Consider the following 66,892-nt stretch of genomic DNA (forward strand, 5'->3'; position numbering starts at 1 on the left):
ATATCTACAAAATTCCCGATCATGCTAGCATACAGGCTTATAACATGGGTAGACAGTGCTCTAGCTGTTTTCTCCCCCTTTTCCCGGAGTTCTCGCTGTACGTACTCGGTATGGACCTTGTCAATTGTTTCCTCCGGAGCCTTGTCAATGGAGACCTCTGTCTATTTTTTAGGTAGTAAGTGACCCTTGCTTTTGCGTAGGGCCTCTCTTAGCACCTGACGCTTATCGATGGGCTTTTCAATATTTTCATATTCTGCAGAGGCATTTTCAAAGACTTGTGCAATATCAGAAATCCTTTTTATTATACGTCTATATCGACGGGAGCAAAACGCGATCACGGCATAGGGTAGAAGTATAGCGATTAGTGTGCACGCCTCCATTTTATTCCCGGGTGGACGCTAGGCGGTAATGGCCACGGGCAATCTTGTTGCACGATCCGATTGTTATCTGGCCTGTTGAGTGCTAGCTTTTTCACTTCTTGCGTGTATACTTTATGGCCCTTGTTTTGAATTAAAACCTGGCTCTTGTGGACGTCAACGCCCTCTTCCAGACATCGCCGGTAATCGTCGAATGTTATAGATTTTTGGTCACACATCTTTCGACGCCCTTGGCTTTTCTGTCGACGCCCTCTTTTGTAGACTCTTGTATGCATATACCTTGGCCCTTAGGGTGACGAACTCAGTCATGATTTTGCCATTTAGCTCATCCTTTATCGGGCCTACCACCTTCTTTTTCTTGCCTATGGGGAGAGGCCTATTATCATCTGGATTATAGGCACTTCTGTCAAAACGTGCTTCAACATCCTGCGCGATATCCCTATAAAAGTCCTCCGTTCGTATATGGTGCACAAAGCTGCGGTCCGTGGTCCATGTAACAAACTGTATTTTGGAACCATATTTGGGCTGCATATAGTCGTAGTGGAACTCATACATGACTAGCTTCGACATATCCAATATAGCCTAGCCTATATACACTGGCTTATTCATTATAACCTCGGTTTTACCCATTTCAACGCCTACCAGGTTTTTACTAAACCTGCTTCCGCCCTTGAAATTTGGCTTCATTACAAGTTTCGTATACTTTTCCTCGTTTGTGACCAGCTGAATATTGCGGTGATTTCTGATATTTTCCATGGTCTTTCCGAATACGCTTAAATTCACCAGCTTGTAAAAGTCCTTCTCGAACTCGTTTTTGGCGTTTGTTCTCAGCCTCGTGTTGTGATCTATATAACCTTTCAGCCATGCTATCTGGCTAAACCGGATTACCTTGCGTACTTTCTTCAATTCAAGCCCATGTTTTATAGCCTCATGAAGGGTCCTGATATGCACAACATATCTACGATTGTCTTCCAAATTCGGCACCAGTTTCTCTACCCTATGGACCATCGTGCGTTCGGATAGGAACGGCAACTTGTTATGCTTGTCGTGTAGTCCCTCCGGGTAGTCAATATCTACCACTAGGGATATACCCATGCGTATTGTCCTCGAAGAGCTTCTCGATCCGCTTTTCCGTAAAGGCCTCAACGTTCGACACCCATTTGAAGCCATCCGTGGGCAGGTCTTAAAGTATCGCCCAGCCGTATAGATTGTTGGCATCCAGATACTGCAGGTAGGATTATTCGACCTGCTCTTATACCCTTCTCGAACATCAATAGCATGTCGGGGTCCGTAAGGAGCTCTAGCCTGATCTCTGTATGTTTGATTTCTGCTTTTCCATTTCTGCTAAGCCGGGTGCACTTTAAAAGTGTGCAGGATCAAGCTTGTAGTTGTCCAAGCAGACGTCTCGAAATGTCTCGAATACATCAGCTAATGGCAGGACGTCTATGGTTAGGTAGATGTCATGTTAGCTCCCCATGGTGACGTTATCACCCTTTGGGGTAATGAAATTCCATACCTTTTTAGCATAGGTATAGTCATTGTCGTTGATCCCCTTCATGTTCAGCTTGCTGTAGAACGCCTCCTTTGGAGGTAACTCCGACTCTTCGAATAGCTGCCATCCATCCATATACTCATAGGGGTACACGCCTTTTCGAATCATCAGCCTGAAGGTATCATCTGTGTCGATGAACTTTGCCATGGGTTGTACGTTTGCCTTTACCTGGTCACGATGAAGCTGCTTTGTGGTATTTGAGTCGCAATTTTTGCACCAAAACTTTGCCATGTATTCGGCGTCTATGCCCCGGAATTCAAGGCAGGTATCTGCACACTGCTGACACATCATACCTGCAGCGTTTGTACCAATGAGGTTGCTTGCCAATTTGTCTAACGAGGATGCCATGAATCGACAGGAATCTATGAACCTGATTTCCTGCGTGAACGATGTCCTGCGTGTTGTACTTCTCCCCTAATTCCGCATAAAGAGATGAGCATCATACCCTTATAGGTTGTGGAATATCACGGGTATATGACTGGGTATCTTGTATTTGATATTGCAGCTGTTATGCACCTTACCTCTATATTGTCCTGTATAGTAACAATGGGGTCCCTGACTTTACGGTTATTTTCGCAGTCATCGAAGGGCTTTGGGCATATGGCATTTCGATGCCTCATCATGTTCCCTTTTTAGGACCTCTGTTATGGTGGAGACGTTTCACCTCATCCTCCAGATGGTTGACGAACTTCGTCACACCCCTATAGACTTTTAGAGAGTCTGGTACATGCCAATAGGCAAAGGTACTATAGGTACACCAGCCGGATGGTACATGCTTGCTTAGCTTTTTAGTCTTTTTACACCTTGCATCTTCTACCGGTACTATTAGGCTCTCAAAATCTGCATAGATGGCAAAGGGTGCCTTGAATCACTGTTGTCCATCCCTATAATGTAGCCATTTTTGGCCTCTGCTGGAATTGTGATCTTGACTGCCTCGTGATCTTTGCAGTAGCTATGATGCTTGTCCCTCGAGGCAACTGTGGGAAAGGCCTTGAGGCAGTTCAGGCAAAAGTGCATTTTTGCTGTATTTTTTGAGGTCTCGATACCCAGGAGTCGCGATAGGGTTTTAACAGCCGTTTAGTGAGTCTTTTTGTCATCCCTAAGTAGCAGTAGATTCACCTGCTTCCCACGTCCACAATGGTGTGATCGTCTCAGGATATTGATCTTCTTTCCAGTCACATACAGGACATTTACCGCAATGCCCGGGTTATTCTCTTCAAAATTGTATGTGCTCTTAGTGCTTGTAGGGAACTCTATACCCTGCCAATTGTAGTGGTCTACGTAGGGTCTCAGTTTGGTGATTTTTTTGTGGATCTCTTTCAATCTCCTCACGATGTAGGCCAGCGATGATGCCCACTTGAAACACACCACATCATCATTTTCACATCATCATTTTCGGGTTAATAATGGCCTTCTTTGAGGCTATCCACTTAGGTGCTTGTATATACGACGAACCTCTAGTTAGTCTCAATTTGTGGAAGTCTACGTCGAGGTGTAGGATTCGACTGATCGTAAACCCACTTTGGGGCTGTGCTGGGTTTTCAACATGTGTTTTAACCAGGGAAAACATCATATCCAGCATGTCATCTACGTCGTTACCCTGGAAGACTGACGTCATGTTGCTAGTGAAAACCTTATTCACCTCAATATACTCCTCATCGTTGGCCTCCTCCAGGTTCGTCGTCTTCTTCTTCTTCCACATGATCCATAAGAATATCCGTACCTTTGCCGACCCCATATCTTTTACCTGCCCTTCAACCAATGTTTGGGCCGCACCATTCCTATATACCCGTCTACATCGGCCTCTCCTATACCAGGAATGCGAAAATTTCGGAATGTCCTGCTATGGGCATGCTTATGTTCTTGAGGTCTGAAATCTTGCCCCGGCTGTTCATATAGATAGTCTTCCTCAGCCTTTTTTTCCACCTCGTCATGTAGTGTAGGTTTTGTGTTGGCTGTCCCGTTATATAGATTCATCATCGTACGTTTGATTATAAAATCCCTTTATTCCATCCCTTGCAACAAAACGATTTTTCGACAGCTCCTGTTTCTCAAAGACCTCCCTCTCAGATGGAGGCAATACCCAGTTATGCCACTCCCTGATTTTACCCCCAGTAGTTGGTCGGACCTTCGCCATCTCCTGTCTCTCAAAGATATCCATATCCCCCGGTACTATAGGCTTAGCTGGTTGTTTGGGAGGCCTCCAAGCATACTGCGGTACGTCCTTCGTTGGTTTAACTGGAAACCTTTTAGGTGGTCTGGGGGCGTGTTGTGGTAAATTCTCCAATAGGGCAACCGATTCAGCCTTGCATAGCTTATAATACCCGGTTAAACCACGGCTTTTCGCAATTTCACGTAATTGTTTCACGGTGTATGTAGTCATTTCTTTATTGTATGTATTTTTACTTTGTCGGAATATTTCATAACGGTCAAAAATACTAACGTAGTTATTCCCCTCTATACTGCGCATGCGTTTATTATCAGGGAATTCCCCCTGCGCTAGAATTTTTGGACTCCTATTTGTATGATTTTTGATGACGTCACTACCTATTAGGGATGCTGGATGCTGGATGATAGTCACTTTACATGGCTAGGCATGGCGTGGTATTAGATGGTACTGGATATTCGGGGACTGCACTAGAACATACATTTTATATTCTTAAGCTAGAGAATTTCAGCGTTTTTTAATTCGACACAGCTACAAATTCTAATATGCGACAATTATTGTGGAATTAGAACTTTATCCCACTTAACAACTGCCCCTTAATAAGCATATTCTTTAGAACAAGTTAAGAACATTTCAGACTTTGTGTCTTTCAGAATATATCAATGATATAATTACTCATTTAGCTATTTCTCCAGGAACGTTGGTAGAGATTTTTTAGACTTCAAAATGTGAACACGTGCAAGGTTTTTGCATAGTTCAGTGTTCTTAAAAAATAAATGCATTTTGGCTGCAGACAATATGCCTTTTCAGAATGAGCGCAGCCATATTTAATTTTTCCGCGAGTGGTGCAAGTTGGGCTTTGAACCCTCCGTTCTCTGTAGCAAAACCTACAAAAACGTGCCAAAATATAGTGTCTCTTTTAGAAATTTACATTTTACCTTGGGATGTTTTTTCTTATTCTTATTTATCAGTGTCTTATTTTAAGCTTCTCAGGTCTTGTTTTATAGCAAAAGTATTTAAAGTTCTCGAAAATTGGCGAAGTATTTCAAAATGCAAAGTCTAAAATAGAGATAGAGAAATGTATGTTCTGGCACATTGCGCACATTGCGCACACGTGTACACGTGTAGTCAAACACAACAAATTAATTGCCTTGCTGGAGAAACAATTCAAAACCCAGGAAATGTATAACAAAGCTATTGAGAAAAATATTAATATATTGGAGTATGTGCCAGACTGGTTCAAGACGCGAAACATGTGTAGTAGTAGCTCCGTTGAGCCTGAACTACTCGAGGCCTACTACCTGTGATTTTTCTCACCCTTTCCATGTTTTTAAATGTTGTGGCTTCTGTATGCTGGATTTTAAGCCGCAAAAATTTGTTGTGCGGCGCGTCAACATTGAATTTGGGAAGGGGTTTATAACATGTGTGTTTCCAAAAATTAACTAATATCATGTCTGGGATTGTAGCTTGTGTTATTTCTTAAAAATGTTTGCATTGCGGAATTAAATATAGTCAATAATGTGTTATTATAATATAAAAAGCTATTGTTTACGAAAAAGATATTATCATTCAGACATACCCCTAATATACCTTATTATACAAAGTGCTCTCCACCACAATAAGTCATCATATTTCATTATCTCTTTATACAATTGACCAAGATTAAAGTAGTTGCATTCACGTGTCTGAGTTAAAATAATTTGGTGTTGATACTTTTTAGTATTTGTTTACCTTGATGCTATTAAACGGATGAATTACGCAAGTGGTTCTTATCAGAGGTATAGGTAAACGGGCGGGAGTGAAGAAGTAGTTATTTCTGCACGACATCATAACTGTTTTGTGTAGTTATAATTTGTAACGTTGAATTGTTGAAGTGATATTGATCACAGTACATATGAGCATGGCAGAACTAATTTGGTCGTATTTATATTGTCAATCTTTCGAAAAAAAAACTCTAACGGAATAAATGTTGTCATGATTTATCCCTCAAAGATCAATAAAGTGGGAGTCTAGAGTCGATTTGTAATGTTTTTATTGTCTAAAATTAAATATATAGTGAAGATATGTAAATAAAATGTATATTTGACGTTGTCAAAATATAATATGGTATTGTTTCGTTGTTGCGTGGTCGTCGAGTATCACAAACTTGATCGAATAATTCTATAATTTTGTAAGTATGTAATATTGTAAACTCTTCTTATAGAATACTGATAAAAATTCTAAAGATGGCAACTACAAAGGGACCAGCAATGGTCAAATTCTCCCAAGTCAAGACAATGGAACTCCCGGAAGTGACGAACAATCAAGGGGCAAAAGCGTGGATGAAAACAATCTTGCACTCTAATGTCCCTGGTAAACAAATGCAAGCAGGTGTTTTCCAGCTAGACCCAGGTTCGCCTTTCACCTACACATATTGCTACGAAGGTGTTGTACTGGTTATAAATGGCCAGTTCACAGCTAAGCATGTTGGAAAGGAAACGTACAACTTAAGCGTCAGTGACACCATGTATATTCAAGCTGGTACAAAAATTGAATATTCCACCAACACCGTAAATAGTCGTTTTTATTTCGTTATTCAACCACCGCAAGCGGAGGAGTGTGCACGTGTCCATGCAGGATTGGCTGAAAACCCTGCACCGACGGTGATAACCGGCTTACCTACTGTTGAGGATACGCCGCCTCTACCGAATGACTTTAAAGCAAATGCTTACCTCAAGGACATGCATTCTTCCACTGTGGCTGGCAAGGAAATGACCAGTGGCGTGTACAGGTGTTTGAAGGGACCTTACCACGATTACCTGTACGATTATGAGGAATTCAAATACATTTTTGAAGGTCAGCTGAACCTTAAAGATGGTACTGGGCAGCATGTTGAGGTTGAAGCCGGAGATTTAATGTACTTCCCCGATGGTACATTTGTTAATTTCGGAACTCCCGAGCATGGAATGGGATTTTTTGTGGGGCAGAGAGAAGGCGGTAGTGCTTAATTTTCATGTATTTTTACTTTATTATAAATTTAAGGATTTTATACAATGAATTGATTTGTGGTTTAACATTAACAAAAAAGGCGAATATGAAAATATTGAAAAAAACATTCTGTCGTACTTGGGTCGATAAAGGAAAATATATCTTAATAAGGTGTTGTTATGTTTATTTTTTTAATTTACGTTCTTTCTTTAAATAAGAGTATATAGGTAAATGTAGGTACACTTTGTGTTTCTTCGAATATATGACTAGCTTGCATTTTTTTGTAATATTTCTCTTCTTTGTATAACCCACGCCATGTGAGGGAAATTGAGGGAAATTCCGTCCGTCCGAAAGCTGCGACAAGTACTGGAGGAAATAGAGAAATTGTTGATAACAACGAATTTCAGGGAGGGGCCTTAAATTTGTTTTGAAATTTCCTAAAGCAAAAACTTTCGCAAAAAAGGGCCGAAAACGCAAAAAACGTGAAAGTTTCTACCCACGAAAGTTTCTGCCCTTTATAGTTTTTCTTTTTCCAGCTTTTGATTTAGAAATAGTGAACGTTCCCTCCTTATAAGCGCCTTCTTTTAAACGTTCAAATTTCTAGCGCCTGGATTGAATATTTGGTCTTTATTGCAAGCCTACAAAATCCACAATCGCAAAAGGTTTAGGTGTTGGTACAGGCAAAAAAGTTTAGAAGATCATTATTTGTATGAATTAACAATATAAATTAATTTTCTCAGTATTTTCCACAATTTATACCAGTCGTTAATGCAATTTTATGGTACAAAAAATAGTTTTTATAGCTATTTATCACACGGTTTTGTAAGTCTTAGAATACATAAGTCTCAAAGTCTCTTCTTAACAGCCTCGGGTTACCAGCATGAGTGCAACAACTAATAACGCCATCTTTTTCCCAAAGTCAAGATTTCCACAGAATTTCATTGAGTATTTGTAACTCGTTTGATTTGTTCGTACGATAGAAAGAAGACAATTGCCCACGAACTAAATCTTGTGAAGGCTGGTATAACGCTATAAGAAAATTATATCGTAAAGCATATACGAAATAAGAAGGTCAAATAAAAACATTGGTTTGTTTTTAGTGATTCGCATGAAAGATTCAACACATAAGCTTTTAACAATACTAGTCGTTAGCTCGTCCGGCTCACAGCTAACATACATTTTGTAAGTCCGTGTAAAAATTCCACTAGTTCACCTGTCCTTTAAATTTCACTGGACTTCGTAGCCAGTGGAAAATTTACAGAAATCATTAAAATATGTCGTATTTGCTATTGCAAACAAAAATATTTTCTGAATTCTTTTAACACGAAATCGACCCGTGTAAGAAGCTGTGACAGAGAAAATACGAGTATTAAGAAGAGGCTCCCTACAGTCCTATTCTTATGCAGACCGGAGCGTAATTTTCTTCTCAATTTATTTAATTTATCCTTAGGTTAAATTTTTGAGAAAGGCTGCAGACTATTTGTTACGCCCAAAAATAATCCAGTAAATATAAAACATACAACGTCGTTTCCCGTTCTTGATTTCGCTTTGTAATAACGGCTCAGGGGCCTAGAGACCTTGGGGACGAGAATGATAAAGCATAACATATACAACCACTCACCCTTTGTAGAAAGCGGTTAGTCCATTTTGTCGAAATATGCTTGCTGCACAATAAAACGGCGTTTTATATGAACCAGCTTGTGAATTCATAAATCGCGTTTTTACTACGTCAATGGGTGATGTTACGAGAACCGACACGAAACTCGCTCCAAGTGCGGAAACTAAATGTAATGGGACTTTATCCTCCATCAATTGTTTGTAGAGTATATAAGATTTAAATACGTCGTAAGCGACAATTTCTGTGCAATTAACAACACTCAGTCGAACTATGTTCGTACTAACTCCTCTCCATAATCCTCGTATGCTTTCAGTGCGAGCGATAGTTTTATAAGCATCGAAAGTGCTCTTATAACGTTGTTTATTTCCAGCTACTTGGAAACGAATTTTGACAACCTCTGCCGGTTGAAACATCAAGACTGCCGCTGAAGCCGTGGTTAAACTTGCTAGGATTTTTACTAGCACTTTTGGTTTGCCTTCGCTTGTATCTCCATAAAGTTTTCGAACGGAGTCGTATAACCCTATACGTATTCCACAAAAACATACTTGCCTGTGTATTCCAGCAGTTAAGCCCTTGTACATACTTCGTGGCCCTTCTTCCTTTGCAATTGTTATCATCGTGTGTATCATGCCTCGATATTTTAGCTGTTTACTTCCCTTTGTGTTTGTGTTCTCACCTTGCATCTAGTAAAGGCATTTTTAATTAGTTAATACTAGTAATCACACACCCATTACACGCACACAATAAATAACCTCGTTTACCCTCCGCGCATCCGCTTTAAAAAAACATTATTCGGGGTCAAAATTAATCACTAAAAACTTTGTTACTAATTATGATCCCTTCCCGCTCCTTGAACTAAAAAACTTGTGCCCATGTCTCTGTTATGTTTAGTACGCACTTTTACATTAAAATCATCTTACCTGTAGCCTTACTTTAGCTGTATCAATCGGTATTGTTACTATTTCTGCCATAGACGCTGACAAACTCGCTGCTACCATTTTTGTAAAAGTACTGGACGGCCTATACAGTGGTGGTGGCTCCATTGTTATTGTTTTCTGAGTCGAAGTTGTTGATGCTACCTGTGGTGTTGAAGCCATTTTGATCAATTTAAGTTTTCTGTTATTGAAAAAATACGAGATGAAATTTCATCGACTGCGAAGTATTATTTTCCTATAAAGTCTAAAGTACAATCAGACTACTGATGAAGCTTCTCTCCCAGGGCTCCCATTTCTTAAGATAACACACACCAATCGTATCAGCGACAACAAGCAATTATCTATTGAGAATTTCAAATATATATTTATGTAATTAAGTCTTTGATTATATTTACATGTGATTTTGTTCTCACAGATTAAATATTATGCTGGGGTACAGAGTACAATTACAAAAACTATTTCATCCAAAGTCCAACATTGCTTTTATTAGTAATATTTTATATCCATGGCAATAGTGAACACACTTTGTTGGCTAAGCGAGACAAAGAAACAGGAACGAGGTTGTCAAATAACAATTTTAATAGTTTTCTCAATCGAAAGCACAGTAGTAATTAGCAGAAAGTTTCAGTGGGGAGTCCCTTAACTTTTGTCAAAAAGTCTATGTGTTAATACATCCTAGTATAAAGTTAATATGTAATCACAACAGAGATAAATAATAATTCTTATTCACAGAAAACGATTATTTCGTTCTGCATTGCTCATTTCTAGAAATTATTCGTGACAGCGATGTTTCACGGTTGTTTTTGCTTTATTTAAGATCGCTATATGAGCTCAGAGCTAAATTTAGATAATATTGAAGAGATAATTCACAGTATATTTATTTGTCTGAACAAAATTTCGCCATTAAAAGAAACTTTATTTCGGGAATTCGTTTTAAACTCGGATTTCTAATGCAAATGTTTACATGCAAACCGAAGTCAGCTGACCAGAACGAAGCACAACTCTTTGATCATCGGAAATTATAGCAACCATTATCCTGTGACAGATGATTAACCAACAAAATAATAACAACACTCTGACATGTATTTTTCATTGAAATCAAACTTAACATCGCACAGAGAACTCAACAAAATTTGCAAATATTCTTTTTATTATAACCACAGTCGTCACCGTGAAAATATTCACGGTTTTTCCCGTCGCAAATATACAGGGCATCACTATTTCAGCGATTTAATTACCATTATTGGTGACGATGACGTAACACGTGTTCGGCCTTGCTCGCTTAAATATATTTCCATTTTATTCATTTTAAGTATTTTAATTTTAAGTACAATATAAGAAAAAGCTTAACCACTTACCAAAGAAACTTTATTGTATGTACTAGATCTTTGTATCTATAAGTTCTCTACCATACTTTTTAATAGTAGCATTTATATAGTCAGGGCTTTTTACACTAATACGTAGGACGCATCATACGTATTAATTAACGGAACTTTCCAAATTAGGTAAATAGAAAGGTGTGTTTAACCTGTCATTCATGACGATGCAGTTTTATAGCGTTCTTACACGAAACTTTGCATTCCTTGGCTACGCACAGTTTCCTGTCTTTTTTACGCATCCGTTAGCGATAAATTTGTTCAGGAAAGAATGTAACAAAATTAGCTAATATGCGACATTTTTATAGAACTTTTTTTATCAGTACCACGAATTTGGTTTTGAAAAATATTAGAAAAATTGTCTCTGTGAAAATTAGGAACATAGGGTCCAGATAAGCAAGTCCCCATGGAACATGCATATATAAAGTGCAATAGTCATGACAAAAATGTTTTTAGGATGTAGGAGCTAATTAGTAATAATAATCATCACAACTGCTGCTTATGCATTGTAAATGATGTGCCAACATCTAATTACGAGTACAACATGTAATCCACGTCATAATTAATTATGACTTCTTATGACTGTGCAAAAATAAACAGAGGAAGGATTTTGTCATGCTTTTGAATTCGTCAGATATCTTATTTATATTTTGTTATATTTCTCTGTTTGGTATAAGGCTCCATTTTGGGGCATAGTTAAACAATGGAGATAGTAATATCTCTATATGGTTAAACATGCTGTCAAAGAAGACGTAAAAGACTCATAATTTTAAACAAATGGCCCGGTGTCACCGTAAAAATATACTCTCCTAAAATTTTACTCCACAGTAATAATTTACTAGGAAATAAGTACTATATATATATATATATATATATATATATATATATATATATATATATATATATATATATATATATATATATATATATATATATATATATATATATATATATATATATATATATATATATATATATATATATATATATATATATATATATATATATATATATATATATATATATATATATATATATATATATATATATATATATATATATATATATATATATATATATATATATATATATATATATATATATATATATATATATATATATTATTTTTATGTTTTGTTTTCAAGAAAAAACTACATTAATTTTGCTACTTAAAGTTTCATGCTTCTTAGCAATCTTCAGGCAAATGATACAAATTATAATTATAATTATATATATATATATATATTATATGCAACTAAACTTGACTTTAGAATAATCATTTCAACATCATTTGATAATCTTTTTTCTCACGATAACTACAACCTTACAACGAAAAACTGTAATAAAATGAATAGGAAATAAATTTAACAAATACAAAAAGTACAATCGGTTTTGAGTTTAGAAACAAAAAGATTATAGTTAACAAATCACGAGAGAAAAACTTTTGAAGAATGATAAATAGAGAAGTGCACATTTCGAAGACGGAAATTAAAAGAAAGTCAAATTGAAGTAGAAATACATTGTGCTTCTATGACATATCTACTGTTGCAACGAGCGCGACAGTTCTCCAACCTCGTCCCCACAGGTCTCCAGAGAGACATCATGTTTTACTATAGCAAAAGTCTCTAATCCGTGTCATTTAAAATTGTTTGAACGTCACATAGAAATAAAATAATGTACATTTATTTTCAAATAGTTTTAAAATGTTGTGAGTAGACATTTAAATAAATCCTGTTTTCCTCCCAAGGGTCTCTTAGCTCTTGAGTCGTTCTTTTAAAAATTAAAACTTAGACTAAAACTAATTCTAAAATTGTAGCGACGAAAGAAAGTGGTGAATGATTTTAATAACATGCGGTGAACACAATGTCTTACCTTACAATCAATCTCGTTACCAGGACTTTTTTTTGTCATCGAGGTAATTAGTGCTCTAATAATGATCTGATTTCGAGGAAAATTCTCTTGTTGTGCTGCGTCTATCGTGTTAATACCACCTGTGGGCAACCATAACAACGATTGGGTGTCAGCACAGCATACTGTTAAATTTACTTGTTATTACAATTCAAATTATTAGTTCCTTTTATAGCTCGAGTAAAAAGTTGTAGTGAGGAGTGGCGCTATGTTTGTTATTAGCTTGCCACTTTATGTATGCATTACAGAGTTGCATACCGCCTAAGTCTGGGCACTAGCGAAGCGCTCTTAGGAACAAATTTGATACCCCTACAGAGTGTAATGCATTTGCTAGGGAAAACTTCTGCTAAAATCAACAGCAAAATGTCTTCTCTTGCCTCTCTGCACAATTCAATAATTTAAATTTTTATAGATTGGCATGGACCATGTCAATATACCACAAAGAGGGCTAACAACACCATTTAAACGTGTTATTTAAAGGTAAAACGTCAGTTAAAAGCAAAAAAATTAGCTGAAGAAATATCAGGCAGAATTTTGCATTTCGACCTCTTTTTGCAGCACTTACCAGAATAGCTATGAAAAAGTGACTACGAAATTTATTTGGGCTATTAAGACAAAAGAAAACGAGCTAAAAATTTATTCCCACAAAGCGCTTCGCTAGTGCTCAAACCTGCGCGGTATGAAACTCAGTAATACTCTTGTATTTTATCTAATCTAAAAAGACCTAATTTACAGGACCTGGATTAACAAATTAATACATCGTGCTTTGGGGTAATATTTTAGTGATTCTTTCCAAAACAAAACAAAACAGTCTTTGTGATTATCCTGTGTGTCGCAGAGTCTTTTAAATAAGAAAACAAGGTATAAGAACACAGAATGTTTTAGGGAAAAAATTTAGAACAACTTAAAAACATAAATTTTGACTTTAAGAAAATTAATCAGAAAAAATAGGTTACTCTATTATTTCCTACAACTCGAAAATACACGTTTTTTTATAAGAGCTAAGCTTATAAGAACATCAGGCATCAGAGGTCCAAAATTTAGAACATGTTAAGAACATTAAGGCTTTGTCAACATAAAGAAGTGACTTCTGCTTCAAACTCCAATAATCGTAAAATGAGAGAACAATTAAGAACAATTTAAGAATATTTCGAGTCTTCAAATTGCAAAAGTTCAGAATATTTTTAGATATAGATGAACGTATTTTCGGCTTTTTAAAAGTTTAGTGTTATAAAAATTACCTTGATTGTTTGAATACTGAGTCTTCTACGGATGAATATCGTACGAGAATATTTTTTATGATTTTGTTCCATATTAACTACTTATCAATATTTATCATTTTTTAATAAGATTTGTAGCTATTTTTCGATTATTTAATTATTAACGTTCCACAAATCACCATGACTTGTTCACTGCATTCAGTTTTATTATCCTGCACTAATGAGTTTTTCACACTGTGCTGCAGACGAGGTTGCACTAACGTGTGAGTCAATTATTTGTTCGAGAAGGCGTGCGTTGTCCCCAAAATCTCTTTAATAATAGCCGTCGTCTGTCTTTCTGTCCGCGAAAGATGCGTCCTGTAACGAAAACACGAAATGCGATATATAAAGAACGAACGACCCGTGGATTTTTTCGCGGGTTAACGACTAGTAGTAGCGAATTGGCGATAAACAACGGAGAAAATCTTATTATTTACTACATACATTTTAAACATCAAAAAACAAATCTCTCCCTTCGTCACGTCTAGTTGTCAATTTCTTTGTCAGTTTCGCATTTTTTTGTAATTTTGACAGTAGCCATACTTGTTTTGATTTTTGTTTGTTATGTCACTTTTGTTTAATTTTTCGTAATCAATTTTTGGCGCGTTTTTAGATGAAGGACTTTCATGAAAATCATGGACAACGCAGTTGCAGATAGTTCTGTTTTGTTCCATACTGGTATATATTGAATGGTCTATCACTATAATTTCACGAGAAAAGTAAAGCAAGCGGAGTTTCGTGAAGTGTTTTCCAAAGAATTATTGTTCCTGAGTAATAATAAAGTTCCGAAACTTTTCAAAATCCTCGCGTCGCAGATACTAGGTAAGGGTTCAATAATTTGTTGTTGTTGAAACCTAGGAGAATAATTAAAGATGAAAATTAAAACTGTCGCAGTCCTAACGCATAAAAAACAACAACAAATATAAAGACAGATCAAGAATTATGAAATAATTTCCTTAAAAATATTTACAATATATCCACAAGACACTTCCACAAGAAAAACAAAAACCACCGTTAACTGCCTTTCGTTTTTCCTTCGAGAATATCTTTCGCCTCGTTTATTTTTGACGCAAGATATGGAGATCCTCCTTTATCTGGATGGTTGACAATCATAATACGTCGATGAGAATCACGTATTCTTTGCAGATTTGCATTAGCACTTACACCTAAAGAAGCATATACTTCAATTTAATCCAATGTTTGCTATTCTATATAACATGGGGGATTCTTTGGCGTGCAAAATATTTAGCGTTATAGAAAAATCAAAATATCTGACCATTCACCAAATTAAATCCATCCAGGATTAAAAACAAAACAAAACTCTTTAATTCCTTTAGAAACCAAAAAGATTTTGATGTAGATTTTGAGTCCAATCGTTTTCGCCAAATAATTTATGATGAAATGACGACGACAGATGGCATTTCGCAGCTCCCTTTAAATATGACTTGACTTTTACAATCTTCTTATCGAAACAAATCTTAAAAGACTACTTCCTTTCTCAATTTTATTTTAGCAAAAATTTAGACGTTTGTTTGTTAGATGAAGATTTGTCTCAAAAACTTTCAATACCTTGGCCCGAACACAGTTTTTGGGGTTCCTTTATATGGGCTATTTTAAGGCTCATCCTACCCTGCATCCCCACGGTAGATCATGAAAGTCAAGTACAAATTAATTAATAACAGGTATACAATAAAGAATGTTAACATACCTAATATCAGTGATGCCTCTCTTTTTGTCATTTTAGGTTCAAAGCCTCCACGATAATATGCATTCAGTGAAATGTCTGGAATAGTTGGCATGGCCTTTTGCACTTGTGACCAATTAACTTTTCGAAAGGCTTGCATAGCAAAGCGTCCAGCATAAGCTGCCCCTATTTTAAAGAAAGAAAATTTATTTATACTGGGTGTCCAGTAATGTTTAACCAACACGAACCCAAAACAAAAAATAAGAGTTTTTGCAATCTCTGCGATGACAGAGGTAGTGGCTACGCTAATTTTGTTATAACAATTGTTATTTTTAGCACTTAGAAACGGCTACAGCAACCGCTAAGACAGTATTTTATAGTGCAATTACCTGTACTTTAACTGATGATATCCAAATAAATATCAAATATATAATGAAATACATAATATCTTAAATGAATTTTACCAAGACAGATGGACACAATCGTTTTTTAAGTTTTCCAAATTTACTTAGGGTGGCGTCCTGCTGAGCAGTAGCAATTGATATGGCATAACTAATGCAAACACATTTTTCACAAGAGGAGCTAAACAAAATGCATGGTGCTAATTTTAAAATAGTTAGTTGAAATCTTTCTGTTTATGGCATTTATAAACCTTTGCCAGTTTACTTAAATCACATTCTAAAAATTCAGTCCATATGAGTCCATAGTTCAGTCCACAGGAGTCCATATGAAAAGATTGTTATATAAGAATATATCTTTCATGTAGTTCCGACCATTTTTTATTTTTGCGGAAAACTTTTGCAGATCTTACAAAAAACACAAAAGTTTCTTCTGCAAATACATCAATAACCCAGGGTTTCTAATACCCTGGAAGGTCAACAAATTATCAAAGGTTGACAAAGAAATTTGAGATAAATACATTTAATTTCCTAAAATTTCATAGTCTCGATCCTAGTAAATTACATACAATACATCTAAATAAAATTACCGACTCAACATGCAGTTATATATTTACATATACTATTATGCTTGAAAAGTGGCAACTTAAATCGAGCTTAAAAATTCTGTAAATTCCAGGTTACAAATCTTGTTATAAAATTGATGATTCGAAGAATAACTTCTGAACAAGTACAATGAACCAAGCAGTTTAGATAGCAATAAAAATTTTAACATCTAAATAATTCACTTTTTAAGCATTGGAAATGCTGACGGTAGATGTTCTGAAAAAAAAAGAATATATATTTTTAAAAAGGAGGTTTTCTGATATGGTTTGTGTTTAAAACCTGCATTTTTTTATTATAAGCAACAGAAATTCCAAAACAGGATGGAATATCCTTGTGCGAAAACAAAATTAGGCTTAGAGTGTGTAAGCTAATGCACGTAAGCTAATGGATAGGATGAAATGCTCCTGTTTTTAACAGCAAGACAGTGTTTTGGTATTGATTAGGCCTAGAAGGACAGTCTAATCATAATATCTACCAAAAAATCACACCAAAAGGATTCACCAAGGCTAAGCGATATGCTTAGTTTATGCTTAAAAAAGTACAATCTACCAAACAATGTATCACATGTGTTATGAAGAGGGTGCCAATTTGTCAATAAACCACAAGAAAGATTGTGGGCAAGTACGACATTCTAAAAAACTAAAAAACAAACCCTTACTTTGTCAATCAAACCAAGAATTATGAGGGCTAAACATGCCTTTCCCAGTGAGAGGAGTGTCATTATGTTCATTATATCTTTTAGGTTTAGATGTACAGCTTTATGCCATAATTAAGAATAAAGATCTATTCACATTCTGGTAGCAGGGGCTAGTTAAGAAGATGGCAACTGGAACAATCACGATGGCACAAAAGAATGGATTGCCCCAATTTTTTTGAAGATGGGGATTTTGATGCATGGGTACATGATCTGGAATTATGGGAAGTAGTTACAGAACTTCCAAAGAAGAAACAAGGGCCAGTTGTTTATTTGAGTTTAAATTCAAAAGTACGTCAGGCATGTTCAGCCTTAACGAAAGAAGAATTGAATGAAGAAGATGGTTTAAATAAACCTGTCAATAAATTAAAAGAGTGTTATGGTATTACTGAAGATCAAGCAATGTCCAATGCTTACGAAAAATTTGAGACCTTTCACCCTTCCAAGACAATGTCGATTGGTGATTATGTAAATGAATTTGAACAGCTGAATCAAAAACTTAAGAGTTTTAAAATTGAGTTACCAACTGCAGTTCTTGCATATATCAACTACTAAAAAATGCAGATTTACCGAAAGCTACATGTGAACTAACACGTGCTATGGTTCCTTCCCTCACATACGACTCTATGAAAAATCAGATAAAAGCCATTTATGATCAAGGTGCTCAAAGTGAAAGTAGTACAGACAGTAATGATATTGGTGTTGAGCAAGAGGTGGTAAATATTTCAATGCTAAAAGAAGCCAGTACAACCCTAATGTACATGATGGACATCCATTGCAATGTCACCATTGCAAATCTATAATGCATTTCATGAATGACTGTCCTGATAAGAATAAAGGAAGCAAAGGACAGGATGAAGTACATGTGCAGTTTTTTGCAAAGGGTGTGGAACAATGCTTTATGGAGCAAGTCGTGTCTGAGTCTTTGAATTGTGCTTTACTAGCCTCAGAATGTTCATCGACAGTTTGTGGTAAAAATTGGCTTGACTGTTACATAGACACTTTGCCAGAAGGGACAGCTTTAGCTGAAAGTAAGAGTAACAAGTACTTTAAATTTGGGCCAGGTGGAAGCTTCCCCTCAGTTAAACAAGTTAATATCCCTGTTAATATATCTGGAATGCAAGCCCATATTCTTACTGATGTTATCGATTGTGAATTACCATTATTGTTATCAAAAAAGAGTCCGAAAGCAGCTAATAGCCAACTTGATTTTGTTAATGATAAAGTCACTATGTTTGGAAGAGACACTCCTTTACAACACATGTCAAATGGTCATTATTGTATACCTCTTACACCTAAGCAAGTTGCTGTTAACAAAACATCTCATGGTGAAAATGTCACCAGAGTTATATTCACAGTCAACGATCTCACTGTAAAATCACCTGAGGAAAAATGAAAAATAGCTACAAAGCTTCAAACAGTTTGGACATCCCATAGACAGCAGCAAACTGAAAACTCCAAGATGCAAAGGTTGAAGGTAAAGAGTTTTTCAGCAAATTGACAATGTTACAAACTCTTGTGACACATGCAGTAGATATATGAACGCTCAATCAAGGCCAATTGTCTCACTACCAATGGCCTCAAATGTCAATGAATGCCTTGCCATGGACCTAAAATTCTTGACAGTTAATCATAAAAAGTTAACCATACTTCATATGATTGATGTGTTCTCTAGATACAGTGCATCAACAATTATCAAATCCAAGAATAAGGAAATTATCATAGATGCAATTCTCAAGCACTGGGTTGCTATTTTTGGCACACCAAACTCGATTTTTTCAAACAAAGGAGGGGAGTTCAACAATGAGCTCTTAAGAGATGTAGCAGAACTGTTAAACACAAGAGTGTATACAACAGCAGCAGAAGCTCCATGGTCAAATGGTGTATTTGAGTGTCATAATGCCATCCTGGAAAATATGATTTTGAAAATTGTTGACAACACTAGTTGTTCTGTTGAAAATGCACTTACATGGGCCACTTGTGCCAAGAATGCGTTGCATAATAACCGTGGATTCAGTCCCAATGAGCTTGATTTGGACGCAATCCAAATCTCCTATCTGTGCTTACAGCCAAGCCTGCCCTGATTATGTTCCTTTTATAAGTGTCAAATAATATTTTTTGAGTAATAAGCCGGCCTGTCCTGATTATGTTGCCCTGATTATGTATTTCCTGCCCTGTTCTTAACCGGGGCAGGCTGCCATACTTAATCAGGGCAGCGTTTATCAGTTAGGGACAACTGCAAATTAGACTATTCCGCCTTAGGCGAATTAGGCGAAATTTATCTCCAACTAGTCTATCAACATTAAATTTGCTTATTACAGCCTTCTGGTCCGTGGTCGCACCAATCTTTAAGGTTAAATATGATCTAACAAACATCCCTTGGATGTAGAAGTATTATTTTCCTAAAGGTTATGGTGTGTTTTGAAGATATTGCTTCTAATTTGTTTTGCTGCTAATCCGCATGCGCACAACATTTTTTTCCGGCGTGTTTTAAAAAAACGCCGAAATAGACTATTTTGATTTAAAAAAAGATAGCGCATGGTTAGGCTATGATGTCCTAATTACGCTATCATAGACAAAATAGCTACTTCGACAATCTCACCCCGGACCTTGTTCTAGTCAATTGGAAACGAGTTTGGTTGGTGGGCACGTTGACATGTATAACTTTTATATCCGCCATGCAAATTCTATAAAATTTGACCTAAGCAAAAAGCTGACTAAGTCAGCAATTAGTACAGGAAAAATAGTATATAGCGCGACCAACAAAGATTGTGAAGATATCATCGATTAAAATTTTCCATCTCCTAGATAGACATATTCTCTCCAAGTTAATATACCTGCTATCCCCAATCCTGCCACAATTAGACTTGTCATATTTTCTTTTCTTTTTCTACAGCGTGTACTCAGAACTACACTTCTCAGCCACCATATTGAAATTTACTATCTACACTTCGGTTCAAGTCTATCGTTGCGAAAGAGGACGAAAATAGGCGGGGGTTATAGCAATTATTTTGTAAATTTGTAGATTAGGACTATTAACTCTCATGAATATTAATTACAATTATTAAAACAGCTCATATAGTGTATTTACGTTGATTTAGACAGAAATATTTTTAATAATCCCTGACAAGGAAAGGTATTATCATACGTAAATAAGATGATAACCTGGTCGGTTTTAAAATTCGGGCCAAGCTCGTTTATGTACTTTCGCTTGCTTATTATTTTATCCAAAACAAAAGCACCGAGCAGAAAAATACGAGCTTATTATAACGGGGAATACACCTTTACCATGGTTAGGAAGTTGCTAAGATTTTAAACTTGACCGCGGCATGTGTCATCTCCATCATACAACATTTATACTTACTTTACTGGCGTATAATTAAAGCGAGGCGCTGCAGGGAATGCGAATGATGCACATTTTGCGGTGACGAAGAATTTCTCGTTTTGTTAAGATTAATGTTGAACATCATAATGTTCATTTCCTATTTTATTTCCTGATATTTCAATCATAGTATGGCAACAAACATAGCGAGGAACCAGTCTGCACCCGTGCATTTCACTCTGCTCAATGACAATGTCGTACCGAAAAATATCGAAAATAAGTTAGAGATTTCCGAAACTTCAAAATGTGACGACACAGTAGAGGACGATGTCTTTGCAAACGAAAACGACACAAATATCTCCAAAGATCAACAAACGACCTGTTTAACAGATATTGCGAGAGGAAATGATCAAAATGCAATTAACACCACGTTGGCAAATAATGTCATTACTCCACCAGATGTATCATCTGTAGTAAGCAGTCCTACATCAATTATACCAGCAACAACAAGTACCACAACAAGGAGACCATCATACACATCGAAAGCTCCATCCGCACTAACTAATTTGCCAAAAACCATAGATGAGATTAATAACTCACCAAGCAATTCTCTTCAGTCGTTTGGTCTGAATACAGCTCCTTCATCTGGCTTTGAAAATACTGGCATACGATCATCGGCAAAGGAATTATTAAGTCTTCATGGTCAAGCCAGTTTTGAAAGCTTGGATGAATACTCCAACCCTGGGACCCCTACTACCATTGGAATTGCTCATAGTCCAAGTACCTTGCATGGTGCACAGCAGTCCTCAAGACAACGCGAGAGAGCAAAATTAAGAACTGAAGTGATTAGTCGTGGCAGATGGGAATGTGCAGTACAGGCTCAAGTACTAACAGTAAAATGTAGAGACAAAATAGGGGAACTTCACAAATCAAAATTTGGTTCTGGTTCAAAGGGGAAGTGTATCAAGGTAAGAAAAGCCTAGCTGGCTAACTAAGTAAAATTTCGTATGCTTTTATCTTTTTGGATTTTTTTCTCCTGGTAGGAATGTTACCTTTTGTTGAGACATACTAGTTCGTCAAAAGCACACAATAGCTAGATGTGCATATATTCGGCGATTCGGTTTCGAGGTGAAAAGTTTCCGTATTTTAGGTGAAGAGAGTGCAGATCTAGACATAAGTAAGTAAGTAAGTTATATTTGCCATCATTATAAAATCATTAAAAATATTTACAGAGAAAAAGAAATTGAAAACAAATAAATAAAATAATAAACTCTATATAATATTAAAATGTATCATAAAAAATATAAAATAAAATTAAATGCAATTTTCCTGAGTGTTGATATGTTTGATGGCTGGATAACACAAAACAAGCCAAGGCGAGATTTCCATTGTGGTCCATTTCTACCCTTATAGAAAAAAAGATAAGCAAAATGAAAACGAAAGGATTATCAAAAGATCATATGAATTTAATTCACAAAATCATCTGAGTCCCTTCTCGTTATAACATCAAAATAGTGCTTTTTTAGGTTGTGTTTAAAACTGTTTGTAGTGCTAGATCTTTTAAGACCCTCAGGAAGAGTATTCCATAAGGAGGGTCCAAGGTAGGAAAGACACTGTTGACCTTGGGATGTTTTTACACAAGATTGTTCAAGCCTCTGGAATGATGAACGAGTCGAAGCTCTTCTATGACTTGATGGAATAAATACATCAGACATGTACAGAGGACATTTTTACTGAAAAAATTTATATGCATGATTGTTTACGCATACTTTAAACCTTTCGCCAACTGGTAGCCAATTTATTTCCTTAAAATCCGTAGCACCTACATGTGATCTGCTACTTTTTTGTAAACAGAAGCGAACACATTTGTTTTGAGCAACCTGGAGCTTCTTTTTTAAAACTTTTGTCAGGTTTGGATACCACACAGTACTGGCATAGTCGAAATGTGGTTGAATTAAAGAGTTACAAAGAAGTCGTCGCAGATCCTTGTTCAAAAATGAGCTTTGACGATAAAGAAATTTAAACATATTTTGGAGTTTTAAGAACAATGTTAGGAAGTTTGAGCAAAGATAATTTTTTGGAGCAAAATCTAGATAAGCATCATTTCCAGACAGATTTTTATTGTGGTTACCTTACGTTAGCTAATTATTCTTCCATTTCCACATTTTTTAGCATTCTTCCACCTACGAACTAGGTTTGTTTTTACCCTGAAAAATTTAAAAAAATGGCGGATGTAGCACAAATGTGATTTGTCAATTAAATGTCAATCATCACTACGGCAACAGAGCTGAACCGAATCGCCGAATTTTACATGGCTAGCCTCACAACTATAGTTTCAACTATATATATTATACCAAGTGCTGATTACACATAAATATATGCATAATATAAAGCACCAAGTATAACATAACAAGTCCTAACAGTATTTAATGCTCATTTTGAGCTACACAAACCCAATTAGGGCCCGCGCTCTACTAGACAACTCCCGGCAACATCCAACGGCCCACACAGTGAGCCATCTGCCCACACAGTGAGCCATCTGCCCAATTTCCCTCACATGGCTTGGGTTAACCCAGGCTTTTGGTAACATTCACTCGCCCATGTTGAATCGCCGTCAAGAGGAATCGAACCCTGGTCTCCCGCACAGACTATGAGAGCTATAACCACTAATCTACGGCGCCACAATACATCTCTCTTGATCAGCGTTTCGAGAACTACATAATAGAGGCAATAAGTAAACAATTTTTTTTGTATTGACAGATCATTGATGATGTCTGCAAAATTCTGAACTCTTATATCTCTGTTGACCATTTGATCCTGTGTTTCAAGTTCCTTGGCAATACAGGTAACAGCTAAATTTGTGAAAAAAAATCTTATCAATCATGTTCGCAAGCAGAAATTAAACATAATTGGATTTCAGTTTGAGCCAGAACGGCCCAATAACAAACAACAAATTCCCTCTTATAATGAACTTAAAAAATCGCTAGCACTCTTGAAATTTCTGTTGTCATATTGTCGTATTTCCAATCTTATTATTTGAGGATGATATTTGTAGATCTTATCGATATGCGGCATACCGCCAATTCTGTTGGTTTGTTTATAACACTTGGGAAAAGGCGTTCGTCGGGTTATACCATCTTGTTTCGTGTCTAAGATACGTAGAGAATATCCAAGTACTTTATTAATTGCACGCCTGAAACGATTAACGCGTGTGTCACGGCATGCGCGTGCGATCAAACGTCTCTCCTGAAAAAGACTGTTGTTTTTAATTTACAATCAAATATTCTCGTCATCCCAATCGTGGAGAGCGACTAACGCTGTCCACAAAATGTCCTTTAAAATCACAACAGCGTTGAAATCTTTGTGCTCTGTTTAGTATGCTCTGTTATACATTTCTTATCTAAAACACAATAGAAACCTTGTACCAAGGCGCTCATTTATAATACAACCAGTAGAAAAATGTGAGGTCAAACTATCAAGAGGAATTGAACCCTGGTCTCCCGCACAGACTATGAGAGCTATAACCACTAATAAAATTAATATTGAGTTTTAAAAATCAACCTATATAATCCCATTTTACAGCGTGCGATGGCAGCCTTCGAAATAATTTTTGGAGTCTCGTCAGACTTTCGTCGGACAAAACGTTGATAGATTTCCGTCTTCGTCGAACACTTTTAGATCTCAGAATTATCGAATAGTCCTGGTCATTTTCATCCACGAGCAAGCCTATTCATAGCCAACCTGACCATCCTAGCTAATTCACTGACTCCTGACTTAGCTAAAAGAACTACGTAGACATGAATCTCTATTGCCTGGCCCCTTCGTTGTTGGTAACCAGGTCTTACAAAAGAAATCCAGCCATGCGGTTCTTAACTTATGCGGAGGTGAACGCCGACGGAGCACGGATGAATTAAGTCTGCAAAACTGCACTTTCAAGCGGAACAGACATTTTATCATGGATTTAATTGTAGATAATTTCTTCATTTGACAAAACAATTGGAAACCATAGAAGGTCCGAATTTACTGTTTTTTTTTCATGCCCCAAGTGTTATTTAAACAATTTTAATCCACGTGCGGTATGATCTTTTTTCTGGGTGCGTTTAATGGGCGTTTATTCGAAGCATTACGGTATAAAAAGTATAAATATGAATAACCTCGAACCAAGTATTTCTTTTTGTTCGCTAATTGAGGTAGCTTTAGTAATAGAATAGGGGTATTGGGAACGAGGTTTATAATTGTCAAGGAAGTATAAAGGTACATAAAACACAATTTATTTAATGCTTTTGTATTTTCTATAATTCCTTCTTTTGGTGGTCGGCTTTCTGGAGTACAAGATATGTACGATATGTCAACAACAGTTGTCATATCGTTTGGTATATTACAAAAAATAATTCAGATTCGTCCAGGAGTTTAACTTGTAATGTCGCGTCAGATTTTTTCATTTCATCATCGTACGTTGCTGTCTGCGTTTGAACATTGGCCACTCCAACGGATGTCAGCATAGATATACTTTTACGTAAATAATCTTACCTGTGTCTGGTCTCAGTATCGGCACAAAAAATAAAGCAGCTTTAACATAATCTACTTTAATTTGTGTAGAGTCAGACATTCTGTTTGTGTGCACAGGGGCATTAAGTTCTATCTCTTAAAGTGAGTTGCATGCTTTGAAATTAAATATTCATAAATTGCTACATTTTTTTAAAAAGGGGTAAAATATTAAAAAAAATTAAATTAATCTGGTACTATTGTTCAGAGTAAAACAATCATTTTCTATTTACAATGTTTTGATTCGCCGAGAGCCCAACGCTTATGTCACAACAAAATATTATTTTAGCCTCCCTTTCATGTAGAATGGCTTCAGTATAAATTTGCTTTCGACAACGTGTGATATGAAGAATTTGTAAACATAAAAGAAATGTTATTCGAGTTTAGAAATATAGAAATATAACCACTTATATTTTCGCAACAAATAAGAAAAGTGCAATTAAGTTCAGGCTACTTTTTTATTATTATATTTTTACTGACAGTACCTTTAAGTTCTAAACAATAGATGTAATAGAACTTTCTTCGCACAAACAGGCCACTGACGCCATTACAAATACTTTAGACCCTGATATCTCCTTAACCGTTCAATGGAAGTATGTGACCCTATTACATTATTTGATCAGTGTTCCGAGCTCTGTAAAATAGTAGGAACAGGTTAAGGTCAACTGAATTTATTCATGGCCCATTAAACTACTTCTTCAAAATAAAAATTCATAATTTTATATATAGGTTTTGTTTTATACTCTATAAATGATTACAGAACAGTAGATTAAGCCTGGACTGTGCTGGTTCATTTTTTATTTCTTTTTCCGCAATGGGCATGATAAATGTTTACGGAAATTATGTAACTTAAGCGTAAAGACGGCTAAGACGGAAGGATAACAAACTTTGTTATTGCTTATTGATGATGTTATTTAGGTTGAAGACAAGTGGTATGCACCAATTGAGTTTGAAGCACTGTCAGGAAGAGCTTCATGTAAAGACTGGAAGCGCAGCATTCGATTTCATGGCCACCACCTGCAAAAATTAATAGAAGATAATTATTTGACTTTGCATGCTATATCATGCACTTGTGGAATATGTTGTGGAGATGAAACACTGGTATGTGTATTATTAATTGATAATGGAGATCTTTTTAGTGTTTCCATGTGCAAAACATGTGTACATGTAATTATATTTTATTACAGACAGGGCCTGTCAAGCTATTCCAGTCAGTGAAACGAAAAAGGTCACTTGTCAACAACAACTTGTTGTCATCACCTGGACCAATGAAAAGAAAGTCTATAAGTGAAGAAAACAGATGTAAGAATAATTTTTGTGTATGTTGTATATTAAAATAAATAATTTTAGTGAATATTCCTTCTGGCTTGTATAAATAAAAATATAATATTAAATGAGAGATAGCATTGCTACTTATCCCTTTAATAATACAAAGACAGTGTCTGCCTGTCTGTCGATAACAGACAAATTAAATGTGTTCATTTTTACCTTAATGTAGACGAAAAAGTCTGTATTATTTGTTAAATGCCCAGACGTTACGGCACAACATCAATGCATTTAGACTGATGTTTAATTAAAAAAGATTAGGGAAGATATCATTGAATTTTAAGGTTAAGGTTAAAAAACTTGGAAACCGGTGGAAATAACTGACATCTCCTGCATGGTTAACTTGGGGGTACCTGGAACCAAATTAGGACCAATTTCCTAAAGGTGTGTCAACTTACCCGAATCGGAGCATACAGGTTAATGACGCCATCAAAAACCATATAAATCCCTATATATCTCTTCAACCCTTTATCAAAAACACATCCTATACATTTTCTTGATCAGCATTTCAAGTTCTACCTGATAGAAGCACCAGCAAAATAAATTTCTGATTTTTTTTTTGTGTGTGTGTGTGTATGGACATTGCTTTATTGCTTACATCAAGATTCAAATGATGAATCCGTTTTCATTGTTTTTCTGCAGAAGTGTTTTTTTCCAATGGGCCTTTTGGACTAGTGGATTGCACTTTCTGGTATATAACTTACAATGCATTTTATACACATATCTATTATATTCTATATTTTGTTGTTTTAAAAAATTGTTTTTACTGTCTATGTATCTAAAATAAGAAGATGTTTATGTGTTTCAGATTTCAGGGAGCGCGCAGGGTCCTATTCTGTCGAAAGTGAAGTGTTTGTCCTTGGTGCAGATGGTAAGAAATGTCACATTGTTGCTTAGTTTTATGATCCCTTGATTATGCACTTGTCCTGGAAGTGCATCATAATTAAAAAGAGTAATACTACAATGTAACAACTTCTCCATAGTAGGCCTTATGTGTATTTTTATAGTCAATTACTCAATTATAGTAATACATGTTACTCCCTCCAGTTTTGTGTATTTTAACAAGCCCAGCATGGAGGTCAAAATATATTGAACAAAAGCAACCCACAGTGATGAAGTGTTTTTGTTTTTAATGTTTTTATCTAATTTTTTTATCTGCATGTTCAATTGGAAAATGTCCAAATGAGAAATTCCAGTTAAAAAATAAGAATTGATTTTTGGTTGCCGCAAAATATTTAATAATAGCAATAACAATAACAATAATAATAACAATAACAATAAATCACAAAAACCTATAGTTAGTGGATTGTTTTCACTGGGGGCCACTAAGAACAAAAAAGAAACAAAAAATGATAAACCTTAGACTGCCTCAGCTCAATCAAACATAGTAACATTTATAATCTATGAAAATTGAAAAGAAAAAGAATAAAAAACAAAAATTAAAAAGTGAAAAGTGATCTCCATTAGAATTTGCCAAATACATTAGAGATGGAAGTCTTAAACGAAAGCAGACTTACTAAATATTTTATTTATATTAAATATTTCTTTTCCTTCTTTGCATTAAGTTTGTTTGGCTGCTTCTTTAGCCCTAAAAATGGCTAAGACATTTAAACAAAAAGTTTTCAAGCTAAAAAATGATAGCCTAGTGTGTCAAAAAGTAGTTTATTTTAATCATGATCTGTGGTCCTTCCAGCTTTTCTAAACAAGCTATATGTGTTTGATTTTAACAATTCTTGCAAAAAGTTATATTGTTTTTATACATGTATGTATGAAACTGGATAACCTGTATGTGTTTAGAATTGGGTGAGCATTTCTTAACTATATGCAGTATTGCTCATGTTACTTTTAGACAGTGGAATGCCACCGATGACACCATTAACACCTATGACACCTCTTACACCACACACACCATTTGGTGCCAACTGCTTAACACCCTTACCAACTGCTGCAACCTTTCGACCTAGCTCCCCTCCAAAGTCTATCACTTTACAAGTCCCTTTGACGCAGAATGTACCTGTTAGTAGTTCAGTGAAACAAGACATCAATGAACAGGTTTGTATTTTATTTTCTATGCCATACATATAAAAATATATGCCGTGAAATAAAGCTTGACATTTTTACAAAAAAATTACAAGTTCTTTCTGCTGGGTAATCTTTTATTAGAAATATTAACAGCATTTTTTATCACCTGTTAGATGCAACAAATGATGCCACCACCACCATCATCAACAAAAGCTGATATAAATATACTTAGTCAACAACATTGGATCCACCTAGAAGAGGTATACTAATCATTTTTTTTGGTTAATTTCGATTTTTTACTGAGAAGTGTGTACCACAATAATACAAGCTGAGTCGGATAATATTCAGTTAAACTGGAATGTTCTGTAACAATTAAAAATTATGTATTTTTATTATCTTTTTATTTGCTGATTTATGCAGCAGTAATAATAAATTACTTTGTGTTTTAGATGGCATCTAATCTTGTCAGTATGGCAAACAAATTGAAGTTGATGGTTGAGCAAGTTAAAATACAAAGTGAAGCATTAAAAGATAGTGCTGTAACGCAGGCAAAAATACAAGCTGAAAATGACAAGGCAGAGGTGTGTTTAGAAATTTTATTTTTTTTATCTAAAGCGTTAGTCGAAAAAATAGTTTCGTGCTAGACTAGGGTTCGTTGGCTCTCTCCGTAATCAGCTCCACTGTTCTCAGTGTGCATAAAAGGTTTAAAGACCACGTAAATTCAGTTTTGCACATAAGACTTCTCGATTCTTTCTCCTTTGAAAAGGCTAGGTATGGGTGCACTTAGCTATTCGTTTTTAGAGTTTTCTAGTTTTGCATGTTTTTTAAAATAAATTATGTAAACTTTTTTAGGCTGTTTCTCTGCTGCGAAGAGGACAACTACAGCATGCCATGCAAGCTATTCCAATATCTGCTGCATCAGAACCGGTTCCGATCCATCAAAATTTCACGATTCAAGTTTCGAAGGTACGTTTTTGAGTTACCATTATAACTTAAGAAATTAGGTTTTGTGGAAATTAATTTTCGCAAGGAAAATTTTGCACAATTCGCGTGAATTCCTTTTTGCAGATTTGCCTCAAATTCGCAAACTTTATTGTGCATTTTTTATAAAAGGATGGATATTCGCAATTTTTTTTCCTCGTATTTTGCGGCCGCGAAAATTGATTCCCGAACATAAAGTTTCCGTAAACAACCCAGTGTAACACCAGTGTATGATAAACTAAAGTGTGAGCTTATTCATCAGACTTGGGTGGTGTGGGCTTGTATATCAGAAATTATTTTGTTGATTGGGGCTTGTTTATCGGTCATGCTTTTTGTTAAAGAGGTCATTAAGTTTTAAGTTCTTCAGACTACAGTTCAAAAAAAATTTTAATGTTACAAGACATTAAAATTGATGAATTGTTCCTTTAAATGTTACTGAATGATATGAATGTAAATCGTTGTTAGTCAATAGGTAGGAAAGTGACTGAAGCTAGCTAAGCGTCACCACAGGGTGTTGGTTCTCTAAAAAAATGAATGTAACTATACGAATATAGGGACTTATTTGGCAAAAATGTTTCTGCTGTGGAAGAGTTTATTGGAAGGAGGAGGTTTAATCAAGTATATACGGTATATACCACTTTGCAGATTTAACCTATGTTATGAATTACGAAATATGGTAAAATGTCCAAGTACATTCAAACCCGTACAAAACAGTAGTTTTCAGTCTGAAATTTGTATTCAATTAAACGGACCTTCTGCTTTAGGTTTGTCAAAACTGTGGTCGGGAAGCATTCTTGGAATGCACAGGTTGTAACAAGTCGTATTATTGTGGTCAGTTTTGTCAACAAAGAGACTGGACCATGCATAAAGCGAAATGTCGTGAAATGGCTGAAGATAGTCAAGGGAGTAACAATAGTAGCTTGATACCTGTTGATAAATAGTTCTACGTAAACTTCTCTGTGAATTTACTTCGTTGTTGCAAGTACTAGGAAAACTTTCATACATCTACGTAGATAAATTTGTACTTGTTCCAAACTAGCTGGTAGTATTTTAAACGACTTGTAATATAGAGAAAAAAGGATTTGTGTTAAATTGATATGTCCTTTAATTTATATATTGTATATAGAGCTAGTAACTATTTTTTTTTAATATTTTGTCTGAAACTTAAATAATGTCTTGTCTCACAAAGCGGGATAGTTACTGCTGATGGTAAGATCATAATATTTATAAAAACCAAGTCATCAATTGATCAAACGCGTTACTTCAACCGAAATTTGCTCAGCACCATTATAAACTAGAATCTATCTGTATTTATGTACATAAAAAAATGAATATAAAACATAACATTTACCATATACTCTTGGTAATAATTTATTTTTCTTATTATTTTTTGTCAGTTTGATGATTTTTATATATATATATATATATATATATATCGGCGAAAGTGAAAACTTGGACCGAGCGAGATTTGAAACAGCGGCTTAACTGTTGCTTACTGGTTACTTGTTGATTATCTACTTGGATAAACCATATTTTCTTGTTTGCTTGCTCACCTCGAATATAGCGCCAATCAACATCAAACCCGTTTAATCACGTCTATGTTGAGCAACATTTTTATACAAGAACATCTAAATTGGAATAGTTTATTTAACCATTATGGTTATATTAAATACATCCTTTGTTAATAATGGCGTTGTAATTTATTGGTATTTACTTTGAATTCCCCAAAAAGTGTCGTTGGTATGACGTAAAATGTAAAAAGTGGGAATATCTATGAAGTGAGTAACGAAAATTCGGATCGCGGTACATCATCTATATAATTACTAACGACCACGAGCGTGCGGCTAACTTGAAAGAATGTCACATGATAGCCACGTTTTGCTGGCTGATGAAAGATTAATCCTCTTACTCATACAAATAGTAATCATTTTGTCTTTATCTAATAACAGAAGACGCAACCTGGAAACAAAATTTGCTTGCCCTTGTGTGATTAGCTAAAGGCTCGTTTCCATTCGACTGCATTTTCCGCTATAGCGCAAAAAAGCTCACGAGATTTTCGGTTAGCGCAGGCGCACTAAGATAAAATCGCTCTATTTGTCAAAGTGCACATGCGCCAAATGAAAAGCTCGCGACTCTTTTCATAAGCGGAAAATGCAGCCAAATGGAAACGAGCTTTAATTCTATAATTCAGTAAACGCTTGTGTTGGAGAGGTTGCTGGAAGTGGTTCGCTTTTTTCTTTTAAACAAATATGAAATTAGTACCCTTTGCACACCAAGGGGAATTATTTCTGCATAAGAAGAGATATCACCCTTCCTCCCCCTTTCTCCAAGCAAACTTTTAGCAAAAACAAAAAAGAGCTTGGGGAAGAGGTTTGAAAAGACTTCCGAAAAAACCTTGCAGAGAGTGTGTACGGGGGAGTGTGTTACAAACCAAAACATTGAACAACAAGTTTTTAATTTTCACGAACAGAAGCGGTGCGTGGCTGCATCATCCTACATCCTTGCAACATTACCTGGACAGGGCTAAATAGAAGGTACAACATTTTATCTATTTCATGTTCCTTACTTGTAGATGAGCCCATAAATTTGTTTATATGTAAAAATAAACTATCTGTTCTGTGCAAAAGCTGGAGCCTTAGCTAGCTTGCCAGTTTCTTGCATTCTTGATTGTTATAAACAAGTAAAATCCTATAATATGAATATCCGAATTAAACTTAAGCCTATAAAATGAAAAGAAGGAGTTTGGCTTGCTGCCCTAGCCTAAGACTTAAATATGTATCACTTTCTTAAGAATTTAATTTATCTGTTCTGATATTTAGTCCATAACCAAGATGGATGCACAAATCCAAAAAAAACGAAAACATGAAGATGATGGCGAAATCAAGTTTGAAAGTAAAATGAAAAGTGCTTATAGGGTACAACGATTTTATATCTTTTAAGTTTTATTAGGTTTAATCCTGGGCATTATTAACTAGTAGCTATGTCCCCAGCAGAGGGGAGGGGTCATAAAATGCTTATGCCTGATAAGTCCTAAACTTCGGACTGGTTATGAGTTTAATCTTTTTATAATAAGGGTGGCCACACTGTCTAAAATTTCTTAAATAACCTAAAAAATAAGATAAAGAGCATCCTAAATTCTCCTAGCGAAATAACCTAATATTTGAACTCACATAATTATTCCTCCTAAAATCTCCTAAAGTTATTTTTTAATGACATCCATTTTTTTCAAATTGTAAAAACTTTTTGGTACCTCCTAAATTCTTTAAAATCTAAAAGGATAAAGTTTTTAAATCTGTCGCCACCCTGTCTGCAAAAAAAATCTGGCCCAGACAATAAACTCTTGTCTGTATTATATTATCATACTGGTATTTATCCTTGATGATACTGTAGCAACACCCCAAAAAGTCAAAAAAAATAATTAAATCTATTAAACACAATTTCAACATCCTAAGTAATTCACAAAGAAAGTTACACCTAATTAAAGATGTTACAGGCACTTTGTTCCTCGCCCTCCAAGGTATTGGGTTATAAAGTAAAACTTTATCTAGCTACTAGCGTACATGTAAAAATACATGTCTACATTTCTTTCTCAAAAATTACAACTGTTTTTTCCCTACTACTCTATTTGCTGTAGAAACCATATTTTTGTTTGGTATTTATATGTTGTATATAAATCTATACATACAATGTTTTAACATTTAAGAATGGAATTTTTTGTATGAATAATAAATGAGCAGCTGAAAATGTCAAAATGACATGACAAAGACCTGTAATTAAATTCTGCCATGTATATACTTTTCGTACTGATTTAAATAATAATAACTGATTTAAATAAGTTATGATCACTGAAATTTTATCAAAGGGACAAAACAATGATGTTGCACCAAATAGCGCCTCCATTGTGTTTTCATTGCCAGAAGAAGTTGGTGTACTGGCTGATGCATTATCAATGTTTAAGGTATATTATAATTTTATTTTTTAATATATTTATCATAAGTAAAGTGAGTCCTAACAATAAGAAGGGCTAATAAATTAGGGCCACCTAAACTATGGGGAAAAACATTTTAAATTTTCAATTCTAGAAAATAAATAGTTACACAGACTGACTAAATAAACTAGCAGTTAAAATAAACACCCATTAAATGAGCACCTTTGACTCATTCAACCAGTAAAAGTATATATGCTCCTGGAGAATTGTCCAGGTGAAGAGTCATGATTTTATTGGACACTTATTTATATATATATATTATAAAATTACCTTGATGTTAAAATAGGTGTGATTTGACAATTTAAGGTTTACCTAAATTTTATCATTTTTACCCATCTCCTTCTCTAGAAATATAAGAAGACTAGTACATAAATTCTAAGGTTGATCTCAATTTTTTTTTTTGTAGAACCGACAGATAAATTTAAGGCATATTGAATCTCGCCCGTCTAAAACCAACAAAGATGATTATGATTTTTATGTTGATATTGATGAAGAATTAACTCACTCTGAAAATGTTAAGTTGGTTCTTGAAGATCTAAAGGAAAAAGCAAAAAGTGTTGTTCTTCACCATGAAGAATCAGGTTTGTCAAATTTCTGTCTATATATAGCACCTTATTTATACAACATTACTGTATGTTTAAATTTTTGTTGAAAATCTTTAGTACCATGGTTTCCAAGAAAGATATCTGACTTAGATAAATTTGCTGATCGTGTTTTAAGTTTCGGTGCTGAATTGGATTCTGATCATCCGGTAATACATTTGTATTTAATATGTTTTATTGCTTTAAAATGACATGCTTAAGATTTGAATAGTGTTGTTATATATTTAGGGCTTTACTGACCCTGTCTATCGAGCAAGGCGTAAGGAGTTTGCTGATATTGCAATCAACTATAGACAGTAAGTACTACGATTTATTTTTTAAACTTCTGTGTTGACACAGACCTAGGAATTTTGAAACTTCACCCAAACTAACTAACTTCACCCAAACTAGCTTAGTCATTTTTTCTTGTAACTCAACTATTCAACAAATCATTTGAAATGATATGTTATTGGTTTCCTACATTTCTATATATGAATTTATTAAAAGTTTTATAATCCTTACTTTGAATTTCACTCTCATATTAGTTCTTGTCCTATAAAAGAAAATTTAGATTAAAATATATAAGAAATGAAAAAAAAAATTGCTTCTGAAAAGATCTTCATGACTGTCATTCCTTGACTTTATTTTTACATTATGAACTATTATTACTTTCACTTTCACTTGCATAGGGGAGCATTTCTCTTCTTCGCATTTTCATTTATGTACTTTTATATTTATTGTTAGTAATCAACCACTACCTCAAGTAACATACACAGAGGAAGAAATCAAAACATGGTATGAATATCTTGTGACACGCCAAATCTTGTGTATCTCTGTGCAAGTGAATTTCGTAAGGAGGATATTTCTACGTCTCAATTTTTAGCCAGCAAATTAACTTTTCATTTAACATTTTGACGTTGTTTTACGTTAAATGAAATTAGAGAAGCTATTGCATTGCACTTATATGAGATCGAATAGCTTAATAACAGGTGGAAAGAACTGAAGTCTGAGTAAACACATCATTTTTTAAAATGAAAAGGTTTGATAATGTCATCCAAAAATCTTTAAACCTCAATTTTTGTAATGGTTACAAGATCTTTTACATTTTCTTGATCAACCTTTTAGGCTCAATTCCATAAAATAATAATAAAAGACGTTTTTTAAAAAATATTTTCAACCTGATGATGTTTTTTACACGAAAAGTTTTAAAATAAATAAATTGATGTGGCGAAGAAGAGTTTACCTATTCCCATAAAGTTTTCTCTCTCTAATCAATGGGTTTTTCCACAGGCCATTCCACTAGCATATTAATGGAATAAATATAGCCGTGTTTTATGCGTTATTCAGTTTCCCTAATACTTAGCAAATTGCATCATTTTATATCTGCATATATTATATATTGTCAGATCACAACAATGAACACTTCCTTCAGACTTTCATTAGTGGTAAAACCTCGCTGCAGACGCCAGCAATTAACGGACAGCATGCTTCCACATCAATGTGTGGTATGCGGTTAAGGTTACATCAGCAATGGTTGCAATTACATCATGCGTTTCTGTCACTTCCTGTTTTACTGAAAATAACTGACTTACATTATTTTTTTCCTGCTTCTTTCTAAATATAAAAGTTTTTTAATCTGTCATGTGTTGAAGTTTTATTTATATTTTTTCTAAGGAACTAAAACATTTTAGATAGTCTAATTTGATATCCCAAACATTTTTGATAGTTCAATTTAATTGCCTAAGTCACTGTCTGGATGTTATCTTATTTTGTAGAAATGTATTTACAAACTATGGGCATTTGACTGCATCCTAATTTTAGATTTGATATTAAAATTAAACTCATAACCTTTCTTAGCCACATTGTCTAAATTTTGTTTTTTCAAATTTTAGGGACGCCGTGTTTACAGAACTGAAAAAGCTGTATCCAACTCATGCATGTCGAGAACTCAATTATATTTTTCCATTACTTGTGGAGAATTGTGGATACAAGTACATTTATATATATTCCTTATTTTTTGAAAGTGATTTAATTTTTTTTTGGGATCAAATTGATTAAACAATTAGGGTCCGTAATTTTTATCTGGTTACAATGTAACAGAATATATTTACTTTATATACCTTAAGTTTTATGAACGTAAGGTAACCAATTCTATAAAATTTTAAGTTTTTTAACTTTACTAACATTCGTGTCATAATTGTGTGATTTTTGATGCACCTTTTTTTGCCAGGGTCGGATGCATTCCACAGTTGGCTGATGTTTCCAAATTTTTAAAAGGTATTGTCAACAATAAGTCCTCCAAACCCAATTGATATTGTTTACCTGTAAAATGTCCACAAAGGCGAGAAAAAATAGCTCAAAGTTTTTATTAAAAAAAGGAAAATAAATTTCCCTCTGTATTCTTAGCTCATCAAAGCGTTCCCCAATTGTTTTTAAAGTGTTTTTTTAAAAAGTCAGAGTATAAATGGTTAATCGGAATGTCATTGCAAGACTTAATAATTAATTAATAAAGTTTCACTTAGAATGCACTGGCTTCACATTGCGTCCTGTGGCTGGTTTATTATCATCACGTGACTTTCTTGCTGGACTCGCTTTTCGAGTTTTCCATTCAACTCAGTACATAAGACATGGCAAGAATCCAATGTACACTCCGGAACCGTGAGTACATTTAATACTATTGAAAAAATTAATATCTAATTTTTTTTTTTAAAAAAATCGATCGTAACAAAACGATATGGAGCGGTAGACACGCGATTCAGGAAGTGACCTGAATAATTCACATTAGGCTATATTTTTAAGCGTGTTTTAGGTTTAATTCAATCAAAAGAACTTTATACTCTTTCAAATTCTTTAATATTTTTTATGGGGTATAGCAATTAAAATTGCTCACAATCTCACCTTCGTGTTCGCCTAAACAGACAAGAAGGATTTCACCCTATTATAGAAAATATTTATCCTGTGTGCGATTTCTTCTAGAGATGTCATTCACGAACTTATTGGACATGTGCCTCTGTTTGCAGATCCTAGTTTTGCTCAATTCTCTCAGGTATTGTTGTAGTATTATTTAACGTACTTTTTGTATCACACAGTGGTCAACAATACTGACATTTCCTACCATTTGCCTCGTTTTTTTAGAGTCAATTTAAAGTATTTTTCCCAAATTCTTCGTTACAACGTGATATGATTATAAGTCCTGCAGGAAAGTATTTCTAAGCCTGAAATAACCAAATTCGAAATTTTGACACACTGTTAGAACAATTCGATACAAACACGTGTCAATTACTGGTAATTACGTCATGCATACGCCCACTAACGGTAGAAATATTTTTAATTACGTCATGCATACGCCCACTAACGATATTATAGCTACTGTTAGCTACATATTAGCTACTGTTAGCTACATATTAGCTACTGTTAGCTACATATTAGCTAATGTTAGCTACATATTAGCTACTGTTAGCTACATATTAGCTACTGTTAGCTACTGTTAGCTACATATTAGCTACTGTTAGCTACATATTAGCTACTTTTGGCTTTATAAAGAAATAACTTTTTAAGTTTAAAAAAAATCTAAACATTTTAATACGAAATCTCATGCACACCAGAAAGTTATGCCTAACTGAGAATGCTGCGGACACTCTGTGCACTCTATCCCACCCAGGTGTAATGGGGTAAAGTTAAATAAGACTGCTTTTATATGTAGTTTTAATAATGTTTAATTGGGTCTTTACTCTAGTCTAGGATAATAGGAGATTAATAAAACATTTTGATGTACTGTTATAGCCTGCGTTTTATTTGCAAAATTAAAATGTAACCATGCATCGAAAGCAATACACTGTTTGCTTAATCACTAACTTCTGCAAACGATAACCAAATGTGCATCTTTGTTTGCTCAGTTAAGCTATTAGCTTTGTGATTTAGCTTGTGCGCCATTTGAAATGAAACATTTTTAATTACGTTTTTCGTATGACACTTACATAACATTTCTAACAAAAAATATCTCGTTTTTATAACCACTGTTTCTGGCCATCTTTTTATTTACCAACTTTAGGCTACGAGTTCCTTCGTTGTTTTTATAAAATGCGTATAGTTTTTTAAAAACATGACCAAGCTTTAATATTCATGACATATTTTTTCTGGATTTTAAAAACACGAGAAACGTTTTCATGATTTATTTAATGATTATGAATACAACGTGCGAAACATATTTTTCAGAAATAATCATTGTTAAGGATACTGTAATGGTTGAGACACATTCAATGTATTCAATATTTCTCAAAAGTTCTGGGTTTTTTTTTACAAAATTTTTTATAAGATATAAGTTAAATTTAAATTTGTAATTTAATTTTTTTCCCACTAAAACGTCCGAAACGTCCCCTCAGTTTTTTTTATTGCATGTGCGTAATACTTTAGTATACAGTTCAGTAACTCGAACACTGGTTAAGTCAAACTTTCATTTTGTTAATACTTTCTTAAAAAAAACTCGGGTTAACTCGAACTCAATTAAGCCGAAGATCCGTTAACACGACCCATTTTTCGTCCGTCCTGTGGTTAATTTTTTCGGATAACGATAACTTTTTACTCGAGAAAAGTAAAATCAAGACTAGATAAATGTGAGATTTTAATTATTTTTTACTCCTGGTGTAATACAGATAGACAATGTTGTCTGTCAAGAAAAATTCAATAAACAAGGGACTTGCATGCTTTTTTCATCGCCAAAATCTCATTTTAGACTAAATTCGACTTAACGAGAGCTTCGTTTACCTCAAAAATTCGTTAACTCGAACGGTCCCTTGGAGGTTTGAGTTACCGGGTGTTTACTATATTAGTATTTATATTGACAAAATGTAGTTTAAATATCTAGGTTCCTAGAATTTCATTTAAGTATCTAGAGTTTTATGCATTGCCTTGATGGTGGACACATTCCAGTATTATAATGTAGTTAATCTTTACTTTAGGAAATCGGTTTAGCCTCTTTGGGTGCGCCTGATGAATGGGTTGAAAAGCTAGCCACGGTATGAGATTTTAATTTGGGCTTGATATGTTTTTGTTCTGTTCGCATGTTCAGCTTGAATTGGTTCTAAATTTTCTCTTCCGCAGTATCTTCCCTTTTTAATTTTGGATTGTTTACTATGTTAATTTTGTTATGATTAAATTCGTGTAAACAAACTTTAGTTGTATTGGTTTACTGTTGAGTTTGGTTTATGTCGACAAAATGGAGAAGTAAAAGCATACGGTGCAGGATTGTTGTCTTCATTTGGAGAATTACAGGTACTTTTTTTGTCACAAGAACATATATTTTGGCTATAGCATAAACAGACCAGTAAAAAATTTTATAATGAAATATATAATTTAACTGGAGACATTAAACGTGGAAAGATAACAAAAAGGCTTACGTAACAAGAAAAAAAACTAAACTGTGATATTGGCCATCAATTGGCTGACCTAAATTTTTATTATAATAGTATATTAACCGCGGCCACGTATACAAATTTCAATGGAATTAATTATGGAAAAACAGATTTTTTTGTTTACCTAGCATGCTATCAATTCATATCTCTTTCTTTTTCCCGACGATCAACTTAATTAATCGTTTGGATAAATGTCTATATTATACCACCAGTTGCAGCGAAAACGATCGGGATGCTTAAATGAAGGCACTCATTTTACATTCTTTTTTCCCCATTTATCTCATAGCATAGAATTTCCTGATGTACATATCTGGTGGCGTTTGGGTTGAACACCCTTATATCAAAAAATACCAATTGACCTGTACACCAAAAACCACAAGCACTCACATCGCATTTTGCCTCATCATTGCAATTAGCTGTTGCTTGATCGAAAGTTTCGCCCGTTAACGGTTGTAGCTTAAGTTCAACTTGAACGTCCTTACGTACTTCGTTTAAAAGGGCAGCAGTAATTTGTCTTATGTGATTGAGCTTAAAAGCTCCCAACCATTCTGATACGAACGAGATTCTAAAACTGTTGCTTAGTTAACACATATCCTTCATCTTTTAATGGCAACGTTGTCAACCAGATTGATACCCCGTTTTCACAATTCAAGTCATTTAAACGTTCTTTTCTACATCCAAACTTTCTGTAATCTGTGACAACTTCTCTTTATTTCTTCCTTCTTTTTCTGACCTGATCTTCACTTTATCAGCAGCAGCATTTGCAGGTGATAATTACGAATCTGCTCTACAATGTCAGATCCTATAACTTCCGTCATCATGATAGAATTGGAGTATTCAATCTCGCAAATCTCTGAAAACATTGGGAGACCTAAACCACCCAATTTCGGAGGCAAGGAGAGGAATCGTCTTTCCTTTTCCGAACATTTGATACCCCCAGTCAACGTAGGAATAAATTCAAACAAAATGTTATTATCCACTTACAAAGCAGCTGTGGGTTGCATGTATCTTTGCAATTTCGGATAACAGGGAAATTTTTTTCGCACCGATTTTGATCTTATCAGCCATGTATCCAAAATTACTTTTACTTATTATTGTGATGTTCACATCGCTATCACTTAAAACTATGTTTCCTTTTTAATTTTTTTTTAATTCATTTTTTACTATTAACAAAGATTTTGTTGCCTCCGGAAAATATCCAAACTTTGATCCCAATAAACAGAGTTGATTCGACCAACATCTTAGACTGCACAGCCCTACAGCAGTAGTAACATTATCAGCATAAGCTACTGTCTTTGTTTCGTTGATTACCTCCATAATCATAAATATCATGGAATTATGGTAATTGCATAAACAGCCATAGCTGTGGAATCACCCCGCCTTGTCCCTTCCTAAGATTTAAGCTCAATTCTCCTAACATAAGTAACCTAGATGCTATCCAATAACATTTGTTCATGAATGTTGAAATTGATGGGCAAATTATCTTTATATTATGTAAGAAAACATTTCCGTTCACAGAGTTAAAGCATTCGCAGCATCCACTTATAACGCAGCTTCTGTATTCTCATCCTAAAATACTGTGTTTATTGCATAAATCGCACCTTCACAGCCTGTATCATATCCAGCACCAACGATCCAACCGATGAAATGATATCGTTACATACAGCAGATATAACAACTTTGTCCGCGATTTTTCTGAGTACCTCCCCAAAACTAATAGGACGAAGTCCTAAGGTCCTTATCAAGAGGAATCAGACGACAGGCTAAGAATGCTTCCAATGATGCAGAATCTTCCTTGCTAGCGTATAATTTTAGTATGATTTTTGAAAATGTTTCACATAAACTGACAGAACTTTCTCCGAAGTTGTTGGAGGCAAGTATTCTTCTTCACTGGTCGCCGCTTTTCTACTGCCTCTGCATCAATGCTTTCATAACGAAATTGCCCTGGTAACAAAACGTCAGGGTCAGTTTTCTTTGCAGTAAGATGCTTTAGGTTAGATTAAGTATTCATTCAGGGGTAAAAGGGGGTAAAATACCATGCTGCCTCTTGTAGGTCAACAATTTGATCCTACCATTAACCAAATTTCTACGATATTTCCGTCCCAGATTTTGGTTAGTTAAATGATTTTAAATAGTCCTGGATGGTTTGACTTTAATGAAAAGTTTCGTTAAATTTCCTGCATACCATCGTCTTTCCAATGCTTTTAGATAAACCTCTGCTTTACTGTTTTTCGAAGGCTTAAACGATATCTTTTTCAGCGCCGTATTATCAAGCCAATCGTTCATCAGTCTGGCGATCTCATCTATTTATCGTTTACTAGCTGTACCAGTAGGTAACAAGAACAGGTTCTTCCTCCAATATACAGTCTTTTCATTAGACATTTAATAAAGTCCTTTTAAAACTCTTGTTATCAAATTATCCCCATTTGTATTTATACCTTCTGCATAACGGATTGCTTCAATTTTACAACAAACAATTTACAAACAAAGTTAACGTCGATTGAAACAAAGTTTTGCATAGTTTTAAGAAGATGAAAGAAAACAGTCCGGCGTCTTTAGAAGACATACCACAGTATAAAAATACAGTTTACCTACATTAAATTTGTGTAGCTTGTGAAGTCCTAAAATAACATTTGACTTAACAATTTAATTAAAAGCGTGTATACGTTTTTTTATATATATATAAGAAACCTAAGCATTTGTTTGATCCTGGAGTTTCTTAAAATTTCGATAATTTGAGCCTGAAATGTTTCCTAGTTTTCCTTATTTGAGCCTAAAAAGTTTCTTAAAAAAATATTTTATTTACAATGTTTTTTATCAGTCATTGTGTTGGTGATGCATATGATAAGCTTGCAAATAATGACCTTGACGATTACAGAAGACTATTGTTTCAGAAAACCGACTGTTTAATTACAGTGGATGGCAGTGAGGATAAATTTGATTTAACAAGAAGGTTTACCAGACTATAAGGTACCATCTGTTACACTCGGAGATCCTGTTTCAGCATTACCCGAATGTAATCAAGTAGTACCTGAGAACGTTAGTGATTCTACAGAGGGTAATCAGTATCTAGATGTTGATCAGGAATTAGATAATATGACCGTGGAGGAGGGTGGCATTGACGGGAACATTTTTGATTTGTTTAAGATTTAATATATACATTAGTTTGTTATAAATAGATGCATGTTTAAACATCTACTTTATGAAAAACTCTTTTATTTTGTCCCCGTGTATTTCGCTTTTATCGTATTCATATTTCTTTATGAAGATTTCCAGAAACTATATAAATTTACTCCGTGTTTATTTTTAGTATTGTGTGTCAGACAAACCAGAGCATCTTCCTTTTGATCCTGATAAGACATCGCAAACAAAATATCCGATAACCGAATATCAGCCTAGGTACTTTGTTGCAGAATCTTTTGAAGATGCCAAAGAGAAAGTGAGGTTAGTGTGCCGTAAGGTTTTTATTGTTTATGAGTTTAAATGAATAAATAAATCAAAAAGGACATGGAAACTCGAGGGAGGCTTCAAAAACATAACATGAAAAACTTGAAATTATGAAAAATGCTTTCGTTGTTTTTATTTTTCTACAGTAGCTAGTAAATGTACCACATCTCGCGCCACGCGTTCATTTTATTCTCCTTACGCGCATTGACGCACATATACACTACGCAACTACAGAATATCTTTTTTTGGAACCAGAATAACGTCCAGAAGTTTAACCCTGAAAGGATTTGTAGTATGCGGAAATTTTCTACGGTGAGGAGAAGAGCAAAATGATGACGCGGTTGCAGACGAGTGTGAGTAGTTGATATTTTCGTTACATTTATTTTGATTTTTTGCTGGGTTTCCATGCCTTTTTGAAGCTGAAAATTGTAAAAAAATGCTTATAAAAGCGCTATTTCCTTTTCTAACCAAGAGAGTGTTTAGTATAAATAATTGCAATCAAGAGTCAAAAGATGGCCTTATTTTCTCCTATAGCTATATCCTCAAAATTGTCTGCAGTATCTTACAATTTGATTTCGAATGCTTTTTCGAATGTGTTATACAATGCATTATCAAATTTACATTATTTATCCATAAGTATAAATTATTTATTGAATTTATATTCTTAGAAATTGGTCCAGCAAGATTCCCCGACCGTTTATTGTGCGTTACAATCCCTATACGCAATGTATGGAAACTTTAAACAACACAGAACAAGTTGTAAAGTTGGTTGTGGATGTAAAGAATGAGATGGACAGGATTGGACAAACACTCGCTAAGTTTGCTTAAATGAACGATGTTAAAAAGAAAAAAGGATTAAGTGGGTGCGCAAAAATAAAAATGCGAGAAAATTGAAAGAAAAACTTGATGTATTTTTTATATTAAAACTGATGTACAATTTTTTTTTTAAATTTGAAAACTTTTTGACACATTAGGGTGTATTGTTTTTTAAACGTGCTAAATTTACCAACAGGTCACTCTGGTTGGAGCGGTCTCTTGAATTTTTTTTGTTGCTTGCGCAAATCATTTGGTGGTAACATAGGCTCCGGCTGTCACGTGATCAAGTTGTTTCGTTGTTGCATTCCCAATATCAGTTTTAGCCACCCAGCATTCTTATTGTTTAAGTTTTTCCCGAAATGTACATTTTATTTATTATTTTATATCCATGTTGTTACTTAGTTTTTTTAACAAACTTATTACTTATTACTTATTACTTATTTTAATCGATTCATATTGTCGACCGCGGTTTTTGTCAGACCAAATTTGGTCACTGATGAATGTTTAATATTTTAACATCAGCTGGTCTCTTTTCTTTCGCCAGCCTTTATTTTCCATCGGCTCTGATGGACTTTTTATTTAAACTTGAGCCTCAACGCGAAATAAACAAATAAATATCCTGTCAAGTCTGATTTCTGATAAAAACCCTCTTTCAGCGGTTCGTAGTACCTACCTTCGTAATAAATTTCGAAACAAAAATTTTAATTACAATTGCTGTATTTCGCAAGAACTAAAATTGAAGGCTTTTCTTATAGAAAATTCGCGATCTAAAATTTTTGCGAGTTAAAAGTGGAAGGCATATTTCGTAAAGAAATTTTTGCGAATCGAGGCTATAAGAATATACTTCCGAAAAGCAAATGTGAAAGAAAAATTCTCGCGAAAATTAATTCCCTTGTAAAAAGCATTTTTCAATAAGTCAAGTTTATCGTAGGAAACAAGAATAGGCGAAAGTCGTTTGTTTATTTTTAGAGCATGGAGTTTAAAAATCCCACGTCCATTCACAGTACATTACAATCCATATACGCAATGTGTCGATATTTTGGACAGCCAGAAAAGAATTGTTGGTTTGGTGTCGGAAGTCAAGTCGAATCTCGAAATACTTCTAAGCGCATTGAAGAAGCTGGAACACGCATGAATGTACGTACGGTATTAACATTTTTGCAAAAGTAGACATTTTCGTGGCAGTTTTTGTTACTCAATCGGGGAAAATAAAGTCAAAAATATTTTCGCTAGTAAAATTCAGTAATCAGCATTTCATAAATTTAGCGATTTTGACCATTTTTATAACAGATCTAAAGCGCTTAAAAAGGGGAAAACGATTTTTTTTATTTTCGTAAAAAGTAATTAAAATTTGTTTTCTCCATGTTCTTGTTATTTGTCTTTATTGAATTTTGCGTAATATAATTTTTTTCATGTATTTATATGTCTATATATATTTTATTTTATTTATAACAAAAAGGATTGAGTGAATGTTATTTATAATTGTTTGTAGGTTTATGTATTTTGTAGGTTATGTATTACCTTCATGTAGACTTATTGTTGTGATGCTTAAACCTGAATTTTGTGTCCTACAGTGTTCCACTACACTTATTTTAAGGGATATAAAATATAGCTGGTGTTGTATAAAATATTATTTGTAAATTTTTTTAAAATTTTTGACAAAATGTAATAATAGTGATTCGTTTGAATTGTTTTTATTTCGGATGAAAAGCGTCCACATGATCTTGTCCAGTTCCACACAATATACAATTCATTTCATATTCTTGTTCGAAATCCACCACTGTAAAGTTATATTCATGTTCAGCTATGAGATGATCGCAGGAGGAACAAACATGCTGATATGTGATTTTTTCACAATCTTCTACTTGCTCGATATTTTTGTTTATTATTTTCACGATGCTTCGGTCTTTGCATTCAGCACATGCTAAATAAAGTGAATAGGGAACCCATGAATACGAAAACCAATAGTATGTGCATTCAATCACCAATCTGTCCCGAAAAATATTAAACCGTGCGTAAACACCTTATTATTCATATCCTGTGAATCCATGCATATCCTAGGTCAAAATGTAAATATACCACCACTTTACCCTAACATACCTTTAATTTTGAAAACGTAGCATTGTATCAGTCAGTACTTTCAAATCTTATTAAGTAAAGTAAGAGATTTACAATAATTGTTCTATATATCACCAATTGTTGACTATGATCGCTACAGAGAGGTCAGTTATTGGGGTAATGTGGATTAGGACCTTCAGCTAGTACTTGTAAAATGGTTTCGTTATGAGCGTTTCACTTAAAAAGTGTGAAAAAGGACGAAATATTTAATTTATTCATAGATTGGTAAAAAAAAAAGAAGCAATCATTCAAGGAAAACTAAGGCACTTGTTTTCACTTGCTGAAAATAAATTATTGTTTTAATACAAGTTCTTTTTATAATAATTTGAACTAAAAAAAACTATGAAGACTTAACAACTGCATGATAAAATCTCTTTGCCTGATTAGTCGCGTAAATATTTTTCCTTTGCGAACAGAGTTCTCGCTCCACAACCCTTTATATATTGATAATCTAGCACTTATGTAGATGTGATTTAGCTTTAAGAACCTGCCCAAATCTTGACATTTAATTAGAGTCACGTGTGTTGAAACTTTTTCAAAAAGGGTCGGGGGGATTTAGGAGTTTTTTTGACTGGTGTAAAATAGCCTCGAACAGGCTTAATTGATTGTCAGGGTGATCTCAAGAACTACTGGGGTTTTAAAGGGCGTTTTGAGTCACATAAATTTTACTTTTTTTGTACAACTTTGAACAAGAATTACAAACATTAAATATCTTAAAAACGTCTTAAATATTACATAAAATCATGGACGGAATTATTAAGTTTCTTCAGCGTCGGGTCTAGTAGATGCATATTTGATACCACTGTACTCATAATCGGAGCGCTCACACGTAAAAGAAAAAATAGATTTTAAACATTTCTTGCAGACAATTTGCAAATATCATGTATAGATACCAAAGGACCTACAAATAAAAAAATGGTTTCCTGTTTACACTAATTCTACCAAAAATGGGCTTTTTGTGAAAAACATTGCCAGTACAGATCGCATGACTTCACCACCCAAAATAGCGCCATTTTAAACTGTCTACGAACATGTCTGGCGCAAGTCTAAACACAAACTCTTACTGTAAATAGTTTTTAGTACCTTTTTATTTAATTTATTTTTATTTTTCTCTGTATATATTTGTTTTTAATTAATACTTATAGCAAAAACGTTTACAGATACTGGAGTTTTTTAACATGTAGATTTTTTCCTGTTTTAAAACACACGTACTCATTTTTACATTTCGAACCGATGCGCACGTGGAGAACTGTAAACAAAACAAACACACAAAATTTTCGATACTGATCGATGGTCATGGCATCGACTAGAAAAAAAATTAAACTTTCATTAAAAAAAACAATGATAACGCTTGTTTTATACATGAGTACTAGTCGATGAATCTTCCTCAAGATCCTGTTTAAAAAATGCTGTTGAAAAGATATTTTAAATTGTTTTGTTTTTAGCGAAAGTTAATTCAGTGTGATCGAAAACATGACCAGGTGACTTTAAAGCCTTCTGACCTAATAACTTAGATGAAACTGTTACAAAGAAGCACATTGGACAAATACTTACGTGATGAACGTAGAGACACTAAGCCACTAATATCATTATGGGATTGGAGCAAGAAATGTAATTATACTTGCAAGGTAAATCAAATAATGGAGTTATTAACTGGTAGAGCTCTAAAACTTCATCGTTTTTATTGAACGCGGTAAAGGTCAAATTATCGAAGTAATACAATCCCGCTCACTGCCAGGCAGTATGTTAGTGATGAACAAAGTAGTTCTTCTACAATATGACTTACACGTATCATACTCGCCCGTCATGATCTGAGGTCTGATCGGGGTGAAGCACTCTCTGTTGAGAATGAAATACGGATGTACTATGATAAACATTCACCTATGTATACACACCATCCGAATAAACTATCTGAGTTCATCACTAACATATTGCCGCACGTAGTGTAGTGGGTTCGTCTGCGGCTCCCAGTTCTGGGGACCGCGGATCGAATTCCGCTCACTGCCAGGCAGTATGTTAGTGATGAACAAAGTAGTTTTTCTACAATATGAGTGGATGTTGTTGCCACCTGCCCCAGATGAAGTTCTACAGTTAATATTTTGAAACTGTAAGAAAAGCGAGTGCAAAAGAGCCACTTGTATTTCCCTGCTACTTAGTTTGCCCTGTACTGATCTCTGCGGCTGCAGTAAAATATGTGAATCAGATATATATGTTGATGAAAATGACTCCTAATGACCCAGATGATGAAGGTTATAACGAAGACGACGGTATTAAAAACTACCACTAAAAAAATTTGTTGTATATATTATAATTATATTCATAGAAAGTTGTTAATTGTAATTTTATTTACTCTGTTTATTCAAAGTTTATCCAAAATTTAAAGTGTACACTTATAACATTGATGACGTCACTAGACAACATTAGCAGTCGTAGCAGCTAAAAAATAAATACACACTTCTGAATGTAAGCTGAAAGCGTTCGCGACATTTTCTGTACGTGACTAAAGTTTACCACTAAGACAGCGGGGAAATAATAGATGGAAAGCACTGAACGAGAAAACAAAAACAATACGAAAAAAACAGAAGAGAAAGTGCGTGCTCAAAAAAACAAAAAAACAAAATATAATAAAACAAAAATATTGAAAAACGAAAATTCAATTAACGCATAACAACAAAATGCTCCACAATATTTGCCTAAATTTATTTTAGTAAAAATAATTTTGTCTCTCTTTTAAATGTGATCAGCTTTTTTATCGAGCGAATTTCTTTAGGAAATCGATTAAAAGACGTACGTAGGTATAATCTTTGAAAGTGTTTTTGCAAAGTAATGTCTTTCATCGAATTTCGTCAGCATTTCGAAGATTTCTCTTGTGAACAATAATTTCATTTCTCAAATATCTTGATCAATTATTCGTTGAACACTTTTGAAGGCTGTTATCATCAAAAGACATTCTCGTCTTTGTTAAATATGTAACAAACGTGTTATATCTTCAGTATGGCAGTACTTATTCTATACAAATCTGACTGAACATATCATCACTTTATGCAACTTTTGAATTTGGATAATTCTTAATGGAACATAAACAGTGTCGTTAAAGTCTAATTTTGACAAGACTAGCATTTCGGTTCATTATTTTCGTAACTAAATGGTGCATGTATGCGTAACAGTTTATATAATGACAACACGATACTACACCCTGTACATGATTATTCAAACTTAGGTGTTCATTCAATTTAACACCCAATACAGACCATGTTGGGACTCTTTCCATGTGGACGTCATCCTGTTTAATTTCAAAGGCCTTCGAAAAGTCAGCTAATCTTACAAGACTGATTTTATTTTTACTCATTGCTTCTTTGATATCCGTTTTCAGTTTCATCAACAAAGTAGTTGAGGAGTGTCCTTTTCGGTACCCGGATATCGTTTCCGAGTATAAAGATTTCTCATCGATAAAAATGATTATTTGTGTTAGGATAAAGGCTGAAATACACTATCCTTTTTCAATGATCATTTTCCAATTATCATTGAAAAATGACAGTGTACTTTATTTAGAGAAACTTTCGCGAGAGAAACTTTCGCAAATTTCGCGCTTTTTGACCTTTTTCGCGAAACTTTGTCTCGCAAAACTTTTTAAAATAGCCATTCGCGAAAGTTTCTTTCTAAATTGTCGATTTACGAAATTTTATCCACTAAAATTTTTTAAACATTTGCTGGTTTTAAATATTATTTCTTGATTATCCCTCACTTTGCCCGGCCTCCTGATATAAAAAAGAAAAACATTCAAGCCTTTGCATGCTGGTTGGACGATTGCCTTTTACAACTACATAACATCAGCCGATGGCAAAGATATCATAATTGATAGATGGAAAGCCGCTGGAATATACGACGCCATTGTATAAATAAGCTACTGAAGATAGATCCTTTCCATGGTATTGATCCCTTGGTCGATCAAGACCCTACCTTATTAGCTTGATGAAGAGGAGCGGAATGCTTATAGCCGAGTTATTGGCGAAGAAGACGATGACCACGTTGCATGGGAGCTGGAAGAAGACAAGCCTAGAAATGTGTTTGTTCTGTTTTCGGATTTTGACGATGAACCCAATTTGTAAATAGAAGTTGTTACATACCACTAGAAAGAAAACTACATCGTTAAAAACACTTCTTTCTTTTTTCTATCATAAGAAATATAGGGCAGCATTTTTATAAGGACATAAAAATAAGATTATAATCACGAATTGCGAAAATTTATTTTGCCAAAACTTTTCAATTTCAGATGGCGCAAAATTTTATCTCGGAAAATTTTTTTAATTTTAAGATTTTAATTTTTTAATGACTTTTTTTTATTGTTTTAAATCGAATCCATTGTTTTCGCACACGTATTTGCACGCGATATAGTTTTAGGCGTAAATATTTTCGAAAACAGATTTGAACAAGATAATTCACCCAAGAATAAAGACGGAAGAAGCGACTGAAAATTTTATTCAGATTTGGAGAAGCCAGCCTTTTAGCAGGAATTGGGTTTCGTAAATGTGCTGTTTTTTTCTCAATGTCAATTTCTATGAGATTAAGGAGGTCATCAAAAATATTCGGCGGCATTCTTAAAAATCGCGTATACTCTGCAATTTCCTCCACGCGCAGTTGATACATGTGAGTATTGTAGCTGTCGAGTTCAGTTCACCTATTTAACCACGGCTTTACCCGTATTTCTTTGCTTTCTCTTCCTACGTTCGGCTCTCTTTTTTGATAACATATACACAACAACAGCAGCTGCAATTTCTTCTTCAGAGTCCACGTTGCAAAGAAAAACATGATAAAGTTTCATGTTTTAATTATAGTGTATTCGCGCCAAAATTTTTCATTTTTAATGTCATTGGAATGTATCATTAAAAAATGATCATTGAAAAATGATAGTGTACTTCAGCCTTAAGACGTTCAAATACTTTGGAGAAAATAGGAAGGATGGAGATCCATCGTAGTTCTTTTAATGATGTAAGAACATTCACTTTTGGAATAGGTGGGACTCCTTTCCGCTGACACGGATTTCTTACCCGACCGGTATGGAAGATGTTGATGCGAAATAATTTTGTGGCTACAAATACGCAGTATAAATTTTGTCAATTATACAAAAATACAATTGTACCTGTCCTTAATTGGGAATTCATGCTTGCAAACATTTTCCACCCTAAAAGGGGATACTATGGTCGCAAATATTTTCAGCCTTGCTTTCCTAAAGAAGATGCTTATCTCTATAGAGGATCATTGCAATTACACTGCCGATGTCTAGAGAGGGGGACTTCACATATTTTTGGATTGGCTGTCCGTACTCTCCAGTGGAGGATTCGAAGTATCGTATGTAGAGAAAGGATGTTGTGTGGTTAAAGGGATGACCTAAAAAACAAGGGCTCTATCAGACGCACAGGCCTTGTTTCTTATACCGCTTTGTGCTCGGCAGTGAAATTGATCCATGATAGAATCAAAACAACCCAACCTGGCGTAAGCAGTCTGTCATTAACTGTTTATAAAGAAAGGGTTACCTCTATTTAATTCTTTCTTGATTTGTTTGTTGGCCATGCTTAACAGATTTGGTAAGTGATCGATAACAAATGACGTGCAACCGAAGCTCAGAGTTCAGTGCAAAACGTTTGCAATGGATTTGAAGCGACATGGATTGATTTTGACTCCTTGCTGCCTTAAAGAAATGATGTAAATAAGAATTTTTTTGTAGAACGAAAGAGTGGCAATTTGCATTTTCCAACAGAAACAAGACCCCGTGCGCAGAGTTGGCACTCTGACAACCACTTTTACACACTGAGGGCATGTGTACAAGTGTTATATTATGCTTTGTTCAGATTTCAGGCATAAAATTAAATGAAACAAAAAAACAGGCTCACAGTTCCATCTAAAATTTTTGGAGATTAATCTTTACTGGTGTATTTACACCAGCACACCATAGCCAAATACGCCCCTGAGGGTAGCTATATCTAGCTAGCTACTCATTTCCTATTTCTACCACAGCTAGTAGGTATATTCTATTATAGTTCTTATAAAACTGAACTGCTGCAACTTTTTCTGGCGTATTGTTATATATAGCTAGCTGAGATTAAATCGAGTTATGGGTAGCAAACACAACACTACTTGACAACACTTGGTGCAAGACCAGATCAGCAAATGCATTTCTTGAAGTAGTTAGAGACTTCCTTATCCGCATGATTGGAGATGTTTTTACCTTGATTGCTGTGTGCGTAATGACTAGCTAAATAATTCTGACTCAGATATCAAGATATAACATTCATCTAAGTGTCATGTGATGTTATATTTATTCAGCTAGTTAGCTAGCCAGCCAGTATTTTTTAAGCTATTTCTGTTTACTTTTCAAGATAATCTTAGATGGAATTATTGCAACTTGACCTATTACGTAATTTGAGAGGCAGGATTGCTACGGCTAGGGCAGAGACTGACTATGATTTAAAGAATATTATATATTTCCTATTTACACTTATGTGATCAGTCTCAGCATGTTGGAGCAACACACCCTTTCAATTATTTTCAGAAGTGGTCCACAAAGGCAGTTTTGGTATCTTTAAAGCTCCTATTAGCGCTAAAAGAAACTTTTTGAAATTCTTGCGCAACTGGACGACAGCCTTATGTGGGATTCAAACCAACAATTACTTGGACATGAGTCTAATGCTCTACCGACTGTGCTACATCCTCATTATTCAAATTAATTTGTCAATTTATGTCTGTGTTTGTTCAATTTGAGCAGAATTTATGACGGTATTTGTATTGCTCATTACTTTACCTATATTTGTAATTGATTATATTTAGAAAATTCATGATTTATTCTCCTTCATACATTTTTGTTCTTTTTAGCGTAAATACTAAAAGTAGGAACCAGAAGTAACCACCAGTAACCAGCAGTATTTTGAAGTAACCACCAGAGAACCACCAGTATTATGAAGTAACAACCAGAGAATCACCAGTATTTTGAAGTAACCACCAGAGTACCAGCTGTTTTTTTAAGTAACCACAGTTATTAATAATTTACTCCGGATAAGGCAGCAACAGCGGCGCAAAGATGTTGTAATTTTTATGCACCATAACCTTAAACTACTAAATATGATAAATGAATAGAAGCGAGATCTCTCTTGCAGTCTTATGGATTATTCTAAGGCATTTGACACCATGGACCTTAAAACCCTTCTAAGAAAATTACATCATCTTGGTTTTTCTGAGAACTCCTTGAGCTGGATTACGAGTTACCTTTCCGGACGCAAACAGTTTGTACAAATTAACAAAGGAAATCTGCATTGCTGACAGTATTATTTGGAGTTCCACAAGATTCTAATCTGGAACCGGTTCTATTTAACCTCTACATTTGCGACCTTCAGAGACATATAGATAGTAATATTTATCAGTATGCTGACGACACCACAATTTATGAACAGGCTACGTTTCAGGATTTAACAATATATGTATATCCGAAGTACAAGTTCTATTTGACAAACTCAACATGTGGTCAAATCAGTCAAACCTAATTCTAAACTCTAGTAAATCAAAATTAGTGTTGTTTAGCACCAAGCAATTGTCAGATCGTCACAAATTACGTAACTCTGATGTGATCAAAATCTTCAAAGATGGTGTACCGCTAGAACGAATTCACACATACAAGATATTAGGTGTTCACTTTGACAGACACTTAAATTGGTCTGTCCATATTCAAAAACTTATTGTATCGTGTAATATGAAACTGAAACAACTGAAGAGACTTGGCAAGTATACACCTTATCATATCCGGAAGAGTCTTGCTGAAGCTCTAATCCTGAGCAGGTTTTTATTGTTTTATAATATCATATTTTATCCTATTGTCCGACGAAGAGCCATTAATGTGGATATGTGAATAATAATAATAATAATAACTAGTCGATAAAGCCTGTGGAAAAATCCACTGAAGCAGGATAAAATTGAAAAATAGGCGTCATATGAATTTTGATGACGTCAGCAACCCATCTGCAAAAAAATTAGAACCTTTTTTACATTGCCTTTATTGTGTAGACCTTAAAGCGCTGATCAAGAAAATGTATGTAATCATGTGCTTTTGATGAATGGTTAATGAGATTTATGGGTTTAAAAATTTTGCGGATGTCAGCAAAGTCCCTAATAAAAGTACAGAAAATTATTTTTTCAAAATTTGAATACCTGTTGCCTTCATGTTATAGCTCTTGAAACGCTGATCAATCATGTACTTTTGACCAACGGTTACAGAAATATTGTGGTTTAAAGGTTTTTGATGACGTCATAAACCTGTTCATTCCGAAACGGATTTGGGGACCCAGATTTGGAAAGTTACCCAAAGAAAATTACCCAAATTGGTCCCAGGTGGTCCCTAGTTACCCACGTGGTTAAAAATCATTGACATCACCAACTCGTTTCCAAGTTATTTGGCCTTAAAATTTTAGGTGCACTGTAATGGCTTCATTAATTTGATATAGGATATTGACGTTAAAGTAGTGTTATTTTTGTCGCGCCCTAACGTCAAAAAATTTAAGATATTAGACATAACTTTTTTGGAAACATCAAAGGAAAATGAAGACATCCACTTTGCCTGTTGCAAACAGACACAATAATAATAATAATAATAATAATAATAATAATAATAATAATAATAATAATAATAATAATAATAATAATAATAATAATAATAATAATAATAATAATAATAATAATAATAATAATAATAATAATAATAATAATAATAATAATAATAATACTAATAATAATAATAATAATAATAATAATAATAATAATAATAATAATAATAATAATAAATAAAAGGGCACCCAGTGCCCAGGCCAATGCCTAGGCCCAATAAATCCATTCCGTGAAGATGAATTTTCGAAAATATGAATAACTTAAGTTAATTGCGAAAAACGAAAATTGCTTTTTTAGGATTAAAGTTCATTCTTTGAAATAAAATGTAACACGTTTCAAGGAAAAAACGTTCATATCAAAAGCATAATTTTTTTACTTGAAGAGAAACCATAAACGTATATTTTCTGCTGGATGCCACAATGTTTCTCAACAACATTTATTAACTCAATCGAACTTTACTTTGTCTACCAAAAGAAAAAAATGTCTCGCTTTGGACCCTCCTCTGTATAGCATTATATTTGGTTTACAATACACGACTTGCACAGTGGATACAATGGCAGTAGAGTTATCTCTCACGCTCGATGACTTCCAACTGTGCAGTTTATTAATTCATTAAATTCATTCGAACCTTAACGTCTACCACAAAAAAAAATGTCTGATTTTGGACTCTCCTGCGTATAGTGTTTTTCGGTATATTTGGTTTAAAGTTTAGATATTAGTTCGTTATTCAAAATATCAATTTCTCAACTGTTGGATAAAGCAACAGTCACACCAGACAAAAAACATTTTAGAAAAATCAGTCATGAACTGTTGTGTAGATTATAAAATGTTTCACATTCGAAGCAGCAGTTGCGTTTATTTCGTTTTATCTATTTAGCTGGTTCTACGTTGGTTACTTCAAAAAACAGGTGGTTCTCTGTTAGTTACTTCATAATACTGGTGGTTCTCTGGTGATTACTTCAAAATACTGCTCATTACTACTGGTTCCTACTTTTAGTAAAAACGTCTTTTTAGTCCTCTCCTAAAACACTGCATTTTTTCACTGTTGGGCTCATGCCTGTCTTCAATTTTTTTTTAAGTTAGAAACAGTGTGTTGACTATGGTACAAGGTTTAATTTAGCCTGGGAGTCTTCTAACTGACCCATGTTGTCGCTGTTTCTAAAAAGTGTCTATAGTTAGGCCTTTTTCTTTTTTTGAAAGCACAAGTCCTTTGTCAATAATTGGACCTGTCCCATCTTGTGACAGTCTTTAAAACGTTTGGAAATTGTTTGTCAATAGTTAGGCCTGTCCCATCTTATGACACATTTTCTAAAATTACAAGTCTTTTGTGTAGAGTTGAGTTTGTCCCATCCGATGTCATGGTTTTTAAAAGCGGAAGATTCCTTTGCCAATAGTTGGGCCTGTACCTACTTAAAACGGATTTGCATACATTTATCCAAAGTTGGTCCTGGCCCATCAATAGATGGGCCATCCCAACTGCTAAGGCACTTACCCGTCTTTTGACGTGCCAGTCCCGCGTCCAAAGTTGGAAGTCATTTTCTTAACTATTTATTAACTATTATACTATAACTATTTCTTAACTATTCTCAACTATGGACACCGGTGTCCATAGTTGGGTCAGAACAGGGTAACCAAAGAAATAATAAATTACACTAACAATGTTACTTTTTTATTAAAATCATGTACCACAACAGGTTTTTTTAGTATTTTGACCAGCTCAGCTTTTGAAGAACAAGCATACGTAGAATCCCTCAAAATTTTAGCAAACATGGGTGGATTTATAAACAAATTATAAGGAAATTTTGCTTTTTTGATTTTTTGCAATGTCCAAATCATGTGTCCTGATATTTATGAATTTCTTGTCCTTTAAAGAAAACCAAACTTTGTTAGAAAATTTAGCATTTTAAGTGCATATCTAACTTTTCCAGTTCACGAGATCCACAACTAATAATGGAAATGTATAATACATAATTTGCATTGTGTTTTCATCATCTAAACGTTTAAATTTGTAAAATTTGTTCACAGGAGACACCAAAACAAATTTTAATGCAGGAATCCTTAGCCAGTAAGCTGGGCTAAACGTAAAATAATGATATATTTACCTTTAAAATTTAGCATGTAAGAACCTCCATCTAAACAGATTTGATTTCTAACAGGGAATGCGTCAAATACACAAGCCTTGCACATCTCGCATCTAACTTTATTCTTGTGCTGCTTTCCCTGCCATTTTTATTTATTGAGTGGGATACAAAGGAATGAAATCGTATTATTTTACAGAATAGGTTTTCTTGGTTTGTTTTTAGTAACTATCCAGTTTCAACAGACAAGAAAAGAACAGAGAAGGTTTACTTACACTAAATCATGTAGCTAATTAGCTCATTATACCAGGTTCACACCTATTTTTTTTTTTTTAACTGCTAGCCCTTTTTTGCAGGATAAAGAAAAGCTATATACCTATCTAAATTACCTAATAGCTAGCTAGCCGTCAAGAAATCACGCTAAGCTCGGTTAGTTGGTTATAATTTTTGTGGTTATCTTCACTACTAATTTTGAGGAATATATATACCCTGTCACTAGTTCCAGGAGGGTCCACAAACCCAGCTTTATATAGATATAGATGTAGATATAGATATATTATATATAGTATATATATATTATATATAGATACATATACATATACATATATATACATATACATATATGTACATATATATATAACGACAACTTTTATAATACAACAAAATATTCAGCAAGAACAATGTTAAGATTAGTTATAGCTGTATGCCCAATATGGAATCTATAATCACTGCCCACAACAAAAATATAATATACAAAAATAATACACCATTAGTAAAAACTTGTAACTGTCTCAAGAAAAAAGAATTCCCCTTGAACAACGAATGTTTGTCAAAAAACATTATTTACGAAGCCACTTTATTTACTGACAATAATGAGGCAACAAAATATATAAAGTACTTTGTGAAACAACGTTTAAAAAGAGATAACCAACTATAAGCAATTGTTTAGCACCAAAAAGTAACAAATTAGAACATCTCATTCTACAGAGTTTTTGCAACAAGAAAGAACAAGGAAAGAATCCACCTGTACCTTGGCAGATCATAAAGAAAGTACAGTTGCTTTGAAAGTACAGGGCAGTGTAGCAGCATGAAACTCTAAGTACAAATGTTATAAAAGATAAATAAATTCATATTTTCTTCAAGAAAAATGAGGTTAAACAAAGGACTAAATTAAAAGGAGAAAGGGGGTGCTTGTATAAACATATTAATGAACTTCTATAAGGAGATGCATCAAGGAAATAATGAGGATGTACAAAGAAAAAAATTACATACATTTTATTAGATAGATGTTGTAAAATTTTGCATGATGTAGTCATAAAACATCATGCACAGGGCTTCAAAAATTCAAAATTTTGGTAACAAACGTATAGGAATATACAAATTAAATTCTGAGTTAGGAATTATTCACTGGTAAACATCCTTTGTCAGTAAACTACACACTATGTTAATTATTGTCACTGCCTACAAATCTGTTTGTGGCGCCGTAGATTAGTGGTTATAGCTTTCGTACTTTGTGCAAGAAACCAGGGTTCGATTCCTCTTGACAGGGATTCAACATGGGCGAGTGAATGTTACCATAGCCCCAGGTTTACCCAAACCATGTAAGGGAAATTGGGGAGATGGCACACTATGTGGGCCGTTGGATGTTGCCGGGTGTGGTCTAGTACAGTGTGGGCCCTACTAATTGGGTCTGCGTAGCTCAAAATGAGCATTAAATACCCTAGGACTCCTCATCTAAGCCATGGCCCCTTTTGGAAATAATAGACAGTGTATATCCCTTAATATTTGTAAGGCTACCCAAATATGCACATCTACAGTACTGGAATCAAGACACCTAACATTGTGAGCGCGTATCATGTGCGACACGAACGATCCGTGATCCTATCGTGACCATCGCGATAGAAAAAATGTTCACGAAGAGCTTCGCGATAGTCGCGGTGCATAAAAAAATAACGATGCTATCACGATCATCACTATTAATCGTGATTGTCACCATGGGTTGTGAATAACATTTAAAATATTAAACAATAGATGTGTATATCTAATCTTGTGTCTTTGCTTTTGTTTTTTTTTACTTTTAAAAATTCTTTTGCATCTTGTATTTTTATTAGGAATTGGATTTTAGAAATAAAGTGACTCCAACTTAATTACTTGTTCTACGCGCAAGGTAGATAGCAGTCTACGGTCTGTCAGTCGGCGAAATAATAATAATTTTATCGAAAATGTATAAATGGTCGGAACAACAAAAAAATTAAAAAAACAACAACAGAGGAGGAGGGTGTTACAACATGTATATTTTTCTATATAAGTTTTGCTTGTATTAGCGAATGTTAAATTAGCGAATGTCCGATTTAATGAAAGTTTATGGAAAAATAAGAATTTATGGTTAGAACAACAACAAAAAATAACAATAAAAAATAACAACAGAGGAGGGTGTTACTACAACCGTTTTCTATGTATTTTTGCATAACGCACCCAGTTTATATTTTTTAGTTGTGAAGGAAAAGTAATAATAATTTGTCTCACTAAAAAAATGTAACTGGTACTCAAGGTGAAAAGATAAAAATAATTGCATGTTAAAAAACTTGTTTTCAAAAGTTTTGCAGCAAGTTTTTTTGGTGTTATTTTGAAAGCTGTACAGCAAGAATTATTCTTGTCCTGTTTCGAAAGTTATACAGAATATACCTGCGTTGTTTTGAAAGATATACAGCAGGTTATACTTTAGGCTGTTTCGAAATTTATACAGCAAGTTATTATTTTCCCATTTAAAATAATGAAACACAGAATTTATTTTAATAAATAACTTAAGTGCTCTTTTAATGTTTTTTTTGCGCAGACTTATAAGAAAATTAAAATTTAAGTGCAAAAAAGTTTCACGGACTATAGCTTAGTTGACAATATTTAAAGTCTTTCGCGACATTAAACATACATTAATCTTAATCATATATTCATAATCTTTTTTTTACGAGATGGGATAAGAAAATGTTTGTTTGTTGATATTTTTATTATTTTTTTTTTATCGTGAAAGTTAGGGTCCAGGCCCGTAGAACAACTAAATAAGTTAGAGTCTAAACAAGAAAAAAGCTTACGACAACGAAAATATTTTTGATTTATAAAAAAAACAAAAAACAATTATTCATATTTAATTGCGCTATTCTCATATGACATTAATTACGTAATTTTTATAATGTTTAAAGATGTGTCATGACAGTCGCGATATGGATTGCGAAAGTCACGATGCATCGTAAAAGTCGACCTTGCGACGGATTGTGACTTTCACGATGCTAAAAATTTTTACTATCGCGACAGCATCGTGAATCATGCGCGGCGCGCATGATACGCGATCCACAATGTTAGGTGTCCTAATTCCAGTACTGTAGCTATCTATCTCTCACATGCAACATTTTGTCATGTCAGGGCAAACAGCCTGAAGGGAAAGCAACAACAGCAACAATTGACAATCTGAGACTATATTATTCTGTATTTGGAGAAATAAGGAGTGACAGGATATTAGCCATAAGGAAAATAAGAGTTTATAATCAGGTTTATCAACAATGAGAAAACAGGAGAAGTGAAAAGATCGTAAATAGATAGAAATGTGAGTTAGCCATTGAGGTTTGCGAGATTCTAGCATGAAATTAATAGTATTGAATTTTGTACGAGAGAGTTTGAAGTTGCAGTTGGACTAGAAGTTAGAGTTTGAAGTTGGTTGATCAAGTAATGAAAGTTTTGAAAGAGTGATTGATAAGTTACTCAGATGCAATTTGGTTTTGTTCCAGGGCGTGGCACTACAGATGCAATATTTTTACTCAGACAGCTTCAGGAAAAGTATTTCGGAAAGAGAAAGAATCTCTATTTTCCCTTTGTAGATTTAGAGAAAGCTTTTAATAGAGTGCCACATAAAGTTATTTGGTGGGCTATGAGAAAATTAGGTGTGGATGAGTGGCTAGTTACGATGGTACAGTCTATGTACAGCAATGCTAGAAGTCGTGTCAGGATTAACGATTCACTTAGTGATGAATTTAGTGTAAATGTTGCTGTACATCAGGGTTCTGTACTTAGTCCTTTGTTGTTTGTTCTAGTCTTAGAAGCGCTGTCGATGGAGTTCAGAACAGGTTGTCCATGGGAGTTATTGTATGCAGATGATTTGGTTCTCATAGCAGAGTCAATGGAAGAATTAGTTGAAAAATTTGAGAAGTGGAAGAAAGGACTAGAAGAGAAAGGGCTAAAGGTAAACACAGCAAAGTCTAAAGTCATGATTAGTAGCATTGCAGCCAAGTGTGACCTTGTAATTGGAAAGTGGCCTTGTGGAGTTTGCAGGAAAGGGGTTGGTAGTAACTCAATTTTTTGTCAGACTTGCAAGCATTGGGTGCATAAGAAGTTCAGTAGTATTAGTGAAAGGTTAAGAGCTGAAATTCAGTTTGTATGCAAGCGTTGCAAAGGTGAGATTACAGAGAATGAAGTATTTCCAGCTTTAATGATGTACAAGAGTGGCTCGTTAGAGATAGTTGAGAACTTCTGTTACTTAGGTGATATGTTGGGCATTGAAGGGGGTGTTGGAAGAAGTGTTACTTGCAGGATAGGTTCTGCTTGGAAAAAGTTCAGAGAGTTACTTCCTTTGTTGACTAGCAGAGTCCTGTCAATTAAGGTAAAAGGTAGGTTGTATGAGGCCTGTGTAAGAACTGTTATGTTGTACGGTAGTGAGACATGGGCAGTGAAGCAGGAAGATCTTGACCGTTTAGAAAGGAATGATATGAGAATGGTTAGGTGGATGTGTAACGCCAGTCTGAGAGACAGAAAGAGTTCAGATGAGCTAAGGGGTCATCTACAAAATTCGTAGCAATTCGTATAAAAAAAATTCGTATATGCTATACGAATTTTCTTTTGCCATACAGTAATTAAATTCGTATGAAATTTTTTTAAATTCGTATAAAATTCGTATGAGTTTTAAATTAAATTCGTATGAGTTTTAAATTAAATTCGTATGAGTTTTAAATTAAATTCGTATGAGTTTTAAATTAAATTCGTATGAGTTAAATTCGTACGAGTTTAACAAAAAATTTGTATGAGATTTTAATTAGATGCGTATGGTTTTAAAAAAAAGAAAATCGTTTGACATTGTATTAAATTCGTATATGAGTTTCAAAATAAAATATTTTTTAGATCGCATTTTAAAAGTTTAAAAACGAAAAACGGCGATAGAAATGTTTTTTTTAGATCGCATGTTAAAAGTTGAAAAACGAAAAACGGCGATAGAAATGTTTTTTTTAGATCGCATTTTCAAAAGTTTTAAAACGAAAAACGGCGATAGAAATGTTTTTTTAGATCGCATGTTAAAAGTTGAAAAACGAAAAACGGCGATAGAAATGTTTTTTTAGATCGCATTTTAAAAAGTTTAAAAAAGAAACACGGCGATAGAAATGTTTTTTTAGATCGCATTTTAAAAGTTTAAAAACGAAAAACGGCGATAGAAATGTTTTTTTAGATCGCATTTTAAAAGTGTAAAAACGAAATATAATTCGTATGAAAATTCGTATAAAAGAGAATATAATTCGAATGACAATTCGTATGAAAGAGAATATAATTCGTATGACAATTCGTATGAAAATCGTATAAAAGAGAATATAATTCGTATGACAATTCGTATGAAAATCGTATAAAATTCGTATTAGATTTTTTAAAAATCGTATAACTATTTAACACTATACGAATTGTATACGATTTTTATACGAATTAAAAGCAATTAAATTCGTATATATTCGTATAAAATATCATACGAAATTTGTAGACGACCCCTAAGAAGTAGGCTAAGTCTCCGTAGAATTAAAGATGTTATCCAGATAAGAAGATTGAATTGGCTGGGGCACTTGGAAAGAATGGAGGAGGATAATTGGGTAAGAAAGTGTAGAGACTTGATAGTTCCTGGGACAAAGCCCAGAGGCAGACCGAGAAAGACTTGGCAGGAGGTTATAAGGACAGACAGAGGAAGTTGAGTTTAGATCTAACACAGTCTAGATCAGATTGGAAGAGGGTCATTAATGTACCCCGTCCAACCCATGCTAGCATGGAAAACGGACATTAAGCCAAGAATGATGATGATGATGATGAGAGTTAAGCATCAAATGTTCCACTCATTTGGCCGAAATTTATGAGTACTTTTTTTTTCTGCAGAGGTAAGCTTTAACATTTTTTTTAATGGGTGGCTTACATTTATAAAAAATAATATCCAAAAATATATCCAAGTGTGACCTTGTAGTTGGAAAGTGGCCTTGTGGAGTTTGCAGGAAAGGGGTTGGTAGTAACTCAATTTTTTGTCAGACTTGCAAGCATTGGGTACATAAGAAGTGCAGTAGTATTAGTGGAAGGTTAAGAGCTGGCATACAGTTTGTATGCAAGCGTTGCAAAGGTGAGATTATAGAGAATGAAGTATTTCCAGCTTTAATGATGTACAACAGTGGCTCGTTAGAGATAGTTAAGAACTTCTGTTACTTAGGTGATATGTTGGGCAGTGAAGGGGGTGTTGGAAGAAGTGTTACTTGCAGGATAGGTTATGCTTGGAAAAAGTTTAGAGAGTTGCTTCCTTTATTGACTAGCAGAGTCCTGTCAATTGAGGTAAAAGGTAGGTTGTATGAGGCCTGTGTAAGAAGTGTTATGTTGTACGGTAGTGAGACATGGGCAGTGAAGCAGGAAGATCTTGACCGTTTAGAAAGGAATGATATGAGAATGGTTAGGTGGATGTGTAATGCCAGTCTGAGAGACAGAAAGAGTTCAGATGAGCTAAGAAGCAGGCTAAGTCTCTGTAGAATTAAAGATGTTATCCAGATAAGAAGATTGAATTGGCTGGGGCACTTGGAAAGAATGGAGGAGGATAATTGGGTAAGAAAGTGTAGAGACTTGATAGTTCCTGGGGCAAAGCCCAGAGGCAGACCGAGAAAGACTTGGCAGGAGGTTATAAGGACAGACTTGATAGAGAGGAAGTTGAGTTTAGATCTAACACAGTCTAGATCAGATTGGAAGAGGGTCATTAATATACCCCGTCCAACCCATGCTAGCATGGAAAACGGACGTTAAGCCGAGAATGATGATGATGATGATATTCCTAATTCTAATAGACTAATTTTATCAATGCCAGGATCACCTTACTACAAATTTGCCAAAAAGGTTATGGAGTGATTTTCTGTCATTCCTTTAGCAAAGATGAAACTGCTCATCGCAACAAATTGTTGACAATTTAAAGAAGTCAAGCTTGATAGAGATCAAGTAATTGTATCATTTGTTTTATATGTGCAGATGTTCTGGTAAGTGAAGCAATTAGAAAGGCTGTTAGGTTATATTAAGGTAATTTGAAAGAACTTCCAATCCACGGCCAATGTTGTTATGTTGACCCATGATAGCTATTATTGTTAAATTAATGGGTTGGCAATGGGGCCCGCTTAGTTTAATTTGGTTGTCCAGATTTGAGCTGATTATTTGAGATGATGCTAAACTTTTCCTACAGCACATGTACAATATAAATAAGATCCATTAAAGCAATCTAAATTGAACCAAAAAAATAGTTTCCATCTTAATTTCATGTTTACCTTAAAAACTAAATGCTATTCACGATAGTCTAAATAAAATTAAAGTGATTCTTAGAAAAAACCAATATCCATCTACTTTTTAGAACCTATTATTGCTGCAACCATAAGTAAACTGATTACCCAAAAGGGAAATGCTATATATTTAAAAGAATTCAAATCGTTCAGACAATGTAGTGAAACATGGCTTTAAAATTCAATATAGAGCAAAGGCAACTTTGTAAAACAATTAAATGATTTCAAAGCACCAGTTTAACCTACATTAATACTTCACAAGCTTAAAAGCAGTCTATGTAGATATTATTATTAAAGCCGTTGATTAAGAAGCATCTGAAATGTTGAGTAGTTTATGAAATTAAATTTCCAGGATGTAATGCCTGCTATGTTGGTTAAACATGCTGACATCCCATTACTCCATTTTGAGAACACAAGGACATCAGAATTAAACCAATTCTTTCCTATATCAAAAGTTGTATTGGTGAAGTTGTTAATGATGACGTAAAAATACTTGACAGTACAAACCGTCGTGTTCAACATCTTGTTACCCTGGAAGTGTCATCTTGGAAATAAAATCGCTATTAAACACCAAAGATGAGTATATACAGAAGTGATGAATTAACAATCAGATTTTAATGCAGCTTCTATGTACATCTTATCTTGAGAATCATTTCCTGTTATCCACTGTTTATAATTAAATTCTTTCGAACTTGTGTATTTTCATAATTCTTTTGATGATGGATGTATCATTCAAAATATATTTTTAGAATGAATTAAAGGGAACCCTAGGTATAAAATGATGTTGGACTTATATTATAGAGATTAAAAAGTTAGCTAACAAGTCTTTTTAAATTTTTTAAAAAGCTCTTTTCGTTATCAAGATATTCACATTTAAATAATTTCAGATTTAATTATGCTGCATAAATTATGATGTCATATTTCAGTAATAGCAAGTAAGCATTCAAACTTTATCAATGCATAGATATTATATAGGTTACTTATTTAACATAAATTTTTTTGCCAAAATGACACTTGCTTGCTCGTCCCAGGCCTCTTATTTTTTTGCTGGCGACTCAATAACTCGCGATCTGCAACTTGGTTTGCAATAAAATTTTGTGAGTAAGCTTGCATAAGCCCTATATGTTTACTCACAAAATTTTTTGCAAACCGATATAGCTGTCATCAGCAGGCAATAATCATAATTATCTATGGCTATTTATTAGTTGGGGAGATAATTAGTGGATCAAAATCTACCAATCAAATCACAGCAATTACAGTAATTAACTTTTTTCACGGACCCCGATGAAAGCAATAGATAGATTAAAATATTTCCTTTTTCTAAAAGTTTGCTTTATGTTACGTTCCTTTATCTAAAAGTTTGTTTTTTGTTATCTTTGTTCTAAACCATTTTGTACTTTTTTTCTGAATATTCGCTTTCTGAAGTGCAGGTAATAATATTTGATAAAAAGTTGATAGAAAATACTTTTGATATGAGTATTTCTGTCTATACTATTTATGGTTTCTTTCACTTTTTTTGCTGTCCAACCGAGCTCTCGGTCTATGTTCAGTTCTGTTCCTGATTTCCCTTTCAACAAATCAGGAACAGAACTGATAAGAACGATGTCGGGAAAGATGCAGAAAATGAACCAGTAGCTACAGTATGCATGCCATTATATACCAGAGACAAGTTACATACTTCGTCGGGTATTGAAAAATCATAAAATAAAGCCAGTGTTTCAATCTAAAAACACGCTAGTCAATGTGATACTGTTTATGTTGATGAAACAAAACGAATGCTCAAGCAATGTGTGCAAGAGCACAAATGAACTGTACGCATTGCAGATACAGACAAAAATAAGATTGGAGACCATAACTGGAAGAATGATCATTTTATTGACTGCAACAATAAAAATATCACATCTAATTTTGCCTAAATTCGCAAAATTAAATCCTTTCGAAATCTTATCGAATAGGGAATTTGCGAAAATGAATTCTCACAAAAGGTTTTTGTTTTTCTTGACTTTTCTTTGTATAGTCTTGTTGTTTTTCTTGACTTTTCTTTGTGTAGTCTCGTTTTACCTTTTTGCCTTTTTTAAAAGAAGTTCCGACATCTTTACATCCTTTTGGTGGTCTTTCCACTTGCTTTGGAGTTTTCTTCTTTTTTGGCCATACATTCTCCATAGGCAGTTGGGCATGTTGGTTTTCAAGAAAAGATCCCATTATAATCTCTTCTTTCGGCTGACAATATAGTTCGTCAACCATATTTTGGTAACGCTGCAAAACCATATGACCTTTGATACTTGCGGGCATGGAAACAGTGATACAAGGAATCTCGAGACCCTCGCAAAAAAATCCTCGCAAAATGTCCCGAAAATAAATCCTTGCAAAAATTTGCACACTTAGATAATTATTTTTATACAGCAGCATCCTGCTGCCAAAACAACATACTCTTTTCATTTGTTGTGTTGGATTACAATTATATTTGCAATGTTT

At 34.3% G+C, this 66,892-nt stretch overlaps 5 protein-coding genes across 12 annotated transcripts; 2 read left to right on the forward strand and 3 right to left on the reverse strand.

The window, feature by feature from the left end:
- Positions 1-7,752: 7,752 nt before the first annotated feature.
- Positions 7,753-14,477, reverse strand: LOC130654056 (putative mitochondrial transporter UCP3). 4 transcript variants are annotated; one of them, XM_057456572.1, is made up of 5 exons: positions 14,142-14,477; positions 12,865-12,983; positions 9,602-9,957; positions 8,685-9,364; positions 7,753-8,092 (listed from the first exon to the last, which is right to left on the reverse strand). In XM_057456572.1, exons 3-5 carry the CDS (start codon positions 9,776-9,778, stop codon positions 8,002-8,004), a joined length of 948 nt encoding a protein of 315 aa, XP_057312555.1. In that variant the 5' UTR covers positions 9,779-9,957; positions 12,865-12,983; positions 14,142-14,477; the 3' UTR covers positions 7,753-8,001. The 4 variants fall into 4 exon arrangements, with proteins under 4 accessions (XP_057312555.1, XP_057312557.1, XP_057312556.1 ...); XM_057456574.1 differs by lacking the exon at positions 12,865-12,983 and having other exon boundaries at positions 9,602-9,797; XM_057456573.1 differs by lacking the exon at positions 12,865-12,983.
- Positions 14,478-15,080: 603 nt separating this feature from the next.
- Positions 15,081-20,531, reverse strand: LOC130654057 (mitochondrial import inner membrane translocase subunit TIM14-like). Its single transcript, XM_057456575.1, has 3 exons — positions 20,379-20,531; positions 15,868-16,029; positions 15,081-15,325 (listed from the first exon to the last, which is right to left on the reverse strand). Exons 1-3 carry the CDS (start codon positions 20,413-20,415, stop codon positions 15,174-15,176), a joined length of 351 nt encoding a protein of 116 aa, XP_057312558.1. The 5' UTR covers positions 20,416-20,531; the 3' UTR covers positions 15,081-15,173.
- Positions 20,532-20,910: 379 nt separating this feature from the next.
- Positions 20,911-31,425, forward strand: LOC130654055 (deformed epidermal autoregulatory factor 1 homolog). Its single transcript, XM_057456570.1, has 9 exons — positions 20,911-21,831; positions 26,327-26,509; positions 26,596-26,710; positions 27,543-27,605; positions 28,584-28,786; positions 28,930-29,016; positions 29,206-29,337; positions 29,609-29,722; positions 30,502-31,425. Exons 1-9 carry the CDS (start codon positions 21,055-21,057, stop codon positions 30,676-30,678), a joined length of 1,851 nt encoding a protein of 616 aa, XP_057312553.1. The 5' UTR covers positions 20,911-21,054; the 3' UTR covers positions 30,679-31,425.
- Positions 31,426-32,119: 694 nt separating this feature from the next.
- Positions 32,120-45,668, forward strand: LOC130654060 (phenylalanine-4-hydroxylase-like). 3 transcript variants are annotated; one of them, XM_057456579.1, is made up of 16 exons: positions 32,120-32,271; positions 32,557-32,652; positions 33,600-33,695; positions 34,132-34,306; positions 34,388-34,476; positions 34,556-34,623; positions 35,051-35,101; positions 36,199-36,297; positions 36,537-36,583; positions 36,829-36,964; positions 37,283-37,352; positions 39,265-39,321; positions 39,482-39,577; positions 43,028-43,161; positions 43,420-43,517; positions 43,833-43,975. In XM_057456579.1, exons 2-15 carry the CDS (start codon positions 32,569-32,571, stop codon positions 43,478-43,480), a joined length of 1,263 nt encoding a protein of 420 aa, XP_057312562.1. In that variant the 5' UTR covers positions 32,120-32,271; positions 32,557-32,568; the 3' UTR covers positions 43,481-43,517; positions 43,833-43,975. The 3 variants fall into 3 exon arrangements, with proteins under 3 accessions (XP_057312562.1, XP_057312560.1, XP_057312561.1); XM_057456577.1 differs by lacking the exons at positions 43,420-43,517; positions 43,833-43,975 and adding an exon at positions 44,950-45,668; XM_057456578.1 differs by lacking the exon at positions 43,420-43,517 and having other exon boundaries at positions 43,833-44,132.
- Positions 45,597-57,010, reverse strand: LOC130654065 (protein Churchill-like). Of its 3 annotated transcripts, none has more exons than XM_057456585.1 (3): positions 56,850-57,007; positions 51,633-51,787; positions 45,597-45,904 (listed from the first exon to the last, which is right to left on the reverse strand). In XM_057456585.1, exons 2-3 carry the CDS (start codon positions 51,667-51,669, stop codon positions 45,675-45,677), a joined length of 267 nt encoding a protein of 88 aa, XP_057312568.1. In that variant the 5' UTR covers positions 51,670-51,787; positions 56,850-57,007; the 3' UTR covers positions 45,597-45,674. The 3 variants fall into 3 exon arrangements, with proteins under 3 accessions (XP_057312568.1, XP_057312569.1, XP_057312567.1); XM_057456586.1 differs by having other exon boundaries at positions 51,633-51,783; positions 56,850-57,002; XM_057456584.1 differs by lacking the exon at positions 51,633-51,787 and having other exon boundaries at positions 56,850-57,010.
- Positions 57,011-66,892: the final 9,882 nt, after the last annotated feature.

This window comes from Hydractinia symbiolongicarpus, chromosome 8, assembly GCF_029227915.1.
Source record: "Hydractinia symbiolongicarpus strain clone_291-10 chromosome 8, HSymV2.1, whole genome shotgun sequence".
Lineage (NCBI taxonomy): Eukaryota > Metazoa > Cnidaria > Hydrozoa > Anthoathecata > Hydractiniidae > Hydractinia > Hydractinia symbiolongicarpus.

Bases quoted from the DNA above. Each gene is read 5' to 3' on its own strand.
- LOC130654056 (XM_057456574.1), bottom strand. From the start codon at position 9,778: ATGGCTTCAACACCACAGGTAGCATCAACAACTTCGACTCAGAAAACA. The intron at 9,365-9,601 runs GTAAGATGATTT...TGCCTTTACTAG, and splicing joins CAGCTAAAGTAAGGCTACAG to ATGCAAGGTGAGAACACAAA. The intron at 8,093-8,684 runs GTGAGTGGTTGT...ATTTTCTTATAG, and splicing joins CTAACCGCTTTCTACAAAGG to CGTTATACCAGCCTTCACAA.
- LOC130654057 (XM_057456575.1), bottom strand. From the start codon at position 20,415: ATGACAAGTCTAATTGTGGCAGGATTGGGGATAGCAG. The intron at 16,030-20,378 runs GTATATTAACTT...TCTTTAAAATAG, and splicing joins GGCAGGATTGGGGATAGCAG to GGGCAGCTTATGCTGGACGC. The intron at 15,326-15,867 runs GTATGTTAACAT...ATGCTTCTTTAG, and splicing joins AGAGGCATCACTGATATTAG to GTGTAAGTGCTAATGCAAAT.
- LOC130654055 (XM_057456570.1), top strand. From the start codon at position 21,055: ATGGCAACAAACATAGCGAGGAACCAGTCTGCACCCGTGCATTTCACT. The intron at 26,711-27,542 runs GTAAGAATAATT...TATGTGTTTCAG, and splicing joins TATAAGTGAAGAAAACAGAT to ATTTCAGGGAGCGCGCAGGG. The intron at 29,338-29,608 runs GTGTGTTTAGAA...AAACTTTTTTAG, and splicing joins CTGAAAATGACAAGGCAGAG to GCTGTTTCTCTGCTGCGAAG.
- LOC130654060 (XM_057456577.1), top strand. From the start codon at position 32,569: ATGGATGCACAAATCCAAAAAAAACGAAAACATGAAGATGATGGCGAA. The intron at 36,584-36,828 runs GTATTGTCAACA...AGTTTCACTTAG, and splicing joins TGTTTCCAAATTTTTAAAAG to AATGCACTGGCTTCACATTG. The intron at 39,322-39,481 runs GTATGAGATTTT...AACAAACTTTAG, and splicing joins GGGTTGAAAAGCTAGCCACG to TTGTATTGGTTTACTGTTGA.
- LOC130654065 (XM_057456584.1), bottom strand. From the start codon at position 56,934: ATGTGCAAGGCTTGTGTATTTGACGCATTCCCTGTTAGAAATCAAATC. The intron at 45,905-56,849 runs GTAAATATATCA...CACTTTATTTAG, and splicing joins TTACATGCTAAATTTTAAAG to CATGTGCTGAATGCAAAGAC.